General features: G+C 34.6%; 4 protein-coding genes across 6 annotated transcripts; 3 read left to right on the top strand and 1 right to left on the bottom strand.

The window, feature by feature from the left end:
• Nucleotides 1–5,260: 5,260 nt before the first annotated feature.
• LOC133782287 (putative glucose-6-phosphate 1-epimerase) lies at nt 5,261–14,194 on the bottom strand. 3 transcript variants are annotated; one of them, XM_062221537.1, is made up of 9 exons: nt 13,799–14,194; nt 11,299–11,373; nt 7,968–8,024; nt 7,726–7,886; nt 7,435–7,575; nt 6,642–6,744; nt 6,462–6,561; nt 5,844–6,084; nt 5,261–5,555 (listed from the first exon to the last, which is right to left on the bottom strand). In XM_062221537.1, exons 1-8 carry the CDS (start codon nt 13,919–13,921, stop codon nt 5,870–5,872), a joined length of 975 nt encoding a protein of 324 aa, XP_062077521.1. In that variant the 5' UTR covers nt 13,922–14,194; the 3' UTR covers nt 5,261–5,555; nt 5,844–5,869. The 3 variants fall into 3 exon arrangements, with proteins under 3 accessions (XP_062077521.1, XP_062077520.1, XP_062077522.1); XM_062221536.1 differs by having other exon boundaries at nt 5,261–5,538; nt 13,799–14,192; XM_062221538.1 differs by lacking the exons at nt 11,299–11,373; nt 13,799–14,194 and adding an exon at nt 9,348–9,458 and having other exon boundaries at nt 5,261–5,538.
• A 15,826-nt stretch (nt 14,195–30,020) lies between these two features.
• On the top strand, nt 30,021–31,329 carry LOC133784078 (uncharacterized). The gene is made up of 2 exons (XM_062223597.1): nt 30,021–30,998; nt 31,114–31,329. Exons 1-2 carry the CDS (start codon nt 30,205–30,207, stop codon nt 31,253–31,255), a joined length of 936 nt encoding a protein of 311 aa, XP_062079581.1. The 5' UTR covers nt 30,021–30,204; the 3' UTR covers nt 31,256–31,329.
• A 35-nt stretch (nt 31,330–31,364) lies between these two features.
• LOC133785222 (uncharacterized) lies at nt 31,365–32,734 on the top strand. Its single transcript, XM_062224473.1, has 5 exons — nt 31,365–31,382; nt 31,483–31,578; nt 31,701–31,844; nt 31,938–32,123; nt 32,206–32,734. Exons 1-5 carry the CDS (start codon nt 31,365–31,367, stop codon nt 32,461–32,463), a joined length of 702 nt encoding a protein of 233 aa, XP_062080457.1. The 3' UTR covers nt 32,464–32,734.
• A 26,726-nt stretch (nt 32,735–59,460) lies between these two features.
• Nucleotides 59,461–61,647, top strand: LOC133785221 (protein FAR1-RELATED SEQUENCE 5-like). The gene has a single exon (XM_062224472.1). It carries the CDS (start codon nt 59,461–59,463, stop codon nt 61,645–61,647), a length of 2,187 nt encoding a protein of 728 aa, XP_062080456.1.
• Nucleotides 61,648–72,089: the final 10,442 nt, after the last annotated feature.

Genomic DNA, 72,089 nt, shown 5'->3' with positions numbered 1-72,089 from the left:
TTTCTCTATTCTTATTTTATTTATACTATTAATTTCTTTTTAAATATTATTGTAATTTATATATATATGTCATGTAGTCATGTAAATATATATTTATGTCAATATTGTGGTTAGAAGTCATATATGTAGAGATTATTGATATAAATATTTATATATACTATAGAATTATAATTCATTCTATTATATATATATATATTTTTTTTTTTTTTAAAAACAATGAACCAAATTTTATTAAAGTTATAGAAAATGTTTACAACTTTAAAACTAAAAAACATGCATTGTACGTTGTTTCTAACTTAATATTTATATAAATTAGAGCATTAAGGAGATGATGTAACACTCTAAAATCTCTTCAAACTACTCTATCTATTTTCTCCTTTAATTTAATTAATTTATTTATTTTTATTAATTAAGAATTATAATAATAGTAATTAACTACTTAATTATTAAAAATTAATGATGATGTGACATTCTAAAATCTCTTCAAAACACTTTATCTTTTAATCTAATTTATAATCTATATCTATATATTTATATAAATGAGAGCATTAAGGAGATGATGTAACACTCTAAAATATCTTCAAACCACTCTATCTATTTTCTCATTTAATCTAATTTATTTATTTATTTTTATTAATTAATCATTATAATAATAGTAATTAACTACTTAATTATTAAAAATTAATGATGATGCGACACTCTAATATTTCTTCAAACCACTCTATCCTTTAATCTAATATATAATAATAATAAATGTAATTTTTTAAATTTAAATAAGATATTTATAAAATATTATTATTTAAATTAAGAATAAATATATATATATCTTTATCTATATATATTTTAAACATTCTCTATTAATCTCATATTTTTCTCTACTCTAATTTGTCTTGTTTTTTTTTTTCTCTCTTCTTCTCTTTAAACTCTTTCAACTTCAATGATTTCCAATTCATATCTCCAAATTTGATTGATTTACGTGTTAATGATAACACATTCATCTAAGGTATTTATTCAATTATTAATGTTTGTTAATCTCTAAAGTTTTTCTTTTAAATTATTAATCTTTAAATTCTAACATTTTCATCTTATTTCGATTTCAATGAATTCTAATTCATATCTCCAAATTTGATTGATTTACGTATTAATGATAACATAATCCTCTCAGGTATTTCTTCAATTATTAATGTTTGCTAATCTTTTAAGTTTTAATTTTAAATTATTGATCTTTATATTCTAACATTTTTATTTTATTTTTATCATGTTTTAGATGTTTTCATAGGTTTATGTGGTGTGGGTGATATTGAGACTGTTGGAGGTGGTCGAAAAAAAAAAAGAAATATAAAAGTTTTAACAAATCAGTAAGTATAAGTTAATCGATAAAAGTAATATTACAAATATATATGTTTATTATTGAATTTTATTTTTTCTTAAATATCATATTTTATTTTGTTTTTATGTTTATTGCATTATTAACTTTTGCTAAATTTTATGTGTATTTCGGTTACATAAAAAATTATTGCACTCTAAAATCTCTCCAAAACACTCAATTTATTTTTTTTTCATTCTTTCTTGTTTTTTTATTCCATTTTTTCTAATTTATAGTTATTTAATTAATTTTCTAATAATCATATACTCACAAAAATAGTTAAATTATTAATTAATAATAAAAATATTAACAATAAGTATCATATATATTTAATAGCTTTAAAATCTCTATAACCGTAAACCAATATAAATAATTATTATATGGGTTAATATATTTTTGGACCCTATATTTTGTAAAATAGTTAAAATAGAACCCTAAACTCAATTTTGATGAAGAAAAAATTAAATATAACAACACAATTTTTAAGCAGAATAATTTTATTTTTGTTCTGAATTGTTAGTTTGATAAATTATTTGTGATTTTAGTTAAGAAATCATTTACCAAAATCGGATTTAAGGTTCTATTTTAACCATTTTACAAAACATATGGTCCAAAAAGTAATTTGTTAAAACACAGGGTCCAACAGGTAATGGAACAAAATACATGGTCCAAAAAAGTATAAACCCTTATTATATATATATATATATATATTTAATAGCTTTAAAATCTATTATAACCGGAAACATAAATCTACATTATAAATTTCTATCTGTTATTTTAAATAACGTAAAGCACAGATTTAAATTATAGAAGAAAAAAAACTAATTTATTTATAATAATTAATTAAATAGTCATTATAGATTATCTAAAAATTAAATAAAAAATAACTAAAATATTATATATTATTTTATTTAATGTAACTTAAATTCAAATAAGTGTTTAATTGAATTTAAATGTTTATTATATTGCAAGAAGATATTTATGATATCTTATCTCATAAATTATCTAAAAATTAAATTAAAAATAACTAAAATATTATATATTATTTTATTTAATGTAACTCAAATCAAAGGAGATGATGTGACGCTCTAAAATCTCTTCAAATTATATTAGTTTAAAATTAAATAAGATATTTAGAAGATATTATTTAAATCAAAGTAATAACATAATGGCTATTATTTAGTATTATGAGGATTTCTTAATTTTTTATTGATATTTATGCTTCCTTTCCTATTGTTAAAGAAATAAATTATTTGTATTTTTTGTGTCAGTAATTTTGTTTCGCATTAGAATGTGAAAAGAGTAACGAGTACATTTATTATTAATAAGCATATTCTGTAAAAAGAAAAAAAGAAAAAAGGTAAGCATATTTGCACCAATGGTCATAGTAGCATTTGAATCATCAAATTTTTGAGAATCTAAAAAAAACTAATCAATGTATTATCATTATTTAGCATTTCTCGAAATCCTGCAGGAAGTTTGCTATATAATGAACATTATTATGAAAAAAACTTTGACAAAACATAAAGTCTAAAAGTTAATTTTTTTTAAAATAAAATGTCCAAACAGATAATTGGCTAAAATACAATGTTCAAAATGGTGTGAACCATTACACAAAACATAAATTATATATATGATTTACTTTTTATTAAGAATTTTTAACTTTTTGAATACATACATGGTCCAAAGGTTATTTTTAAAAATAAAGTGTCAAAACGGGTAATCAATCAAAATATAATGTTCAAATAATCGATCTATCTATTCTTATTTTTAATATTTTGACAAAATATGAGGTTTAAAATTTAATTTTGAAAAATAAATGGTCCAAATTGGTAATCGACCAAGATAACCCTTACACAAAACATAAATTTATTTATACACAATTTAAAATATCTTGTAAATTGTCAAATAATAATAATATAAATGAATAAATAAAAGAACGCATAGTTTAACTTTGTTTTCCGCACTTTAATTATTTTTTATATAATGAATGTTATTTTAGAAAAAACACTTCGGTCAAGACGCGTTCACAGTACATATAAAGAGCATGTTGTACGTGTAGGATGAAAATGACAACTTATAACACAATATTCTAAAAAAAAAATTATTACAAAAGACTACGCAAAGCGTAGTTTTGTTTTCTAGTATAGTTATAAATGTTAACTTTGTTAGAAAATAATTATAAATTTTGTTATAGAAATGTTAACTTTATTATTAGAAGTTAATATATTTTAATTTTTTTATATACTAAATATATTATTATTGTTACATTCTGGTTTTTTTTTTTTTTTTGCTTTAGAATAGACTGATTGGGTAAAAAAAAAATTGAATTGAATTGAATTGAATTGGGTACACATCCTTTCTAAGGGCATCTCCATTAGAACTCTATCTTTATCTTCAAAAACATTTTTCCTTCTTTTTTTAACTAAAATTCTATCTCCAATTAAGCTTCAATTTCATCTTTATAACGAAGGAAAACAATATTTACCTTCAATAATGAAGACACTACTGTTCATTTAAAGTCAAAATTAAATGTCTAAATTAGTCTTGACAATTTTCTTTAAATACAAATATATCCTCATATAATATTATAAGTTTTAATTATTTATTTTAATTATATTTCATTTATAAAATTTAAATTTATGTTATACTAATAATTAAAATAAAAAAATATACAACACAAAAATTAATAATAAAAAAACCAATAACATCATCAAATTTAAAATTACAAAATTTAAATTACTAAATTAAATCAACAACAATTAAAAAAACCAACATCAACAATAAAAAAACAACAATTGTTACTAAAATTTATTGATGATTAAAAGAATAAAAGTTGAAAATTGATCATCAATATTTATTTATTAATTAATTAAATTATTTATTAATGATTAAAAAGAATAAAAATATAACACTTTTTTAATTTTAAAGTAATATTTGAAGTAGTGATTGGAAATAAATTAGTAATTTGAAGTGAAAAAATATTTTAAAATGAAGATAAATTTGATTTAAAATAACGTTGCATAATAGTATTACATTGACTTCTAAAATAAACCACAAAAACATTAATACGCTACCGATAGTTTTGTACTTACTAACATTAGTGGACAATTGACACCTTTGTGTTTATTGGCATCAACGAGCTAATGACGCAAATAAGCATGCTTAATGGTTTCAGTAGCTCATTGTCTATATTTGTTGGACACCAAAAGTGTCTCTGCTTTAGTATCAATAGAGTTAATGACGTCATATAAATTGTTTTCTTTAGGTGTAACTTTTAAAGAAATAAAAATACAATATATATAGGGGAATTCTCCTTTAGGGGCTTCACTTTAAGCCCTACCTGTAGGACTCTTAGTGTTCTTGACTCGTGAATAATTTTCATTGCGATTTTTTTTTATGACCGTATATATTTTAGTTATTTCGAGCATCCTGCAAATTTTTAGAAAATTCCGAATAGTTTACAGTATCGAAAACTAAGTTCAAACATGTTATTGCACGCATGACTAAGTTTTTTTATACGCGTGGAAAACAACATATTTGAGCTTAATTTTCGATACTGTAAACTATTATGAATTTTTTAAAAATTTGCAAAATGCTCTAAATAGTTACAATATACAGTCAAAAAAAAAATCGCTCCGAAAAATATTCACGGTTCAAGAAATACTGAGAGCCCCACCAGTAAGACTTAAAGTGAAACCCCTATAAAAATATTGTCCTATAATGTAAGTTCGTATTCATACAAACATAATTAAATTTATCTTAAAAGTTATTAATACTATATTATTATATATTTCTTTTAATAAAGTATATTTTATCCATTAATATTTTTAATCTTAAGAAAATTTACTATAAAATGTTTAGCACGTATATAAATTTTCATATAATATATAATTTTTCATTCCAAATGCACGAGAGATTCCATTGAACAAAAAAGAACATGTTATCTCCTTCCACCGTAGTGGCAGTGTTGGCTATCCCGCCTTATGTTTGCAAATCTGAGTCAATTTAAGACACTAAATCATTATTTAAACATGTCATCTATTCATGAACTCATCTCTACAACCAAGATGAGTAATTTTTTAAGATGAAAAGGAAAATAATAATAACAATAATCATGTGGCCAGTACTTCAACTCATGTCCCAATCCATTTCAAGTTGCAAGAGAGTACCTGTGAGGAAAAGATCACTGATATGCTTATCAATAACAATAAACATATAAATTTTGAAGTGGTGCGGATGATCATTAACATTCTAACAGAAGCAACGAAAAGAAGCATAATAATAAGACAAGACCTTTCTGGTCCGAGACACTCTTCAACTCAAAAAGCTGAGAGCAAGCCAGATGAAAAGATCAAATTTTTGAAAGAAAGTTAGGGGGAAACTCGCAAGCATGAACACTTTTCAAGGCTACTATTAATATAGCAACTGGATGATATCAAGGCTACTTGTTGCAAACCTCCGGAATAAGTAGTACCTGTACAATATAATATGGATTGAACTCTAGCTGCTCTGGAGAACTTTTTGAGGATCGAGTTGCCCACTGCAGTAACTGGAAGGAACAGCTGAAAGCTCTAGTCTTCCTTTCCACTCCTCACCAGGTTTCAGGGTGATATGTTTCTCAATAGCAGCAGCCTCAACACACAGCATGTGCTTGTATTCATCATCGCCAAAATCAGCCATAGCTTTTGCCTTCTTATCCCAAGGATTCCAAACAACTGCACAAAAAATAACAACAATACATGCCCTGGGTTTACTAGATGTAAGAGATTTTACGGGTGTATTTTGTTGTCAGATATCTCATAAGAGATTGAAGTGCTTGGTTGTAATTATTTCATTTCCTTTTCCTACTTCTATTAATTTTCAAGTATCTCACATAGCTATATCCATCGCTTCTTCCCTAACTACTCCCAAACCCAGCAACTATATAACTACTTTATGGCATGTAGAACACCAGATAGAGTATCTAAAACGAACAGGTACAGGCTTGCATAACCCAAAACACGCCCACCATTTTTTTTATATATATCAGAAAGTAAAGTTGCTTTATTGAATAGATTGAGCATATTACAGAAGTTGCTATTTTAATATTTACCAGCATCTGGGAGTCCATCTTTACGTATAACAAAAGTCCTCTTTTTCTCATGATCAAGAATTGCAATCTTTGTAGGAGTGCTTAGATAAATCTTGTCCACCTAATCAATGTTAAAATAAGTATCAGGCATTACGAAAGTATTAAGAGCGGCATCCGAAACTCAGTGGTGGGAAACCTTACTTCTGATTCAAATGTTATTGCATCCCCCTGTTCAGTAAAGCGTTCCCTACTCTTCAAGTTGTCAAAATAATCTAGGGTCTCTAATCCTTCAACTCGTACTTCACTGCACATTCACAAATGATATTAATAAAATACTTGTGAAGTTACAGACTACATCTTAACCATATGCTACAGAAGTTGAAGTAATTTACAGTATCAAGTCAATCATAATTTTCTAAAGGAAAAGATTTTAGCAAAAAAGAAATGGAGCCATTGGCAAAAAAAATTTCACATAAATTTTTTTTAAAAGGTTAAAAGTGTTCTGCTGATGTATGCATTTTGTAAAGTAATTGCAAACAGTTTTAGACATAATCATGCACAGCACAAAGAATTTCCAATGGTAAGCCTGATTTATCAGCAACCCATTGTCCTAATAACGTGCCCCTCTAACAAGAAGAAGGGTACACTTTCATCAGTGAACATGTGAACCGTCACCAATACATCAGGATACTACTTCAAGACAAGTAACAACAAATGACACAAGGATTCATTTTAAAAATACAGTCTAAGCCTGGTTTTTTCCAGCAAGGAACAAAGTCTAGATAGCGTCAAAAATATAACATTGAAGCAAAGCATCAAAATTAAGTAATAAGTCTAAAAAAATTCTTGATGACACAACTACCAATTGACAAGAAACCATTATTGAAATAAGAAATTTAATCCAACTAATGTAAAACAAGCAACCAAAGAGCACACACATAATAAAAAAAAGACAGTTACATTGAAAAATTAAAAAAAAACACATATGAACTACCTAATATCTGAAACGGAGAAATAGGTATGATACGCAAAAGAGAATGAGAATGGCTTCCCATCAGGGTTGGTGTTCCTAACACGAGATGTCAGCATGAGATCTCCTCCTGGTCCCAAAGCCACCCGCAGCCGGAACTCATAACTTCAAGTGAACACAATATAAATATGTATATACAAATGTACTGATATCAGTTATATATAATGTAATTGTATATGGCTGAAGAGGGGATGAAATGAATATAGACAATGAATTTATACAGTATATATAGGGAGGGGAGAAAAGTTCTCTTACCTGTGTGGCCAGACCTTTATATCATCTTCAGAAGGCCTGAGGATCAAATCAACATAAGCTTTGCTGTAGGTTGGCGTTGGAAAAGGAGGTGGATCAGTATCCACATCCCAAAACCTGTTTCTAGCAAATCCGTGCGACTCAAGAGGGCCGTGATTTGCAAACTGCAATCATAGGAGAATTTCCTTGAACAAGATGAATGGAACAAAGTAAAGCAATATAAGGGAAGAAAAAGCAGTGCATACTTGAGGAAAACAAATTGGTATTCCACCACGAATTGCTTTAGGAGGCTTAAAAATAGCCTGCACAAGAAAATAATAAACATTACTAATTGCTGCAAGCTGTATCACACGTGAAAGTTAAAATGACTAATATGAAACAGAAAGGATAGAACTCAAAAAGCAAAATAACCACACCTCCTATAATCCATTAATTATAGGGAACTGTGTCAAGCTTGCAAGGTAAAGAATATATCCAAGAAAGAAAATCCTACAGATTTTGATATGATGAATAAAGAGTAAATCACACTAAGCCTAAAGATAACTGAACATAAAGAAGAGGGCTAAGATTCATCCATTATCTTTTTATGCATAACCTCCAACACACAGAAGTGGTAGCAAATAACTTCTACATTATTTCTGGGTGAACCAAACCAATTTTAAATTTTCCACATTGATGAAGAATTTTTAGAAGAGCAACATTTCAACAAAACCACAACAGACATGAGTGATGAGACAGCAAGTCAATGTTCTAGCCATACCCAATCAACTCACATTTGTTGTAGGAATTCTGCACAAATAACCCTAGTAGGCGGCCAATAGAAAGATATGAAAGATAGAGCATTCTGAAGCTTTCTCACACAAATCAACTTTCGAAAAGTTAGCCAAAGGGGATATTTCACTTAACTAAGTCTTGCCAGTGCATTGGGAAATCTTTGATCAGGTTTTTAGATGGCTGGTGGCTGACTGAATACTTGTGAGAACTTACAGAGACAAAAACCCTTCTTAAAGGTCTCCAATTAGTGCATATTGTGTAAAAGAAACTTGGAGACCAATGACCAGATATTTCCACATTGCTCATTTACAAGAACAGTTTGGATTAGATTCCTATCGCAGATGGGAGTTGATTGGCTCTGGCCAATATATTATCAAGATATAGTACAACATGCAGAGGGGGAAGGTGAGGGGGGGCAAAGGGTGCCATGGGAGCTCGAGTTGAAGAAAAAAGAGACTATGGAATGTGGTTGTCCTCACCATTCTTTAACAATGCCTAACAAACAATAGAATCTTCAACGAGGTAAAAGAGGATGTGGGATTTATTTGGGGAAAGAAGCATTGGGTGGCTCTGTGGACCCTTGATAACAAAGACTAACTAACGCATAATCTTTTTCTATGCTTCTTTGTGAATGGTATTTGAGGTAGTAGTGATGCGACAGTTTGAACAATATATTAGTGTTTATGTACTACATGAGCCTCTTAATGGGGTTTCAGACTCTAACACAGATGGTAACCTATCATCTCTTATTAATATAATCTTTTTTTCATATCAAAAGAATAATGTAAATATAGATAGTCGCTATATTCAAAGCTCTTTTTACTTGAGGAGAAATTTGTAAAATGACTTACATTGCTGTAAATTCTCATGTGTGTTCAATTTATTTAATGTCGTCATATGTCAACTACCCAAACACCTTCATTTTTGGAGCCAAAGATCTCCATACGAATGAGCATGGTTAGATCCCAACGCGTTTAGCTTCTTAGGCACAGATCTACAAGAAAACACCTTCGTCCCATTTAGCTTACAAATCCTCCTATCAAACACTGAAGTGCAACATCTAAGGGAATCCCATAATCAATTATGAAGCTTATATTAGCTCTCTGGCATATAAATTTCTAATTAATTTTAGATTCTGATAGGCCTCCAATACGTTTCACATATAATAGGCGACAATAATTAGTTGTGGAGGTATTTTGGTATTTTGTATTGAACAGTGATCGTTTGTCCTTGGTTGGTTACATATCTGGCAAGGTGTAGTGGTAGTTTAGCTTTGGGATGGTTGAGTAGGAATGTATATTCTGCTCTTAGCTGGTGAGGTAGGCATTTAAGTTATTTTGGGTGAGCTTTGGCTCAAGTGAAGAGTCTCCAAGTTCTTTCAAACAACTTGGAAAGCTATGTACTGGTGCTCAAGTAAAAAATACAGCCTGCTGCCATATTACCCAGATTTGTGTTACTGTTTGATTGATTGTTGTTATATAGTTTCTGATCTCGTATTTAACCACCTGATCTACTCATGTCCCCATTCTCTTAAAGCTACTATAGAATCATTCTGTTACATAATTAAATAAAATTATTGATGTGTATAAGTCATGTTCAAACAATAAAATCCTATAATGTGGGTTGTATAACTTAAGAAAATAAGAAAGGAACGCGAACAAAAACAAGTGCTGATAATTCAGATTTCAGTGGCATTTATGATATATGAATAATACAGGTTAACTCACTCCATTTTCAGGGCTAACTGCAACAACTGTTCAGTAATATGCAGCACTCACTTCAGTTTCAAATACCCTGTGCCTTAAAAATCCAAAGGAAATGATAGCTCTACATTGTGAAGCATAATACAGGCAATAAACAAATACACAAATCACGCTTTCCTTTTAAACAGATGAGTGTTTAATGATGTGAAAACTAAAATCTTCTAAACATGATTTGCGAAACAATATTTTTTAGAATTAAATAAAACAACATTTGATCTAATCAGCGAGATATAAAAGGGGGAAATTAAATTATAAAATTTACTCAAATTCTAGCACAAACTTTTTTACTTGTCTCTTAAACAGATTTATACAAAAACAATGGACTGCCTATTATAAACTAAAAAAAAAAAGATGTGAAATCTTCTCTAAAAGCAGAGCGTTTAGACCTTAAATCCAAGCCAAAATAAGCATTAAAACTATATCATTGCAAAATGGATTCATTATCAATAGAGTAATGGAAACAATGACATTTGATGGTACAAACATCCTACAATGAAGTCATATAAGCAACTAATAGCTCAATCATTATCTATCTAGGAGATGTAAAAACAACCACACTACAGGGTACAGAGATCCATTGCATGGTCTATAGAAACTTGCTAATCTATTAAGAAAAATAAACAATTAATAACTCCATCAGTACCAAGCAAGGCATGGGGAAGGACTAATAATCTTAGTTAAGGGTATGGAAGTTTAAAAGTTAGCTAATAAACCTTATCACTCAAAAAAGACAAAAGCAGCTAAAAACCTAATTATGACATTAAAACTTTTTGTTGTTAAGCACATGCAGTCGCATTCCTGCGGGTTCATCAACAAATTAGCAAGCTTAGCACTGAAACATCACTTCATCTTATGAAATACTGAGTTTCTATTTCTTTTATAGAAATTCTAACAGATTTATACCTTCGACATAAACAAAGAAAGGCAATTAAACAACAGTCTTAAATAAAGGAACAAGTCAAAATTTGGAGTGAAATGAAATCCTCTCAATGAAATAAATCAGAAAACAAAAAGAAAACAGAATCAATTACTGCATTACCTTATTACTAACAAAAAGCAATTCCTCCCCATGGTCATTCTTCCATGATGTCACTTGAGCTCCATACAAATATACCTGGTATCCAAAAAGTAACAAACTATAAATTAAAGAGACCATTAAGATCGGTATTAAGCAATGTTCTAGGATTCCTGGAAAGTGTCTAACACAAGCATCAAGAGGGCATCATGATCAAAGTGGTAATTCCATATATACATGAAGAATTAAAAAAATTAAAAAAAGAGGAAAATAAGGTAAAAGAAAAAATAAACAAACAAGACAACGCCAGCCAAAAGAAGCACAGTAACTACTTGTAAGCAGATCAGTTGTTGACAATAAATTAATAAATGATTTTTTTCAAATAAACAATAAGTAACTTAAAGGGGATTCATAGCAGCTTCAGAAGCTTAAGCATCTGAATGGCTACTGCCTTAGTTTTTCGCCTATCTTATTACAGAAAAGTTGCCCAATCCCTACTAAGATCGAGAAAAGATAGACACTCAAAGTCTTCAGCATTGTAAACCCAGGTTGCGACCCATAATTTAACATTCTCCCAGAGGCCTTCTGCTGAAACCGTTTTATCATCGAAAATTATGTTGTTCCTCTCCGGCCAAACCGCCAAAAATAGCAAGAGTGGCAGCTGTCCACAATGTAAAATTCCTCCTACCCCCTTTTCAATTTACACTCATCATCTGAACATAGTTTGATGCATGTAAAAACATCCATAAGATCATTAAAGGCTTGTACTTCAATCTTCTCCCTCTTTTACTTTTCTTTCCATCACACACACACAAGAATAAATAAATAAACATAAACAAAAAAAAAAAAATAGTTCAGCACTAGAACTTAGTAATAAAATTCCTTGATTAATTTTCACGAGAATATGTCTTCCTTGTCCCTTCACATATCCAGAGAACTATGTTGCTACAGAGAGATCCATAATTTAATGATGCAATTGAATTAGCAGGGGCAATTTGTCAATAGCATTTTAAAAAAAAAACATAATTAGCTACATGTGTTCCAATTTCAAGTGGTATGAAGTACCTAAGGCATGTTTTCCACTGTTTTACTTTTTTGCTGTAATTTCAGATATGAGAACAAAAAAATCAAATACATTTTGAATTCAAAGAGATTGAGAAAGTGAGGAGAGAAAAAAAACACATGACAGAAAAGTTACGACGAATGTGACATGAGAAAGACTGAGAAGAGAGAAAGGGATATAAGAGGGGTCAAGAAGAGAGAGTGATACTAAAGAGAGGGGAGATAACGTGATGAGAGGGGAATAAATGTTGAAAAAAAGTGATGAAAAATATTAAAAAGAGAGAATCGATAGCAAAAATGCTTAAGAGTTCTGCTAAAAACAATTGTTAAAGAGCTCAAAAAGAGATGATGAGGAGAGAAAAACATGAATGGGAAGTTGAAAAGAGAGAGAGAAGCATGAGATAGTAAAAATAATGTGAGGGTAAGTGTATTGTCTTAAATTTAAGTCATCTATAATATTAAAGAAAATAAAAACTATACTCTGAGAATAGTGCCATACACAGGTACCAGTTCTCGTAAAACAATTCTACTTTCAAAAACCGAAATTTTACTTTTTTAGTCGGAATGCAACCCCTCTTAAATCCTCATCAGAAGATATGTGCAATTTTGTTTAACATTTGACAACATGAATCTTATACATATTAATTAAAAAATAAAAACATTTTCTTGGAGGTTTTAAGTTAATTGATGAGTAAGAACGAAATAAATCCTCAATATTTATACCCTTATCTCAATTATTGTTCTTCAACAAATCAATCATCCATACAAAATAATGAGGAAATACGTAAGACGCTTCCTAAATCAAATCATCAACCAGAACGCACTAGAGAATCCAAATACAATTCAATTACCAAATCAAATTCTACAAAACATTATGCAAAGATTTTAAATGCTGATCATCAATGAACCGCCCGTTAGGAAGAAAAAAATTGAAGTATCAATCAGATCTCGCATTGAATTCATGACTATTAATCTCTAGTGATTGGCTGCTAGTCTAACAGATCTGAAATTACCTACAAAATGCATGATAAATCGAATCTTAGAGTACAATAACAAACAGTAGAAGAAAATTCGATTCCGAAAAATGTAAAAGTTCAAACCAATAGATTTATTTAACTCAACTAATTCAAAGCTCGGTTTAGTTTAATCATAAACATACGTGGCTTTGATACAAAAATAGTAGGCAGTATTGAACATGCTTGAAGCGTTATAACAATAATTTATATAAATTAAAGAAAACACAAAGTTATCATTATATGTTCCACACTCCAATAACCACAGAATTCCACACACAAAAAGAAAAATTAAATTAAATGCGAGCGATGAGACCGATCAGATCTGATCCCAAAGGATTCTAAACCTCAATCAACGAAAACACGATCAGACTCCGACTAAAAAATGGCGAAAAAATCGAACAAAGCAGTCAGATCTCGAGAAGGAAAGAGAATAAGTAGAAGTTTACCTCGGCGGAACTGCCACGGGACTCGCGGAGGACGATCTTATCGAGGCCATTGATGCCCTTGGCGAGGTCCACATGCGGTGTAGTAGAAGTCATAGCCGATGAAGGAACCTTCTCGCTACTCATAGCTAACTCGGTAAACCGTACTCTCTCTCAACCTTTACTATATCAACTGTTTTTCTCCTTCAGACGGCTACCATATATATATATAGAGAGAGAGAGACTATATACAATATTATTTGGCAGTGTCCCGTCTAGACCTGTGAGTGTGAGTGGGTAACTTTTATAGTATTGGAGTCAATAGCAAGAGACCAAAACTCTCGTTAAATTTCTGAGGTATGGAAGTTTCTCTCTTTTTCTCTTCCTCGCTGTCCTGAAATTTCGTTTGGCTTTTCCGATTTTGTTGGCACTTCCGTTATCCGGACCCGAAATGTTCGGCTTGGCTGGTGTGTCCCCACCGCACCAATTTCGACCTTGGGTACACTTTTGACCCGACCCGTAATTATTCTTTTTAATGGGGAATTTCTTCAAATTGCCTTTCAAATTTGAGATATCATTAACTTTAAAATGAATTTTTTTAGTAACGAATATTTCATTAAAAATAAAAATAAGAGTGAAATACATCATGAGAACTGAAGAAATGAAAAGTAATTTACTTATAGAAGTTTTCCATCATCTCTAAGAGCATATACAGCCTAAAACAAGTCGGACATTCTAGAAAAATTAGATAATAAACTCGTAGCATTCTTTATAGAAATCTTAACTTAGCAAAATACAAAAAACTCTTAGAGGATGCACGCATTAAATCAACCTGTCATATTCTACATGACAAATAAGCTAATTCATAGCCAAATTTAAAAGCATTTATGCTTGAATGACTGAGAAACAACATAAAAAACAACAAAAATAAAAAATTTGGGAGTATTAAACTTTTAAGAATGAAATAAAAATAATATAAACATATTTTTTATATATAAAAAAAATACTAATTGGCAAAAATGAAGATCACATGCAAAATAACAATAAAAATTAAAAATTTATAAGAGAAATTCAACAATCATCCAATAAATCTTGAGTCATTTCCAAATTTCTAATATCTTACATAAACAGTAACATAATGCAACACAACAATAACAATGAAAAACACAAAAAATAAATTCAATTCCAATAAAATATCTAGCATAAAAACTTATTGAAAAAAGGAAAATCGGCTAAAAAAAATAAATAAAAATAATTAATTTCTCATTAAACTCTATTTTAATATAATAGAGTGCCGAACATAGCACATAGCACAGAACTTAAACTATGATCAATTGATCATTTGTATAGAACAAAACTTTGCAGACGAAATATATAAAACATGGTTATATACAAAATCAAACACCATATATATATATATGGGGACCGATTCTATTCCGTCCACGGAACCATTAAGTGAAAATCATTTAGCCGTTGGATCAAATCCAAGGGCTGAGGTTTAATTGGTGATTAAAAGTTCAGCTAACAATCGCAGCCTTTTGTCAGTAGGGGTAAACAGTGTTTTCACTGTTCACTCAATCTTCAATCAACCGGCTTTGTCTCTCTCATCTCAGCCTTACCCGACCTCCTTCTTGAAGAAAAACCCACTGTTTCTTTAAAAAAAAAAACACAGTCTCTTTGGTAATTAATTTTTTGGGTATGGTTTAATGGATTCTGCTGGTGTAGATCATGGTTTGAGCAGGTATAGTTGTTTATCATGATCAGTTATTGTGTTATGTTTTGCTTCTTCAAAACTCAATTTTTTGTTAACTCGATCACTCATTCTCTCCTCATTGAAGCTCAAAACAAGAAGCGAACTCTAGGAGAGCCATTGCTATTTTTGAAGGTAAGATGGATCAAAAAATTTAATTTGTCTCGGAGAGTGCAGAGGAGAGCATGGAGCAGTTGAGTTAATTTATTGATAGAGTTAGTTTTCAAAGCCTCCTTTAATTTGATTTGTTTTTTTTTTTTAAATTAGTGGGAAATGCATGCTGGCTGTTGCTGAATATTGGTTGATTGTAAAGATTTAGTGTTTCATATTTTTGTTTGTGATAGTGATGATCAATTGTTTTTTTGAGAGAGACACATTTTTAGGATTAATCTAGGACATTGCCGAGGGAAGCATTTTAGAATTTGTGATACATTGTTGTTGAATATAGAATTAGGAGATTAAAATGTTAGTCGAAGAAGCTAAATTATGAGCATAAAAACATTCATTTAAAACTCATTTATCAAATCCCCATTACAACCAAGGGACTGAAAACCAATATTAATATGTGTAGTTGCTAGTTACAATCAAACCAAGAAAAAATGATCTCAAATGAAGAATGATGAAAAAGCCATGTCCACACTTGAAATCCCTGCAAACAAAAAACTATTTACCCTGAGAAGAAAGAATGAATGTCTCTGTTTCCTTGTAGATGCAATGAAACGAGATATATGTACATAAAGAAATTGAGTAAGATGATGCCTTAGAACAAGAAATCATGAATATATATGTAAAAGCACCAAAATCCAAATCATATACTAACTACCAATCGAACCAAAAGTAAACATAGATAAAGAACAATAAGACTTTCAAAACAAATATAAACATTTTCACTTTAATTTTCTCTCTTAAGTTGCAAATATAGTTGTCTTCTTTCATCGACCATAAAAATTCAAATAGTATTAAAACTTGAACTTAGTGCTATTAGTAACAAGTAAAGCCACTCTTGACAACCTTTTGTTGGTTGCTAATTTACTGCATTAAAACACTTCACCTAAACCTGGTTAAGCCCTTGTAACCCATGATCATTAGCTATCAATGTCTTTCCAAGTTGGTATCCTAGTGCAATATGAACCTTAATTTCTTGCCATGAAACAATGAAACAACTATTGAATAAACTAATAGCTATACATGGAAAATGAATAGCTAAGACTTGAAACTCATATGATGGACACTTATAGGAAGCCAAAGTTAACCAATATTTAATTAAGCAGATGTTGTTATTTTCCGGAGATCAATATTGTAAGATCAGTGAATGTCACTTTTATTTTTCCATGCTACTTTAGAGTGTACATGTTGAGTGGTAGAGAAATCCACGAGTTAATTTCCATTAACTGTCCCAAACATGGAAATAAACCACTTTCAGACTCTTAAGGGAACATTTTATCTTTTGAACTAGTAAGAGTAGAATTATTGTTACTTTTGGATTTTGTCTGAAAACTTGGAGGTTAAAAATGTATTTTTCATGAGACTAATCATAGTAAGAGATGAGACTTGCTAATTTTTTTAATTGGTGCAGTTGGAATATAGATTTCGATATTGGATCGTATTCTTAGATGGAGAATTATTTGTGAGGGAAAAGTTTTATGTACCGTTTTTTATATACATTTTTTATCTAGGGCAGCTATTAGTCGGCACGATTTATTTAATTTTTTGTAATGTGCTATCTAGATCGTAGTCGATTATTCTAGATGGTCATCTAGATTTGTGGTTTAAATCGGGTTGTGAAGCAATTTTTTAATTTAAAGACCAATTTTTTTCATTAATATTTGAACTTGTAATTTAATTTTGAATTTGATAAGTGTTCAAGTTTGTTAAAACTGATTATGTACGTTGTTTATAGGTTGTTGTGAAGAATATTAACATCATAAATTGATTTGTATTTTGACAGCTACTATTTTGGGACCGCATCCAAGCAGACTCTACACCATTAAATAAGATTGAACAAGTTTCTACAGAGACATGTTCCACCTATTGTATCCAACTGAGAAAGATGCCCCGTTACCCCCCCAAAAAACAACCACCTCGAAGACTGATCGGGTCGAAAAAGTAATAGAAAAAAGTCATGATGCAGCATCAGGGGATGAGGGAATATCAAAGGCTGCGGACATCATCACCCGGTGCTCGTTCGAGAGAATTGGCCGAATCTTATCAGTCATGTCGCCAGACCAAAAGAAGGTGACTGCAATCACAGGATTCGATTCTCTAATGTGGATTGATGGTCCGAGCACTAATAGTAGCTTAATTCAATGGTTGGTTAAGAACGTTGACACGACCGATAACAAGTTATGCATATATGGAAAGGAGTTCTACATCAACGCTGCTGCCTTTGAAAGGGTGATGAATATAAAAGATGGGGGAACAAAGATTAAAATGACTGGCTCACTTCCTAAAACAGATTTGGTGAATGTTGTTGTGGGAAAAGAATGCAGCGTTTGCCTGAGGAAGCTGGAGAAAGACCTGAGGGAGTCACAAGACGCCGACGACCTCTTCATTGCAAGATTTTCCCTGGCATGCATCGGTAGTATCCTGTGTCCAATGGCCGGAAATAAAGTCAGTGCTTCCTACATGAAGGTTGTTGACCCAGATTTTGGTCAACTGACACGGAGTCGGAATATGCTTGATGTGAATGAATATGTTAAGAAGAATCAAATGACGAAAAGTAATAAGAACACGATATTTTATAGTGGTTCGGCCCCAGGATTTGGTAATGACCTACGTCCACTTAGACTGTTATTGATATAAGAATTAAAGGAGTGATCAAAGAACAAGGGTTCAATGAGTTTCACTAATCTCTGAATAACAATACAATATTCCAAGGAGAATTACTCTAATCTTCAATAATTCCAAAGCCCAAAAGTCCTTTCCTTGAGCTCTCTTTTTCTATTTATAGGCTCAAGGGGGATTACATAAGATCGTTACAGATATTCTCTCCTGAATAATCGGATACTCAGGAGATTGTGTGAGTTAAATTCGGGATTTACAAAGATCTTCACAGTAGTGTTACATTACATGCGGAACCATCGACCAGACTGGTCGCAGGTAAGACTGGGCTGCTTACTGCTTCTAATACGTCTTCTGGTCGATGCACTAGCAGAGTTCCTCCAGATGTCAGCCACGTGTCCAAGGATCAGTTGCCACGTCATCAATGCCAATTTTTTTGATAACATTTGCCCCCCAAGTTTATTTATTACGAGCAATAAATAAACTTTTGAGCGAACGACCCTTCGGTAACCCCGCCTTACGTGTCAGAACTCTTCGTGTGTTCTTGGAAAAAGCAACCTACTCCTGTCTAATCATGACTTTTCGGTTCCCCAGTAATAATTCGGCGGCCATTCCTCTTCCCCATATTTCGAAAAAGGGAAACTGATGATTACACCTTTTTAATGCCACAGACAAACTTATATAATATCTTCGAAATCTTCCTTTTCTTTTTACGCACGCCAATTGACCCAGAAACCCTAAAACCAGAGCTCTCGTCTTCTCCCAGAAACCGTCCTTCTGCACCTTCCAAGTTCATCTTGAAAACACCTCGACTTCCAAAGACTCTCTACCCTTCTCAACGATCTTTTTTCTGGTAAGTCTTCGAATTTTTATGTTTCGTATCTTCGCAATGCATGCTTCTGTATGTCGACTGTTTGAGTTCATCTGTTTCTGGTTTGAGATGCTTGTGGGTAAAAATATTTATGAGTTAGTTTGATAGTTAGGATCGTACTTTTAGGACGTAAAATCGAAGTAAAAATTCGATCTTTAGGCTAGTTGGAAAATAGGTTTTTCCCGCCCTACGGGAGTTGAAAAAGCTTTTTTGAAAAACTTTTTACTTTCACCCTTTGATCCGTTTTCAAACTGTTCGTGTGGAAAATTTTAGCTTTTTGTTAGAATGCTGTTGTATAAAAGTTTGGCTTTTATACTCGACCAGCGTTATTCTAAAAAGCCTTTAAAAATTCTCCATCCTCACCTCCCCATTCTTCTGTTTACAGACATTGATGCCAGATTTGTGGGGAGGTGAACGGCCCATCGACGACGATCTTCTCGCCCAGCTGCTCGAAGGCGAAGAACAACCGGCCGCTCGATTCCACGAGATTCCTTTTTCTCGATCCTCATCCTGACCTCGTCCTTCTCCTCCTCAAATGGCTCGTTCCAAATCTGTAGGCAAGAAAAGACCTGACTCCGACGATAATCAAAACCTTCCTGCTCAGCCTGATTCGCAGGCTAGGGTTCCCTCGACCAGCGGTCGAAACAATCCTGTTCCTGATCCTAATATCCAAATTAGAGCCCACCCTCGCCATCAGAATCTGCCTGATGTCGAGTGGTATATTTCCCCGACCAGCGTAGTGACCCTTCGGATGGTTGCTAACTATTTCAGGAAGTATCCCCTCACAGGGGTTTCCATCAAAATTCCTGCTGCAGACCAAAGGGTTAACCTCCCCGGAGGTATATACAGCGCCTGGTCTCGGTATTACATAGAGGCGGGGGCTTTCCTCCCTCTACATCCTTTTTACCAGGGGGTGCCCAATTATTTCGATGTCGCCCCCTTCCAAATTACTCCAAACGGATATAGAATGCTGGCCGCACTCTATATCCTGTACAAACTTAAAAAATGGCCAGAACCTACTCCCCACGAGGTCAATTATCTTTTCGACCTTAAATCCAACCCGCAACAATATGGGACGGGTTTCTTCCACCTCTGTCACCAGGAGACAAACCGGACGTTCCTGAGTGACACTACGCACATTTCTAACGTGGGGCAGTACAGTAAGGAGTACTTCCTTACTCCGGACATAACCAGCAACAACCTGGCCTTCACCCGAGGAGGTAAGTACCGTCTTTGACTGGTCGATACTTTTAATCAAGGAGTTTCCTTTCATTTTTCTCAAACTGTACTTTTTCTTTCAGGCCCATGGTTACGTCCGACCCCAACACCAGACATGGTGTTGAGGTCCAATAGACTGGCCAGGATGACAGATGCAGAAAAAAGCGTCAAGTCCCTGGTTACTGATGAAAACCTGAGGCTGTCTGGCCTCCTGGCTCCTCGCCATGAAACAAGAGGGTCCGTGGTAGCTGATGCCACTGTCGAGGGGGTTCCCGAGCAGCAACCTCCTGTGTCCCCTCCTCGAAGGAGGTCGACGGGGGTTACAATTAGGGAGCCCACGGGCAATCCTTCCGCAGAAAGGCCTTCTGCTCCCCAAGGCAAGGGGAAACAAAAGGCCAAAGAGCCAGTTGTGGACCTGGGGGAATCCTCTGATGAAAATGGTAAAGTTATTTTTCTTTTAAATAGCTTGCCAATTCCTTGTCATTTGTTTGACGGGGAGGGCAACTTTACATATACTCCAAATCTAGGGCTAGACTTCTTCACGCCAGATAGTGAGTGTGTGACTAATAGAGTCAATAGTATAGCGACCAGTAGTTGTAGCTCGGGTACTAACTTTGTGACCTTCTTTTCTGTTGAATAAAGAGTTTTCCTCTGCCTTTACCTTACCCTTTGTATGTTTTTACTTGTATATAGATATGGCCACTCCCAACGTCTTCGACCTATACAATGCTGAGGAGAAGAGGAAGTTCCTCAGCTCCGGCGAAAGTCGTCAAGGAGACAGGCCGGCGAAACAAGCCAGAGACCGGCCAAGAAGAGTCGAACAGAAGATGCTCCTAGGGACGTGCCAGCTGGGCAAACTTCTACTCATCCTCCGGCTCCTGCTGAGAAGCAGACTCCTCCTTCCCCGTCGAACCCTCCGGCTGCGCCCACCAGGGAACAAGATAAGCGGGAAGAAGCTCTTGGGGCCAAACTCTCAAGCCATGCCTTACGAGCAGCTAAAGACCGCCTCGCGCACATCGCGAAGAACGACCGCGTAAAAAATGCACTGGTCGAGGCAGAGAGTATGGCAGTCGACCAAATCCTGAACAGGACTCTGAACGAAATAGCCAGCGTAAGTGCCTCTTTATCTCTTAGGCCTTAGTCTTTATTCTTTGTAATAAGTTCTAACTTTATCTTCTGTCCTCAGGCTTTGCTGTCTGCAACTGCTGCTCATACCCGCACCCAAGCCACCATTGAACAGGCTCGGGCAAAGGCCATCGAGAGGCACCAGGTGAAGGCAGCCGAGGAACTTTCGGCTGCAGAGGCCAGGCACGCAAAGGAGTTGGAGGCACTGGCTCAGCAGAGGGATGCCGCGGTGACAAAGCTATCAGAGGCTGAAGCTACGAAGGCAGCTATAATAAAGCAGAGGGAGGAGTATCAAGATGCTAGCCGCACCCAGTATCGCGAAGTCAAGAGATTGGAAGAGGAGCATAAGTCCAAAGACGAGGCCATTGCTACTCTTGAGGGCAAAGTAAAGCAGCTGGAGCTTGACAACTCCAAGAATCTAGAAAGATATAAGAGGACGACGCTCCGGTGTTTTTACAATTTCTGGAAACACAATCAGGGTGCCGACTTCAGCTATCTTTCAGAAGATGTTCGGACTGCTGAGCTGGCTCGCTGCACCGCTCAACTGGCTGAAGAGGAGGCAAGAGCCAGGGTCCCTGCTTCCCCAAGCATTGCTGGCGTAGAGGAAGAAGGAGTTGCTGAGGATGCTGCCAACCAGAATGCTGATAAAGACCCTCCTGCTCCCAATGCCTCTTGAGCTTTTTTAATATTTTTTCTTTCTTTTGATTATACGACCCAAGGGTCGTGATGTAAAGACAATTCTTTTTTTGAATTTGCTGCATGGGCAACAAACCTTTTCTTTTATTTGAACAGTTACATCCAAGTAGTGATGCTTGCGGTGTAAGAGATTACATCATGATGCTATAACATTTTCATTTATTATAACATTTGTTCGTATGACCAAACTTAGCATAGTACTTTGGCTTGATTTAACAAAATATAAATTTTGAAAAATACTCTAAGTACCTTAGCATGCTTTCACTCATTTTGTTCATGTGTTTACATACCTCATGGTATGCTTTGCTATCGATGTGCCTTATATGCCCCCCAAGTGATCGAGGAGCTTTAGGTCCTTGGTCACTTGCCTTGACCACGACCTGTTCGAACATTTCTGCTCAGGAGAAAAAGTAATACTTATAATACAGCAAAACAACACACGTAATGAACAAATACTTGTAAATATAAATTCACAAAGGTTAGCAAGAATGACTGGCTGCACACAGTCCCTTATACTCTCGTATTAATAATGGACTAAACATGTCTTTACGAGTGATTCTAAAATAGAATCTTACATATACGAGCGATTAGCCATACAACGTGGCTAACCCTCTTTGCTAAACTTGTAAAAAGTAAAATTTAATACAAGCCAGTCCTTTAAAAAGGACTGTTCACTGATAGTACTTGCGCAGGTGTTCTCCATTCCAATAACGTGGAACGAGATCTCCGTTCAAGCGTGCAAGTTTGTAGGTGCCCGGACGAAGGACTTCTTCAATCTGGTAAGGTCCTTCCCAATTAGGTCCGAGTACTCCAGCAATGGGGTCGCGGGTGTTTAAGAAAACTCGTCGTAGCACCAAATCTCCGACGTTGAATTTTCTTTCTTTAACTTTGGAGTTAAAGTACCGGGCGACTTTTTGCTGGTACGCAGCAACTCGGAGTTGGGCTTTCTCCCGTATCTTGTCAATCGAGTCTAGGGATTCCATCATCAGTTGGCTGTTCTGGTCTTGGTCGTATGTTAATCGTCGATGTGAGGGGGGATCTAATTCGACAGGCAACATCGCCTCATATCCGTAGGCTAAGGAAAATGGGGTATGTCCTGTCGCTGTTCGGTGAGACGTTCTATACGCCCAGAGGACTTCGGGCAGATGCTCTGGCCACGCTCCCTTAGCTTTTTCAAGTCTCTTCTTCAGGGTATCTTTAAGAGTTTTATTCACGGCTTCGACCTGCCCATTCGCTTGGGGGTGTGCAACTGAAGAAAAGCTTTTGATAACTCCATGTCTTTCGCAAAAATCGGTGAATAAGTTGCTGTCAAATTGGGTTCCGTTGTCTGAAACTATCTTTCTAGGCAAGCCATATCGACAGACAATGTTCTTGATAACAAAGTTAAGAACTTTCTTGGTCGTGATGGTAGCGAGTGGTTCAGCTTCGGCCCATTTGGTGAAGTAATCGACTGCTACGACTGCGTACTTTACTCCGCCTTTCCCTGTAGGCAGGGATCCAATCAAATCTATCCCCCACACTGCAAAAGGCCACGGACTTTGCATCTGCTTTAATTCATTTGGAGCTGCTCGTGGAATCTTGGAGAACCTTTGACATTTATCGCATCTTCGTACAAACTCCATCGAATCCTCGTTCATAGTTGGCCAGAAGTAGCCTTGCCTTAGAATTTTCTTCGCCAAACTCTGCCCCCCAGCGTGATCCCCACAGAAGCCTTCATGCACATCTTTCATGAGTTCCTTAGCTTTTTCTGGTGTAACGCATCTGAGTAGTGACAAGGAATATCCTCTTCGGTACATAACACCATCGACCAGTATGTACCTAGCAGCTCGCCTTTGTAGAGTTCTGGCTTTGTTTCTATCCGTTGGTAGCGTACCGTTTGTCAGATACTCCAAATAAGGTGCCATCCATGTATCCTCCATTCGAATCTCCATACTGGATTCGACCGCTTGTATGCTTGGCTTACTTAGTCTTTCCATTGGCACAATGTTCAAAGTGTCAGCATCCTTCGCGCTCGCAAGTTTGGCTAAGGCATCTGCGTTTGAATTCTAATCCCGCGAAATTTGCTGAAGGGTGTACTCCGTGAATTGGGCTAGCAAGTCTTTTTTTTTATTCAAGTAGGCCACCATTTTTAAGCCTCGCGCTTGATATTCTCCTAGAACTTGATTCACCACCAGTTGTGAATCACTGTAAATATCAAGCGTCTTTATGCTCATGTCTTTCGCCATCCTCAATCCAGCGTGGAGTGCTTCGTATTCGGATTCATTATTTGACGCGATGAAGTCGAACCTAATAGCGCAGTGAAATCGATGCCCTTCTGGTGTTATCAATATCACTCCTGCTCCTGCATGGGATTCGTTAGACGATCCGTCCGTGAATAATTTCCACGAAGGGGCTTTCTCTTGAGGCTCAGGCGCACTAGGCTGTTTGCACTGCTCGCTGTCTGGGAGTTCAGTGAACTCTGCAATAAGGTCGGCCAAAACTTGTCCCTTGACTGCTGCTCATGGTGAATAAGTTATATCGAATTGCCCCAGTTCGACTGCCCATTTTAATAATCGTCCAGCCGCTTCTGGTTTTTGGAGGACTTGTCGAAGGGGCTGGTCGGTCAGAACTATAATAGGATGGGCTTGAAAGTAGGGGCGCAACTTTCTAGAGGCCAGGATTAGGCAATATGCTAACCTCTCGATTGGTGGATATCTCAATTCTGCCCCGATCAGTCTCTTGCTGACATAATAGACTGCCTTTTGTACGCCTTTTTCCTCTCACACTAGTACCGCACTAGCAGCAACTTCAGTAATCGCCAGGTAAATAAACAAAGTTTCTCCTTCGATCGGCTTTGATAAGATGGGAGGTTGTGCCATATGGGCTTTCAAGGCTTGGAATGCTTGCTCGCAGTCTCCTGTCCATTCAAACTTCTTATTTCCCCTAAGTAGATTGAAAAAAGGGACGCACTTGTCTGTTGATTTCGAAATAAATCTACTTAGGGCTGCGATTCTCCCGGTTAAACTTTGTACATCTTTGATCCTTTCTAGCGACTTCATATCGATCAGGGCTTTTATCTTGTCGGGGTTGGCCTCGATTCCTCTTGAATTTACAATAAACCCCAAAAACTTCCCTGATCCAACTCCGAAGGAACATTTAAGGGGATTTAACTTCATTTGGTATTTGTTCAATACATCAAAGCACTTTTGTAAATCCCTTACATGTCCTTCTCCTTTTTTAGACTTTACCAGCATGTCGTCCACATATACCTCCATGTTTACTCCGATTAGCTCCTTAAACATGTGGTTGACTAGCCGTTGGTAAGTCGCACCTGGGTTTTTCAGTCCGAAGGGCATTACTTTGTAACAGTATAAACCCGTATCGGTCCGAAAGCTAGTGTGATCCTCGTCGGGGGGATGCATGCTAATCTGGTTGTAGCCCGAATACGCATCCATGAACGAGAGGATTTCATGCCCTGCAGTTGCATCGACCAGCTGGTCAATTCTTGGGAGTGGGAAGCAGTCCTTTGGGCAGGCTTTATTGAGGTCTGTCAAATCCACGCAGATTCGCCATTTTCCGTTTGGCTTGGGAACCAGCACTGGATTGGAGACCCATGATGGATAAAACGCCACCCTGATGAACCCATTCTCCTTTAACCTTTCAACTTCCTCTTTTAAGGCTCTCGATCTATCCTTATCGAGCAGCCTTCTCTTTTGTTGCACGGGTGAAAAGGTCTTGTCTATATTCAGGACATGGCTAATGACTGCAGGATCTATCCCAGCCATGTCTTTGTGCGACCAGGCGAAAACCTCCTGGTTCTTTCACAAAAATTCCACCAGTGCGTGCTTCGTGGTAGGTTCTAAGTTTTTCCCAACCTTCACGACTCTGGTCGGGTCTTTTTCGTCGAGTTGGACCTCCTCAAGGTCCTCGACAGGTCCAACGTTTTCCTCAAAATCCCCAAAGCGAGGATCTAAGTCTCTATCCTCACTTTGGGCAACACCCTATTTGGTGACTTCATCACCGGATTGGGCTTATGTTTCAAATGTCATCTGCAACCTATCGGAGGTAGTGCTCTTCGGCGTTCCATTCTTCGCCTTTGTGATTTAGGCGTTGTAGCACTCCCTGGCTTCTCTCTGGTTCCCCAACACACGTCCTACTCCCGCGTCTGTTGGGAACTTCATGGCCAAGTGCCACATAGAGATGACGGCCCGTAGATCAACCAGTATAGGAATCCCAATGACGGCATTGTACGCTGAAGGACAATCGACCACTACAAAAGTGGCGAGTAATGTCCTTGTTGCAGGCGCTGTACCCGTCGTCACTGGTAGTTTGATCAATCCGGCGGGGGCGAGTCCTTCTCCAGAGAAGCCGTATATCGTTTGGTTGCAGGGCTCCAAGTCCTTAACGGACAATTTCATGCGTTCTAGTGTTGACTTATACAGGATATTGACTGAACTTCCTGTATCGACCAGCACTCTCTTTACCATCATGTTGGCCATCTGGATGTCCACGAACAGCGGATCGGAATGTGGGAAACGGACATGTTGGGCATCGCTGTCAGAGAAGGTTATTTCACCTTCCTCTGACCGAGCCTTTTTTGGTGCGCGGTCTTCCACAGTCATCATCTCGATGTCCTGGTCGTGGCGCAGAGTCCGAGCATATCGTTCCTTGGCCTTTCCGCTATTTCCCGCGAGGTGCGGGCCTCCACAGATGGTTAAGAGTGTGCCAGTCACGGGGGCAAGCTGTAAGGGTGGCGAGCGTTGGCGCGTAGGCGCCTGCTCGTTGCTACCCGGAGCTTCTCGTTGGGAATTTCCGGAGGCCCGTACGTATCTTCTCAAGTGTCCTTGTCTAATAAGGAACTCGATTTCGTCCTTCAACTGGTTGCATTCATTGGTGTCATGTCCGTAGTCGTTATGATAACGATAGAACTTGGTAGTGTCTCTCTTCGAAATATCCTTTCGAATGGGGCCAGGTTTTTTGTAAGGCACACTAGAACTTGTGGCCTGATAAACCTCTCCCCGAGACTCAACGAGGGCAGTATAGTTAGTGAACTGAGGTTCATGACGATTACCCTTGGCTCGTTTATTGTCGGAGGTGGAAGGCTCATTATACGGCCGTTTTCCACCATTCTTGCCATTGCCGTTGCCGTTCCCGTTGCCTTTGCCGTTGCCATTAGGTTTGGAACCATTGGCGGCTTTGGCGGGTTCAGAAGCCTTCTTATCCTTGCTTGAGGGTTTTCCATCATCGGCAATGGCTTCTTCGAGCTTGATGTAGCGATCAACCCGGTCCAAAAATTCCTAGGTAGTTCTTACTCCTTCCTTTCGGAGACTTTTCCAGAGGGGAGAACGACGTTTAACCCCTGTGGTTATGGCCATCATTTTTCCTTCGTTCCCCACCATTTTCGCTCCAGCCACCGTTCGCATAAAGCGCTGGATGTAGTCCTTCACTGATTCTCCATCCTGCTGGCGAATTTCAACCAGCTGGTTTGCTTCGGTCGGATGCACACGACCTGCATAGAACTTTCCGTAAAACTCTCTTACGAACATTTCCCAAGAAACTATGCTTGCGGGAGGGAACTTAAAAAACCATTCCTGCGCGGCTTCAGAAAGTGTTGCAGGGAAGATCCTGCACCGAGCGTTTTCGGACACTTTCTGAATGTCCATTTGTATCTCAAATTTATTGACATGAGATACTGGGTCTCCGTACCCGTCAAAATTTGGAAGTGTAGGCATTTTGAACTTGCTTGGAGTTTCTTCATTAGCTATCCTTTGTACAAAAGGAGTGCCTTTCCTCCTATCGTGGTCGATATACGACGTCCTTCCCCCGACCAGCTACTGCACTGCTTGGTTAAGGGCATCTATTTGGGCCTGTACAGCGGCAGGAATCGTTGTGGCATCTGTTGCTGTGGGGAGGTTATCGCCATGCCGCTCGCGGTGATCGTTGAGTACATCACGCAAGTCTTCGTCTCTTCTTCGCTGCTCGCTACCCCCGAGCCGGTTGAAGACATTATTTTGCTTGGGGTGCCCCCCTGCGTCCCGTCTATTGGGCTGGTCATCTTGAGGTACCTGGCTCCTGCCTTTACCTCTTTCTTCATTCCTTCGGCCAGCGTTTCCCTTGCCTGAGTCGGCCTCATTATATCCATGACCATCTCTAAACCTTGATTGGCTATGGTGGGATTGACTGCTCCCTCGATTTCCGTCCCTGGCTGAAACGTCCCGAACGTTAGAGGGCGGCCTGCGCTGGTCGTGGTGTCCCCGTCCATTATCATGCCGTGGGGGACCTCGGACCGCAGAGCCTAACTCTGAGTCCCTCCTGTTACCAGGGGGATAATGACCTCTGTTCGGTAGGTTTGGCTCATCGCCCCTACAGCGTCTAGGACTACGAGGCTGATGCTCGGCCCTATTCTACCTTTGTGGCGGGGGATTGCCGCGACCGGCTTGGGATGGTGGCTGCGCCTCAGGGTCCAGTGGGACATCGTCCTGGGGCACCTGAGGTTGCTCGGGCCTTTGCGGACTCGAAGGCTGGATTGGTGGGCTGAGATTAGGACCCCTCTGGGGTGGCCCATTGACAGGTTGGTCAGGCTGCGAAACAGGTGCGGCCTGATTCCTTGCCAGTTGCAAGGCCGCCTCAAGGGCTGCCATGGCTTCACTCTGGCGGCGGTCCATCTCTGCCTGCCTTGCGCTTAATTCCGCGCGCTGCCGTTCAATCTCCTGCTGTTGCCGCCCCACAACTTCGGCAGCAGTCTCTTGACTGGCTTTCAGACTAGCCAGCTCCTCCTGCAACGCCCCCAGGGTACTCTTCAGCGTTGCATCATCCATCTCTTCCTCCTCAAAGTCCAGATGTGGCTCATCCTCCGCCACACTCACAGGGGGAGGAAGAGGTGGGTTTGATGGCGCAGCAGCGGCCGCCTGTCCAGCTTTCCTTCTAGTTTTTGCCATTGATTTTCTCAACAATGATAAATCAAGCTCTCAATGAAAGCACCAGAATGTTGACCCAGATTTTAGTCAACTGACACGGAGTCGGAATATGCTTGATGTAAATGAATATGTTAAGAAGAATCAAATGACGAAAAGTAATAAGAACACGATATTTTATAGTGGTTCGGCCCCAGGATTTGGTAATGACCTACGTCCACTTAGACTGTTATTGATATAAGAATCAAAGGAGTGATCAAAGAACAAGGGTTCAATGAGTTTCACTAACCTCTGAATAACAATACAATATTCCAAGGAGAATTACTCTAATCTTCAATAATTCCAAAGCCCAAAAGTCCCTTCCTTGAGCTCTCTTTTTCTATTTATAGGCTCAAGGGGGATTACATAAGATCGTTACAGATATTCTCTCCTGAATAATCGGATACTCAGGAGATTGTGTGAGTTAAATTCAGGATTTACAAAGATCTTCACAGTAGTGTTACATTACATGCGGAACCATCGACCAGACTGGTCGCAGGTAAGACTGGGCTGCTTACTGCTTCTAATACGTCTTATGGTCGATGCACTAGCAGAGTTCCTCCAGATGTCAGCCACGTGTCCAGGGATCAGTTGCCACGTCATCAATGCCAATTTTTTGGATAACAAAGGTGTTGCATGATGTTAATTCCATAGCATTGAAAGACTGGGCCACATTCGGTGTGCGGTTCCTTATGGAGTCCATCAAGAAGTTCCAAGTGGGCGGGTACAAATACTTGTCCGGATGCTTAATCTTTCTCCATGTATCTTATTTGTCTTTTAATTGTTCAAGTTATGACTAAATGTAATCAAAGCCAGTGTATAGAAATTTACATTTTTTTGTTTACTATTTTATGGTGTAGCTCTTCTATTTGGATCACGTTGACTCCGGTTACGTTGATCGAACCATTCCTTGCATAGATTTCTGGATGGACATCCAAGTGAAGCGAGTGAAGAAGTGGCTTCAACAATCTGGAGGATTCCAATCGAACAATGTAATTGTTTTTTTTTTCCTTTCTTTATTTTAGTGAAATGTTTGTTTGATGTGCTATTCTTGATAATGCCAAAAAATTATGTAGTTATTGCTCAAGATCCTTTTCTTTATGTTTTATTTTTGCAAATTCCGCTTGCTAAGGGGGTCAGGTCCGTAGCTGTTGGTACCTCTAAGTCCCCCCTTGTTGCTATAGCTGATGACGGGACAAAGCAGTATGTTGACAGTCTAAGGCAGGTTGTAGATGGTGTAAGGCAGGATGTGGGCGCTCTGAAGCAAGACTTTGGCACATTCATGAGTGAGTTGACAGAAGTGAGAAAAATCATACTCACTTTACCACAAGAAACATCTGCGAAAGTCCAAGTGGGTTTGGATGCAATGCAGAAGCATTTAGACCAAAAGTTGAGTGAAATAGCTTTATCCATTACAACCAGCCTGGTTGAAGAACGTACTAAAAAAGAGACCATTGAGGATATCATTAGGGCTGCTGCGGTTAAAGATTCAGAGTCGACAATGGAGTGCGAGGTGGAGAGTGTTGGAAAAAGACGAAAGAATTTTGAGTTTATAAAAAAAGAGAAGGGATTTAGTGAGAAAAAAAGTTATACAGAGAACACCGAACCTGCGGCTGAGAGGGTAGTGCATGATCTTACGCACATGGAGTTTGACGGGGATAGTAGCCCCACAAAATCAATGTCCCCAAAACAAAAATTACTAGCGCAAACAGGTCCTTATGGTGAGAAAGCCATTGAAGTTTTCTCTAGTTCAGGGGGAAAGGTGGTGGGCTCTTTTCACCTAGATGTGCCAGTCCTACTTGAGGTGATGAAGCTTGCGAAATGGATGTTCAGCCCATACTTGGAGTGGAGGTATGGAATCGTGCAATTAAGTGTTATACCATTTCAGTTGATTAAATAAAATTTAAATACCTTCCAGCGGTGTATTAATAATGTGCCTTTATTTTTTCTGTCTCCTTCATTTCAGCTACACTCTGGTGAAGTTTGGGAAGATGGAACTGTTCAGGAGCTCCATGTGGACCTTGACTCCCGAAAGAGACATTTCTGGTGATGTAAGTCGTTACTGCATGTGGATTTTATATTTCCGACGTGATTACTTTGATCATTAACATTTACATTGTGGTTTCTTGATTTTAGATCATTACTTGCTTTTCCTGGGTGTTGACACACGAGGAAAGGTAGCGACAAGAGGTTCCTGAAACGACTTCCATTTGGTATATGCCCACTCAAATATCGGTAATTCACCTAAAGTCCATAACCGGAAATTCAACCCACTTTTCATGTTTACTATTTTGTGCTGTATGACGCAATTTGACAAACGTCGTGAATATAATAGGAGGCATACTTGGGGAAAGGGAGGCCAGTGGAAGATTACGCCGTAAGCCAACAATGGGCTGATTTCCACTTTGGGCAGTTTTCCTTATGTGAACTGGTTTGTATTAAACCTACTCCTTTCATAAAATGTATTTGTTAAAGTTAATAATATCCCTCTCTGCTGAAATGGTGATAATCTAATGAACGCCTGACTATCATCTAATTTTGATGTATTCTTAGATGCTTGTACCCGTGTTCGTCACTGAGATTTTCAATCATTGGTTCCTAGTCGCGGTGAATATAATCAATAGGTGTGCTAATATTTGGGACCCCCTTGTTGCTGCCAGAAGCAAAACCGTAAGCACGAAAGCCACAAAAGAGATGGTGAGAATATGGCCAAACACCCTTGTCATTGTTATTCCTTTTAAAAGTTTTGTTTTTTAATTTTTCATGACTACTAAACACTTTGCACGTTAGCTAAGTACTCTTGATCGCCTTTTCAAGTCCGAGATAAAGCAACATAAACAAAATGACTTCCAGTTCTCCAACTTCAAGGTTTCAATAAAGAGCGGTACACCCCAGCAGGACAACGGGCACGATTATGGAGTATATGTCATGAAGTTTATGGAGTCCTTCTTCAAACGGGAGGAATCCATGTCTCCGGTATGTAGTTGTTAAAATTAATTATTCGTCTACCTGTGTGTTAACACTGAAATTAGCCATTTTAATCAATGTGTCCTTGCAGTTTGCTCCAGTGGATGAGCGGCTGAAAATAGCATGTCGGCTTGTAACACATGATCGAAACGAGGTGAGGGCGGTTGTTTTCGCTGACAAGGAAAAATACTACATGCAACAGACTCCTCTACCCGTAGGTAGCCCTGTGAAGACCCATTCGGACCCCAGATTTTCAACGAAGAAGCTGAAGTCGAAGAACTCCATTCCCACACGTCCAGTACCAACAAGGACTAGTGGTAGACTGAAGAGAATTAAGTATGAGGAATAGTTAATCAAACCATCTATGTTTTTTGGTATTAGCCATGCCCACTTTTCCTTCTCCTGGATGTATTAAATCAAGTTAGAAAGGGTTGAGGAATTGTAAAGGAGAACTAGTTTCAGTTTTTTAATAGGCATTTTGATTTATTAGGTCCAGATACATTTGTCTACAATCGACATTGTAGATCGTAACCTCTAAATTTGGCTAGTACGAAGTAGATATGTTTGTATACTGAGTTAATGTGTAATAATTAAGCACTAAGTTAACTTGTCTAAAAAAAGTATAATTCCATTTTAATATTCAAACTTACTATATATCCAATAATTTTTTTCTATTCAAACTATTGTGTATAGATTTAAATTTAGTAGGAAAAGCCACCACAATTGTGGCCCTAAACTACACCATTCAATTTGTATTTGGTGAAAATATAATAAATAAATTATGCGGTAATCATTTGATTAGAACAATTAATGAAAAAAAAAATTATCTTCAAAATTGGAAGTTATTTGACATTTATTTTTTACTTTTGGGTAATCTAGATGGATCTAGATGACAGTCGAATTTATTAGCAGTTTGTATTTCTCTGTTGAATTGATATTTAAATTTAGAAATCTAATTTTGTTTCATCCAAACCACACGGAAATTGTGAGGGGGTGATTGTTTTAGAAATTTGAAAGTTTATTTTCCAATAAGATATGAATTTAAGGAGAGAACTCAAACGTTAATATGGAAAATTATTAGTTCGAACATGATTTCAGTATTTCACTAGATGGAACATGTGTGTCTTAATTGTTCCTTTGTCGCTGTGATGGCCTTCTAAAATTAACATTAGGGACATCATCATCATCATCGTGTTCAGCATGGCTTTTGGCACGAGTCTCACTATTTGTCGCCGCATCATCACCTTGATATGGTCCAAGAATACTGTCAGGCAAGCTATCTTCCCTATCCGATCGTGCCCCAACAGACTGTCGCACCAATAAAAGTACATTGTCGAGCTTATCCATTGTCTCTTTTTGGCGATTCTGCATATCCCTCTGTCCACTTAATATGTTGGCAACTTGAGCCTTTAAGTCCAATTGCATTGCCTTAACCTCGGCCAAGTCTTTCACCATTTTCGATAAGCCATGAAAGTATGTTCGAGATTCCTGGTTTTGTTGTGTGAAATCATCCTCCATCATTTCATCATCCCCAGCAATGCGATCAAGCCAAGCATCCTCCATTATCTGGTGTTCCGTGAGTGTTCGACCCACACAGTGATCTATTCCCCCGAGCTTACGTAGGTGGGAGGTGTCCATGTGTTGGTCTCCTGTTACCTTCGCCAACTGTGGTCTCTCCTCCGGTGTAGGCTTCAAACTAGAACAACAGTGGTACTAAATGTGGAACAAGCATAAAAAGACTATAATTACTGGAATTTCAATTAAAAAAATAATTAGTCTTAGAAAGTGGAAAGACCGCAACAGAACCCTTACCTTATCTTTGTTCAGCATGTTGGCCACATCTACGGCAGTGAAAATCTTCACGCTTTTCCATCGCACCATTCTTGGAATATCCTTGCTAGTAAATGTTGCACATTCCAATCCTACCTCGCGTATTGCCTCATAAGCCCAATGCTGAATTGCTGGAGCAAATCTGTATAATGTGTACTGAGCATGAATTTGCTAGCCTTTACATTGCTTCGAATTCATTGAACTTTCCATAACCTTCTCCAAATACTTAGCTCTTTGTTTTCTCATGTCCTTTCAATATGAACCTAAAGTCTTTTCAAACGATTTATGGCCCCAAGGGTAGTTATAGAAAAAATCAAGATCTTCAACAACTAGCAACAAGTCCTTTTCGATTGCGGCGACAAACTCATTTCCATATAGGACGCTGTCAACTAGAAAACATAGTCCGAGTTTCCAGGTGTCTTCTACATCTTTGCAAGCCTTAAAGACCTCCTCCAACATGCTTGACAAAATTCTGTTAGCACCTTCAAAGTACAGCTCCATTAATCTTCCACTTTTCAAAGTAAGCTTCTCATATTTCTTAGTGTCTGGTGCTTCGAAAGACAACCCAGTGATCATTGCAAACTCCATTGTCCCAAACCGGAGCCGCTCACAACCAATACGGAATTGTACCTCATGCACCTTGTTTGAGGGTATCTTTCTCATAAGCAGCCCATGTATGAGTGTCCCTGAAAATTTGAATTGTGGCGCTGTGAAGAACTGCTTAAATACTGACTTGTTAGCCCTCTCAAGAAGATTATGTTCATTAAACTTATCTTTCAACTTCTGCAGCACCGGCGTTCCTCGGTAGGTGATTCGGCCCGAAAATTGGTCCTCCACTGGAATTATGAGGTCTGACATCTGCGAAATAACCAACAACCATATCAATAAGAAAATGTATCTATCCAATAATGTGACAAGGAAAGTTCTAGGGTTGAACACTGCAAAACATATATGGAAGAAACTTGAAGAAATTTATGCCTAGCCTACATTAACTAACAAACTTAATCTGTTAGAGATATTGTATGGTTTTAAGATGGTTCCATATTTATCTTTACATGAAAATTTAGATTCTTTTAACAAACCGAAGCAGTGATTCTACTTCGATCAGTACCAGCTACATGTGAAGATGTGAAATCAGTCTTGAAGATGTGCTTGGCGCAATTAAATGAAAACAATTAGAGCTAAATAAAGAGCACAAGTGCTTATTTTATACAGCAATAAGATCAGAATATATGAGAGAAAGAGATAGAGATAGAGAGTATCTTTGGTTTAAAATTTTCTTACTAGTTGCTTACTATTATTAATCTAATATAGTATGCAGCTGTGTCATGTGATCAATCTTTGACTATCTCAGCTTCCAAATTCCAAAGCCTAAAATCCAAGAAAGAGAAAAAAAAATGCTTTTAGGATTGGGTTTACTGAGGGGATCATGTGCTTCACGCGATTATACTTTACAAATAATTGGTTGTCAACTTTGGATTCTTGTCTATCAAGTAAACAACTATTATCAGAATGACACACCAATTGTTAATGGTGTACTTTGGCCTTAAAAATTTAGGCACTGAACATAAGAAAACAAAGGATGGTATTACCAATGAAAAATTACAACATGTAGTTTAAATAAGAACACTGTTAAAGCTAATATAATAATGATTTGAAACTTGATCACCTTTTGTGTTTCTTACTTTCAACAACAACGACAATCTGTTTGATTCGAATCATTAAAAAATTAAAAACAAAATTTCAAACTTTGTCAGACAGACTCTCTTTCAACATAGGCTGATATATTTGATGTGAATATGTGACTAGTTTATGACCATTAGTAAAAAGGAAAACAAAAGCTGATATTCATTTGAACAGCAATAGGGATTTGATTTTGGAATAGGTAAAAGGTGCAGATTTTCTAATGTAAAATGATATTCAATAAGTTGATAAAACTGTAAGCATTCATCTTAGAGCGAGTTATATGGTAAGAACACTAATTAGTTAAAGAAGTTTGGAAACCAACACAGATATGGTAAAACAATTCAAAACGCTTAACTGAAACAGATGAAATAAATTTGCTAACTGTATTTAGTCCAGTTATGACATTTTTCTTCTTTGACAAGTGAATCGTAGTGTATTTAGTCCAGCTGCCAAACAATTCATAACATTGTTTCATATAAAAAATAAGGAAAAAAGAGAGCTTGAATATGCAATCGAAACATAGATCAAAACCAGAATCCCATATATAACACAACAATACTCAATCTTTTGAAACCACAGATCAAAACTCTACCTTAAATTCCTAATCCTGATTCATAAATAAATAAAAGAAGATAGAGATAGTTGGGCATACTTGTTCTGTGATCCAACGACAAGAGCCAAACCCTTTAGAACAAGTCCCTTGGTTTCTGATCAGAGAAGAAACAAGCAGGCAAAGAAAATGGAAATCATCGATTGGTTTGTGATCAGAGAAGAAATCCAAATGTACCCATCACATAAACAAAAAAAAATCGAAAAAATTATGGCAAAAATCCAATAACGTGAGAAAGTGAGAGAAATAGTAATGGAGAAGAGAATGAAAACTCACATGTGGAAGAGAGGAGGTCATGGAGGGCAAGAAGAGCTATGGAGGAAGCTGAAGAGGCTGAACCTAATCGTGAGAAAGAACCATCTAAAATTTTTTTAATTTTTTTTTTAAAAGTGATAAAATGTTGCTTTCAAAATTTTAGAAATTTTAATTAAAATTTTTAAAAAATTAAAGTAAAAATATTTTACCGAACGTGTTTCTTACTTTTGTTATCATATTTTTAATGATTTAAATAGAAAATTGTTTAAAAAAAGTTTACCGAACAGGCCCTCAGCTCTTGTTCACAATATGCAGAAAATAGATCAAACAAAATAAAAGTTCCAAACTCTGTAGAGATATAAATTCTGTCCAATTTTTCATTTCATAAAACATGTCAACTTGATTCAATAGTTAGTCAATTTCATCTCTTTTTAACAAACAAGAGAGCAAAACAACAAACTAAATTTTGGCAAAATTTATTAAAAAAATTCAGCTTCAAGTACTGATATTAGCACCATAAATTAATCCAAAAAGACTACACTATATGAATTTCCTCAAATGAGATTTGACCATATTCACCCAAGTCGAGTTAAATCCCGAAAACCAAAATCAATAAAATAAAATAACAAAGCATCGGTTAATAATATTCAAATGGAAGACCAAGTTCCAACTAAACATCCAAACAAAATCTAAACCAGTGAGAGATAGACAACTAAAGGGAATAAAATGAGAGACGGAGAGAGAACCTTAGCAGGAGAGAACCCACTGGTGAATCAACTTGATCTGAAGCATGAACCGTATGTGATGCTCGTGGCGACGAAGATGACAAGCATGAACTGTACATGATGGTTGGACCGCTGGAGATCTGGGTCTGCCATGACCACCGACGAGAATAGATAAAACGAGGGATGAAGAAAAGCAGAGAGGCAAAAAGCATGGAGGATGAGAGGCGGAAGGGTGAATTTTCATTGAGACCACCAGTTTTTTGTTTCTTCTTTTTGTTACCACCAGTTTTTCACACTTTAGTCATATAGGAGCCAAATGAAAATTAGTTTCGCCCCCAACAATTTGGTATTTCCCGCTTGCAAAAAACATAACTGTATGGGATTGAAACTAAAAAGCCCCAATTCGAATATTCAATTAAAAACACAGCCCCAATTCGAAAACAATTGTGTCTCTTACCCTTTTTTTAATTAACTGATTTTATGGCTAGCATAAATTTAAATTTTGATATAAAAATTATTATAAATACAAAAGTTAATAATATAAAAAATTCAAAAACACAAAAAATCTAGTTTTAAGGTTTTTTAATAATTATATAATTTTTATAAATATATATATTTACATAATTGGCCCTCAGCCATAATTTAGTTTATTTTTAAACTTATACTATTCATTATTTTTTTTTACAATTTTTCAGCCGAGGTATTTTAAGGACTCGCTAAGAGTATTAATGACTCCCAAAGTAAGTCCTTAAAATGGTTAAATAAAACACTAATTTTTTAGCCCAGATTTTGTTAGGACGCGCTTATTTTTTTAAGACACTCATTGCGAGTCCTAAAATGTGTTTTTTTTGGACTTTCAATGACTGTTGTAAAAACTCGATAAATATTTTTAAGGACTTGCATTTATGTGTGTCCTAAAAAAATCTCCCGTAAAGGGTATTTTGTAGTAGTGACTATAATTTATTACCACTGCCAGGTATATAATATTACAATCTTTTCTTTACTGGTAAAATGAACGTAACAGAGAATGTCGTCTGAATATTTAATTCCACTTTTCAAAAACTATGAAATTGTTGCAAATTGTGCAATTTACAATTTCGCCCAATCTCCAATGATCTAGACTCGTCGAAATTTGTGGCAGATTGCATAAGATTTGTTTCATATTTCGACCAATCTCGATGGGTCTAGTTTTCCATCGAAATATTTGGCAGATAGCATAATATCATACTTGAAAATTCGACCAATATCAATGTGACAAGACAGCACACGATTTTTTAAGCAGAGTGGTTTTCTATATTACTATGTAGCCCTTAGTAGCTGATTTTAGTATATAACAAGCACACTGAGTTTGCATTAAATTTAAACAAACTTAAATTTTACCAAACCAACTTTTCTGTCTTATTTATGGGAAAATTAAATTTTAATTATTGTAGGTTAAAAAAAATGAAACCATGTAATAATATCATTAGAAGGTGAACAAATGAATAAAACTCAAGGATTTAAAATTAATTTTCATTTAGGCAACCCCTATGGAATAATGTATGAAATTATGCCTTTGTAGAGAGTCAATTAAAATTTTCATATACATTTGGATGCTACACTTTACCCCAAAATATGCCTATAATTTACATGTGACTCATTGAAAACCAACAAAATTTTGACACATCAAAGTACTATCACCGGAAATTTATCATAGAGTTCCATGTAAATTATAGATATTAAAACATTCATTATACTAAATTTGGAACATATCAAGTAACCATAATTCTATTTCTTTGTGGAGAAGTCATTAGTTACAACAAACACAAACATTATGAAGATAGAACTCAAGCCCAAGATTAAGAATAGTAGAAATATCTTATCAATCTTTACCATGTTGTTGTTTGTGTTAAGTTTGTCAGTTTCCAACCTTTCAATTTTCTCCAGCATAGCAGGTATAATTTCTTTTGACCTTGGGCACATCGGTGGATCTTTCCATCTAAGAAACCCGCAACATGGATATGGTGAAGTGTTGAGCTATGAATCAGTAGAACAACTCATTATAATACGTACAAGCAGAAATGTGATCATTCTTATATGAGAAATCAAGAAAAGAAGCTGACCTTATTACATACATAGTTCGTGCATCCAAAGAATCTTCTTCCGGGATTTACTGGACTCCAGCAAACTTTCAAAGTTGCTGGTTTCCCGCATTTGCACACTGGATTATTGAACTCATCAATGGCCGTGTTGGAGTCAACAACGACAGTGTCAGTGTAATTTTGATCAGCACTATTAACAGTTCCAATATGAATACCGTTTGCCTTGGCGGCTTGTTGAACTCTCTTCATTTTCATGTTCATTGATTGAATCCTTTTCACTTGAGCTTTTTGTACATAACAAAATTTGATGGAGAGTTTTTTGCACTTGTTTGTGGAGGGTTAGCAAAACTAGTTAAAATCGTCTAATCCACAACTATGCAGGCCGTGCTTGTGACGTGGGACCTAGGCTGTGAAATGAGTTGATGGATCCATAGATTTAGGCCATGCTTGTGACGTGGGTGGTAACTTTGTTTTAAGAAACACGTGTAAAAGAGAAGTGCTATTATCAGGGTTTTTTTTTCTAATATTTTTTTCCAATGATATATACTATTAGTTACGAAGTGAGTTACTTATTTTTTTTTTAAAAGGACTTGCCCATAATTGATATAAATATATGCATGCACATATGAATGAGATTAAAAAAATTAAATACAAACATAATAATTGAAGCAAAAAAATTTCGTGTTCATACTTCTACAATTATTTCAATTATAGGTAATTCCTTTTTAAAAAAAAAAAAACAGATGACTGGGTATATATAAATAAAGTAAATGACACTATTTTTTAAAATTAAGTATTATAATACTTACTTATATATTAGTTGAGTAACAAACAAAACCACTTGTCAAATTGTAAGCATGTGTCTGTAAAATTATTTAAAAAATATTTAGTAGCACTTCTATATGTAAAAAGTATTGTGGCCATGCGTGTGAGATCACTCCACCTGTGAAATGGATTGATGTGACATTTGACAAGACAAGTCACAAGTGAAGTTTAATGCACAACTTCAACAGTGCAAAGACATTTGACAAGAGCATCTACAATGCTAGCACTCTCCCATGTTGCCAAAAAATTAAAATATTAATACTTTTGTATTCTTTTTCATCCACATAATAAAAAATATTTTTATTAAAATAAAAAACAAGTTGGGCAACGTTGCCAACTTTTGGCACTCTCTCTTGCCAATAATCTGATTTTGGGACCCACAATTGGGACCCACAAATGACTATGGCAACCCTTCTAGCTACAACATTGGAGTTATTATAAAGAAAAACAAATGTTTTAGAGTTGTAAAAGAAAGAAAAAAAAGGGCTCCACGTGCTCTGATTCATTATGTGCATCCCAACAAAAACCTATTAATAAATACGAACACATTCCAACCAATTCCCAAAATTTTTTTTTTTGCATATTTATTCATAAAAAACTTATGATTTTATTCATATATAATATACAAGTTATAATATAATTATACTTTAATTAAGATTACTTCCAAAAAACAAATAGTAGCTAATCGAATATTTAAAACATAAACTGAGAAAATTAAAAAGAAAAGAAATTTAGAAAGGTAATAGGAAAATAGTGTTAGAATAACATTTTAAAATATGATAATTTTACCCTTTTTATGTAACACCACATATGAAAATATGATGTTATGGGTTGGATATTTGTACAAAGTGGTTGATTTAGTGAATAGTTATCATACAGCATGGGGACCGTGCACTTTACATTCTTCTACACTGCAAGCTTAAGTACGATTCATTTAATTCATCTTATAGTAATTTCACATGTTCATGGACTTTTAGTGAGTTGTCTTGTCACTTATATACAAACAAAATATAATAATTGGACTAAATCTAAAAATTATAATTGTGTAGCATTTCCTTTTGCTTGTGGGGACAAGTAAAAGCAGTTTTACTCTTGTTTTTTTTTTTTATAAGAATTTAGCTTAACGAGTGTGTAAGTGTGAGCTTGGTATATTGATTATTTATTATCCTTATTGTAGGATGTTGTTATGCTCCACAAGTTGTCCATATAGAATATAAATTAAGAATGGGTTGATCGTATGTTATGGACATTGTATCAGATATTTGACAGACCAATAAATCCTACGCATTTAGCTGATATTGAACCCAAAATTCCTACACATTTATTTTTTATATTATTAATTTTTTTCATATGTTTACTTTAAAAAAAAAAAACATTACGACATACCACTTTAATAAACATCAAAAAACACAATTAGTCATTTATTATTCAAACTCATATTTAGTATACTAAAAAAAATTAAAGAACAAGAAGAGATAAGTATTATCTATGATTTCTTATACTAATTGTTTTCACACTTATTGACACTTTTATATCTTTACAACTTTAACTTGATCTTAATAATTATTCTTGTAATTAATTAGTTATTAGTAATTATTTTTATAATTAGTTAAATATTTTTTAATCATCAAACTTATTTTTTGTTTTACATATCAAATATATGAGTGATGTTATTTTTAAAAAGTTTAATTTATCCATTTTTTAATTCATAATAGTTAATTTTAAATTTATTAATAATTGTAATAATATTATTTTCTTTTTGTTAAATTTAGTAGCTTTAAAATTGTAATTTTTTTTAATCAAACTAATTAGTAATATATTTATTTTTTTAGTTTTTATTTTTTTCACACATGTCGATTCGCCATTGGCCTATCAGGGCGGTTTCCTACCCTAAAATGTAGGTGGTCCCAAAATCCTAGCGGAAAAGGTGCCTAAGACCACTTCTTAGAAATGTGGTCCATCGAATCTCTGAGAATCTCGTGAGGTCGTTATGGGGACTTCTAGGGCTCTTTGAAGAGTCACCGTAAACGTTTATTCTCTGACCCAAACTCAGAGCCCCCTAGGAGCTATGCTTCAGAAATTCACGGAGGGTTCCGAGGCCTTTCCTCAGAGGTTTGGAAGATTGTCAGTTGATAACTTGTCAACTAGGTAGTTCCCCTCGAGAACTTCTCGGGAAGTATATCGAATGCTGACATGGGTAGTGTTGACGCAGTTCTTCAGCAACAGATAATTATATGAATAAAGAGACGGATTAGTGCTAAATGATGAACCGTAATATGGGAATAATCTCAAAGGGAGGTTGTAACTCGTTTACTCTTTTTTTAGGTGGTTCGAAGGTTAAAATCCCTCTAGTCCACCAGTCAATATTATTGATATATCTCTGATATTCCCTATAGGGTATTTCTTTACAAATTAGAAGCCAACCCTTTGCAATGCCCATGGTCTCCATATTTATAGGGAGAGGACACCTGAGTGTTGGCAAAGGGGGCCATCCCGTGACCTTCTTACCCATCATGTCACTTCTGTGACATTCATGATTAATTCCTAAAACCTGACAATGAAGTGTGGTCTAATCAATAGGTAATGGGGATAATGGGCCGCATGCCCCAAACCAGTTGTGGGGTGCCTGAACACGCACGTTTATGCTGCGTGTCCGAGAATTCAGGAATGGAGTAGACATGTGATGTCTGATATGCGCACGTTTACATTGCGTGGTTGACTTTATAAAGGGTCGGAGGTGTCAGCTCCAGCTTGTACCTCGAGCTTGATGTAGTCCCAGCTCGTGGTGTCCACACTGCTGACCCGATGCCTTTGAGTATTCTTACTAAAATTTTGGCTAGCTCGAGCTAAAGAGGTAGAGACTCGTAACAGCAGCTCCGGGTAGGTGGCTTCCACGTGGCTGATAGGGTTATGCCCTTTTCCAGCTCGCTAATAACCCGTGGATATTTAGGGCGTACAGGTAATAGGGAAAAAAATGCATGGAACAAGCACTATTAGTGGCACTAGCCATAGTCAAATGTTCCAAATATTATACCTATTCACCTAATTAATTAATGGTTACAAACAGATTAGGTTGGAGGTTGCAATTTTTGGGTACAATTGATGTGTTTTCCTCATTATTAGGGCTCCTGAGTAACGAAGTAGGTGTTTACTCAAAAATGGCTTATGATGACGTGGCAAGAATTTCTCACACGTGGTTGGCACGGGGCAGCGTCAAAGTGAAAAGGTGTTGTTGGACTATACACCAGCTCCTTCTTGCTTCATCAGATCTCGCGATTAGATGCGACCAGCTTGGTCGCATACTTTGGTTTATTTCCTTTAAAGACATTTAAGTGTGAACTTTTTTCTATTATGTGCTATGGTGAGCGCCTCTACCATTTTAAGTACATTGTTTTTCGATTTTAAGTAATCATTCCAGTGCCAAATATATATTTAGAACTTTACATGCAAAACTAATCATCCCAAAATCTTGAAAAATTCAATTCATATTAATGTTGAAGTATCTCCTCCCTATATGGTCTGAACACATCCTTACACTACATTTAATTGCCGTGTGTGCATGAGGTTTAATCTTATTATTATATATGTCATGACTTGACAAGACCATGGGGAGTTGTTGGGAGCATGGTAAGGACTTTGCCTATAAATACAAAGGGCCTACATTTACTTTTCAACCACAATCATCCATCTAAACATTCAACCATTCTTATTACTTCTTTTGATAGTTATTTCCTAACGTTCATCTATGGACACCAACAACCAATGCAACCAAAACTGCCCCAATGTTCCCCATTGCCATGGGTATGCTGATGTTGAAAGATGTGTTTGCGGGGCCGCGCAAGAAGTGGAGTTTGCTTATGATCAACTGCAATTGAAGCACGAAGAAATTGAAGTTGCGGTCAATCAACTTAATTGCCAGCTCAACGAGATGCAACGTGTTTTTGACTTGTTAAAAGATCGTGTATATTCTCTAGAGAGGTTGGTGGATGATATGGGGGGAGATATTATCACCCTAAACCAACTAATCAGCCAACTTTAGTGGCTCATCTAGTAATATTTATTAATATTTTTTTTTCGTTGTTTGAGAAATGAACTACATATTTCAGAATATGTTTTTCAATTCCTTCTCTTTCTTTAGAATATTATTGTCATTTGTTAAGCAATGGTTTATCTCTAATGGAATCTTTGTTCTCTATTAAATGTTTGTTATGTCGTATTTATATTAAAATATTACCCTAGATTAGCAATGAATGTGTCTTGTTGAAAAAAAATTAAACAAGTCATGAAAAAACAATCACGAAGACAAGATGATTTCATGGGTTTTGCAAAATAAATATATTAATATTATGTTTTATTGTTTTTGAAATCAAGTTAGAAAATCTATTTACTGTTAAAATGATTTACTAAAATTTGTGATTTTTTTACAATATTATAAACGTGGACCATAAATTATGTGTAATTTTTCACTCGTTTCCAACTTCTTCCCAACAACATTGTAAAAAAATAAATTATTTTAATTCTTGTTTGAACTTCACGGAAATGACTCATAGGTAATTATTTTTTAACTTGTTATTATGATTTTGACAATTCACAACTCACATGGGTAAGTACTACAACGTGTAAGTACTTTTTATGGTTGGAATGCAACCATTGCACAAGTTAAATAGTATATAATTAAATTGATCTTCATGAGATAGAAGAGAACAAATAATATTACGTGCATGCAAGGATGACACCATTGTACAACTTAAATAGTATAGAATGTTACTTATATTTATCATAGATGAGGACAAACACAAATATCAAGACAAACATATAATATCATAATAATAGTACAAAATCTTGGGAATGATAGTCTTTGTTAATAGATAAGAAATAAATTTTCATATAAATAGTAGAATTGAATGACCATAGACTATTGCAATATTGCACGTGGGGGGAGTTCAAGAATTATCTTTCATTTTGCATGATCACTAGTTGGTGGATCGATTTTTATTTAAAATGATGGGAATGCTGTGAATAATATTATAGGAAAAATAATTAAAGAAGGTGTGAGATTATTGAAAAAAAATGCATTGATATTAATTTATCTATTTTTGTAATATTATGCTATTCCTTGTTTGACAGCATAAAATAAGTTAATTATTTATCAAATATACTAATTTTGATCATTGGGGAGGAGTGAACTTTATAGAACATGACATGGACAATAGTAGATAATAGTACCTTTGACTCAGAGAAAAAGACAAGGAAGACAATTCAATTAAACAGTAGAGATGATTGACCATTTACTGTTTAAATAGTGCTAGCGATTGACCACTTACTATTAAAATAGTGCACTTGAATGACAACTGTACTTTTGTAATAGTGGACATGAATGACCTATCAATCACGTGTGAAAAGAGGAGAGAAATAAGCATGGGCAACAATTAAATAAATATCCAATATTTTTTTATAGATTACGAGAATATTTTATATTATCAATGATAACACTTTTTAGATATAACAAAAAATGTTACAATAAATGAAACAATAGCATTGGAACTCACTTAGTCGGTAAAAGTCCAAAATTGGAAGTTGGCTTTTTCTACACAGGATGTTAAGTGTTTAACTCTAACTAATTTTATTTTCTGGTGTTATATTAATAATAGCCTATATTTTAGTGTAATATCCAAGTAGCTCAGTTACTTAATTGTTTGCTATTTAGTTATGACATGTTCATTAATAGTGTTAATTTAAAATAATACTTTTAGTTGTGGTATTATTTAAATTAATTTTAGAAAAAAGTGAGATGATTGCATAGATTACCATAGAACTAGGTTATCAAAAAAATTGGTATTTGTCTGAAGTTTAGAAAATACTCTATTTAATTATTTAAGTTCCTTGAGTTTAAAGATAGTTGTTAATATCTATTATAGATAAATTAAGGATAATTAAATTAAAATCTAGTTAATGGACTATATACATATATGTCGACTAAAATGGGAATGCGTTGATTGTTTTTCTTATGTTCAAAGAAGTTGGTGGTATTTAGTATTTAAGTTAATTAATAGTGGAATATATATATATGTATATTTTCTTTGATATTCAGAATTCAATTTGAATTGAGTTATTCGGAGCTAGTCTAAATAGTTAGATGGTTGAGAGATTCTAGGTAGATTTGTTAAGATATTTAGAATTTTGAAATATGAATCAATGGTTTATATTATTTTGGTGAGAATGTGTTATGGGGAATCACGTGCATGTAGTAATAATAATAATAAGATAATTGTAAAAGAAGTTGTTGGCATTGATAATTATTGGTATTGAAAAAAATATATATTATTTTACTATTATGAAGAGGAGATTTCGGCTGGCTTTATTGAAGTAAAACAAAATAGTTAATAGATATTTTTATGGTTTCAAAATTGAATAAAAGTGGTTAGTGTTTAGATATATATATAGGCTTTATTAGAAGTGAGTCAAATATTAAGAAAGAGAAGATGGAATATTAAATAAGGAGAAGAGAAAAGGGGGATAGTTAGTCGTAGACCTTTCCAATTTTCTTTGGAATCTCAAATTTAAGGTAAGGTTGTGTTACATTTTGATTAGTGGTTTAAATAATTTTCTTAGGAAGGTACTGATGAGATTTATTTATTTTAGGGCCCTAGCTTTGCGATCTCTCACGTACATTCGTAATCTTTGAGGTAAGGAAAATTAGATAGTTTAGTATTATGATATTGTTTATGTTTGTATGACCTAACATTTCAGGTACAATAAAGGGGTAAGTGTGTCTGGACCTAAGGTGTCCAATGATGTATGACGGACTATGTCCGGTAGGCTCGGTTGCCAAAACTTTATGACGGACCTATGTCCGGTGTATGACGGACTTTTGTTCGGGGCTTAATTGCCACCCCTGTATAAGCACTTATCTTTGTATTATATCTAATTTGTTATTTTTTTTTAGTTATGATTATGATATATGACCTATAGTTATGATTATGAGTTATGACCTATGATGTATGATCTATGACCTATGACTTATGACTTAGAGTATGACCTATGATTTATAGATTATGATTTAGAATTATGTCTTAAGATATGATATGATCTAGATGTTTGTGTTTGAATGACTATGGTGAATATATGTTATGTTTGATTATGTGACTAACCCTTATTTGTATTTTCCTTATTGGGCTTAGAAGCTCACTCCTTATGATGTTGTTATTTAAGGAAATTAAAGATAGAAAGGTCGGTGGCGAGTGGGACCTAAGAGCTTCGTGATGTATTCGTTGGGGACCATATAGTCGAGCAAGATCGAGCGGGCCAAATTATTTACTTATTAAAAATTTTATTTTAAAGTTTGTTTTATTCAAATGCTGCTCATTTTTATGTTAAAGACAAGTATTTTATTTTTTTATAAAACCATGGATCCATGTATTTATTTTTAAGCTTTTATTAAATAAAAGAGCAATATTTACGATTATGACCCAACGCTGTGTTCTCGGTAATCTATGAGAAATTAGGGCGTTACATTTATCAAAGCTATACGTGAAATAGGATGAATTTATTATTAATTTTATTTTATTTTTATATGTGTAACGTGATTGATCGCAGATTTGGTTTCTGCAATTTGTGGTTATAGTTGACCACTTCATATCAGATCTTTTGTTTTTTTCTTGTTTTTCCACCTTTTTTTTTTGTATATTAAATTAACAATTGCTAATTTTGTTTCTAACCATTATATATGCATGTACTAAATCCCATGACTTTGTTTTTCCAACTTACGATTAATACCACACGTATATTTTAAAAACCTATTAGAAGTTTATATTAAATTTGAGTAATTGAATGGATCACATTTAATAGATTTAAGCCTAACCGATCAAATTCAATTATTCATTGAATGTTAGATTTTTACAATTTGTGGTTATAGAAGACATTTTAATTGTTCAAACACATGTATTGATTACTAAAACTTGACTTTTTTTTAATATTTCGATTTTTGGGTATTTTTTATGTTACAATATATGAAACAATGGCATTGGAACTCATTTAATAATTTGAGTTAGTTTTAAAATTATTTGAATGACTATAATGTAAAACATAACTTCATTCAAACAAAAATAAAATAAACAATAATAGTCAGGTAATATTTTAATTGAGTTATTCTATAATCTTTTAATTTTTATATTTGTTTATTGTGTAATTGATTTCATTATTTATATTATTTTTCTAATATAAAAATAAGTAATAATTTTAAATTTTTACTTTTGTGGAGAAAATAGATTTCTAATAGTTGGATTATTTTGAAAAAAAAAACTAGTTTGAATTATGTTTTATAAAAAAAGCAGGTCAATTAGGTTGGATTTTGTTTTATTAAACCAACAATCGGATTATATATAAAAAAAACCTACATTTTTTATAAAAAATAAATTATTCGGATTTTTTGGTAATAGTTAGCAATATATGATATGACAAGGTAAATGTAACACAATCTTAGTAATAAATGGTAATAAAAGACAAGTAAGACTATTTTTGTAAATAATACACACGAATGACCGTTTACTATTGACATAGTGCACATGAATGACCACTGTACTATTGGAATAGTGGACATGAATGACCGTTCAATTGGGATATAATATTTTATTTAACACGAATGACCATTTACTATTGAAATAGTGTACTTGAATGACCACTTTACTATTGGAATAGTGGACATGAATGACCCTTTCAATTATGGAGATAATATATTATTTAGGTTTTGGCACTAACGTGAAAAGTGCACAGGAAAAACCATGGCCAACCATTAAATAAATATCGAATTTTTTTTTTATAGATTACGAGTATATATATATATATCAACGACAACACTTTTTAGTTATAACAAAAAATGAGACAATATATGAAACAATGCCATTGGAACTCATTTAATAATTTGAGTTAGTTTTGATATTATTTGAATGACTATAATGTAAAACATAACTTCATTAAAACAAAAATAAAATAAACGATAATAGTCAGGTAATATTTTAATTGAGTTATTCAATCATCTTTTACTCTTTATATTTGTTTATTATGTAATTGACTTCATTATTTATATTACTTTTCTAATATAAAAATAAGTAATAATTTTAAATTTTTACTTTTGTGGAGAAAATTGATTTGTAATAGTTGGGTTATTTTGAAAAAAAACTAGTTTGAATTATGTTTTATAAAAAAAACCAGGTCAATTAGGTTGGATTTTGTTTTATTAAACCAACCTTCGGATTATATATAAAAAAAACCTACATTTTTTATAAAAAATAAATTAATCAGATTGTTTTAGTAATAGTTAGCAAGATATGATATGAAAAGACAAGTAAGACTACTTTTGTAAATTGTGCATACGAATGACCGTTTACTATTGAACTAGTGCTCGTGAATGACCACTGTACTATTGGAATAGTGGACATGAATGACCGTTCAATTGGGGACATAATATATTATTTAACACGAATGATCATTTACTATTGAAATAGTGCACGTGAATGACCACTTTACTATTGAAATAGTGGACATGAATGACCCTTCAATTGTGGAGATAATATATTATTTAGGTTTTGGCACTCAAGTGCACAGGAATAACCATGCCCAACCATTAAATAAATATCAAAACTTTTTTTTTGATAGATTACGAGTATATATATATATCAATGATAACACTTTTTTGTTATAACAAAAAATGTTACAATATATGAAACAATAGTAATCCTTTAATATTTTCAATTAGTTATAATTTCATGTACATATGTTCATAAAGTAAAACAGACTTAATTCAAACAAAAATAAAATAAACAATAATATTTAGGTAATATTTTTATTGAGTTATTTAATAATCTTCCACTCTTTATATGTGCTTACTATCTAATTGGTTTGATTATTAAATTACTTATGTAATGAATCATAAGTAATAATTTAAAATTTATAATTAGAATGGAACCAAATTTATTTATAATTACTTTTAAAGTGTTCGAGCTATAGAATACAATAGTAACAATACAATGAAATGTATATTAAAAATTGGAAGGTTGAACACGATTTGGAAAATTTTCCACAATGTGATGTCATGTCAACTTATGGTCAGAAACTATTCAATGTTTTGACATGTTGACACTCACAAACAAACAAAATACTCGTGCATTGTATTATATTATTGTTGTCTGTTTGGGTATAAGTTTTATTCATATTTCTTAAAGCACACCTATTTAAAAGGCATTTCGTTTAATTCTACTTGAAAGAATACAGTCCAAAAAATATAAACTTATTGGAAACATTCATAGACCCAACACACTAAAAAACAAAGTGTAACACAATGTCTTCCGGAGAATTCGGTACACCAAAAAGTGCTTCTCTCATGGTTTTCGGGACTCCTGGTTTGTCAAGGAAAAAGGGTTCATCAATTTCAAGTCGACACAAGTTAGCTCATAAAGTTGTCAAGTGTAGGAGATGCCCCATTTTGGAAGATGAGTTGGAGGAGGAGATGCGACTAAGGAGAAAGGCTAACCGACAATGTGTTGAAGCTAGGGACCTTTTGTTTGAATTGAGTGAAATAATATTCAAACTATTGAAGACTTCCAGCTTGGCAAGAGAGCAGATGAGGAGTATTGATGAAGTTGTTGAGAAGATTGTAGACCTACTAAATAACCCATCATCCTTGGTGGAGAGTATTACTCCTGTAGACTGAATTCCTGCCACAAACCCGACAAGCCCTTTTGAGAGTACGACAAATTTATTAGTAACCTCCTCTCCGTAACAATTCACCTGCAATATTTTGTATTGGTTCTCCTACCATGTGTTGTTATTAAGTTAGAACAATGTGTCAAGTTACATGTAAACTTGTCTTACTATAAGTTGGACCAGTTATTCTAACAAATTGGTTAAGTTTTAATTAATTAGCAGCTTGCTTCATCATGAACGTCACATGACTTGTATGGGTTTCGCAGTTAAAATTATAAGTTATTGAAAGTGAAGATATTTGGTGTATATTTTTAATTGTGCCTTTCATTGCTTGAGTTCTTAATTTGGGTCAAAAAAAAATTTCAACAACGAAAATATAATTTATATTAAAATACTAGTAAAAATAGACACAATTAATATTATTTTTTGTCCATACTATCAACATACCATAAATGTCCCAACTTAGGACAATTCTAGCTAAATAAGGGCTACAAATTAGTTTTTACGCAACAAAAAGTAATGTAAAACCTACTTTTTGGCTAAATGTAGAACACTTACTTTTTGGTTTTATAAATGAAGTTGGTTATGAATAGTTATATATGTACTAATTCGACTAGTCTATATTAGAGGAAAGCTTTGAATTGAATGGTAGGAAAAATGTTCAAAATTAAATATGCCAGTGACATAACTAGTTGGGAGATGTGACCACACACGAACATGTTGCACATTTGTTAAATGTTACAAGACCTATAGTATTTTACAAATGGTCAATTTAGAATATATAAGTAAAATGTTATGTACTAAATTAAAAATAGAATTGTGGGTTTTTTTTTATATGTTTTAAGACCATGAAATAATTATTTATTAACTGATTTTTTTAGTGAAAATATAATGTTTTAGAGGAAATTAATTTGTATTATAAATTATAATATTATTAACAGTATACCTGAAGTTCAAATAGTAATGATATAGTTGAATGATAGAGTAGAAGACCCATTACCTTAATAATTGTGACATTGGGTCAAATTGTGAAAAGATTGACTTGTCCCATCAAATCAATCCAGAAGGGTTCGCATTACTATTTTATAAATACAATATTATAATATGATAAAAATGTGTTCTATTATCTTTTTATTTTTTTAAATAAAACAATATTTCATCATCTGTCATCTACGCGCACCACGAAATCCCACTGTCCAAAAAAAATTATTTATTATTTATAACATCAACGGTCACATTTTCCCAAGAAGAAAACGTCCTTTACCTTGTGGAGGGAATATTTGAGAGGTTTAGAATTTTTTTTTGGAAATTTCAAAGACTATATAAAAAACAATACCGTCCTCATATTGTCTCAATTTGTTTGAAATTGTTAGCCAAGAAAATTGAAAAATGAGGAGCCCAAATAACCCCTCTACTAATGATGAAATATCTATCTTCATAGGTGGAAGGGGTTTAGAGAGGTATTCTGGGTCCGACAATGGCGAGGATGAGTTTGATGATCCAATACTCTCGAATCCTTGTGAAAAATGCGGCTCGTCAATTGAGGGGATCAACGAATCCAACAACATTCGGCACAAAATCATCAAATTGGGAAAACAAGTGGTAGAAAAATATAATGCTGCAGCAAACGAGATGACCACCTTATCAGCTGCCATTCAAGAGATGGAGAGGAAGCTCGACGCACTCGCTCGTATTGTAGAGGCTATCAATAATACACTGGAAGGGTGATACCTGTACTCAGGTAGTTCCACTTATGTTCCTTCAATTAGATGTCTTTCTACTTTAGTTTTTAATGTTCAAGCACCTTCGATGTTATGTTTGTAATTTTATTTTTAATTGTTGTATTGTAAACTGCTGTTATGTTTTTTTTTAATTTAACGTGTGACATTCAAAATGCATAATGGTTTTTATTGATGTCTGATATTTATGTTATTTTGTTGAACATTGAATTGAAGGGAAATTAATCGATAAATGGGGCAAAATAAGTTTTTCTGTTCTAAACGTAGAAAGGAAATTAATACCCATTTTCTGAGGGTAGTGTGTTAATCATTGTCTAGATAGTTGTTTCAAACCTAAAACAAATATTAAACATAACCATAACCGCTTGAAGAATTTGACTATTAAACATAACCAAGACGAAAGTGGGTAGCAAAATGTTACATTTGAAGTGACCTTTCAGAAAAAAATAAAATCATTGAATTTTTTAATAGATTTCTTATACTCGAAGTGACAATTCAAGGAGGGTAGTTATATAATTAATTTTCCTTTATAGGGTGGGGTTCGGCGTGGCGTCTTATAGTGTGCATTTTGACATTTTTTTAATATATTTTTTTGTTGTGGGAGGGTACACGTGAATGAGTTGGGAAGGGAACCTGATAACTTTTATAACTTGATATTATATGTGTTTACTTAGAAATAAACTTGTTTGTAAATATGGACGAATTAAGATATTTTTAAATTCACACACTTTAAATTCACCTCTCTAAGAGCACTCATTGGAGTGCTTTACTCTATCCTTTAAAATAACTCCTCAAAACACATTTTTTTTTCTTTCTATTTTACCTCTAAGTTTTACATTACACCATACATCAGATTCTCTATTTTTTTTTTCTCTATATCATTTATATATTATTAATTTTAAGATTTTATTAATTTTAATTATTTTCTACCACTTTCAATAATATCTCTATTTCTTACAATAATATTTATATATCTTTTAATACTTGCAATATTTATTTATGCATAATGTCAAATATAATAATATTTTATTTTCAATTAATCCAAATTTATAAAATAAACTAAAATATATTTTTCTTACAACATTTAAATATTTTATTTTTTATTGATTTCAAATATATATCTAATTATTAATAATATTATTATATATCTTCATATTTACATTAATATTTATTTCAAATATTTATATAACTAAAGATATTGAAAGATTTGTTATACAAAAATATATGGTAGAGAGAAAATATATATATTAGAGTATATATATAAAAAAAGAAAAAAAATAATTACAATTTAAATAAATTAATCATAACTAATTTTTGGCTGTGTTGCTAGTTCAATTAATATAAAATAACTAAAGAACGACATTTAAATAAAAAAAAATGGAAGTAGAGCTTGAAGGAGACAAGGAGAGAGAGAAAGTATGAGAAATTAATAAAAAAATAATTTAGAGTATGAACAGTATGTTATAAATGTAGTGTAGTACTGTAGCAAGGTTAAAACATTTATGTGATGGAGCTCTTTTTTTGACCGGTTCTCTATTGGGACTGCTCTAAATCGGTGTTGTATTATAAAGATGATTTGGAGGGGTAGACTACTTGTCAAAATATAAAATGTGATTATTTACAAGTATGAGTGGTCAAGTTTCAATGTATGCATGCCGTGTAATCAAAATGAGTTCACATGTGCTGGTAAGAATTACAATGAGTTGACATGTGTTTTGATTTATTTTAATTTTCTGGAAAATCATACCTACTCCAAAACTTTTGTAATCTGCAATGTCACATTTCCTTCCCAAATGAGGTAAGGCCTATAAATGGAGCATTCATTAGCCATTTTCAACTCATATTTTTCAAGAGTCTAGAGAAATATCTCAAACAAACGAAGAAGATAATTGTTTTAATATTCAACCAATGGACCATAATTGCACTGAAAATTGTCCAAACCAGCCACAATACCATGCCCTACCCGCCCCTTCCCATAACTGCCCTCTATGTGGAGTATCCCAGCAAGTGGCCAAGCAATATGAGGAAGTTGTCATGGTCAATGATACAGTATCCGTCTTAGCAAGCACAGTCTCGGGCTACGATTTAGATATGGAGGCCCAATACAAAGATGTTAAGTTAATTGTGAAGAAGCTAGAGAAAAGGCTCCGTGACATGGAGACAAATATCCACACTTTGGTGGAATTATTGTCACAACTATTTAGGGGATGAACTAGACAATCATTCCTTCATTATGTTTAGTTGTTTTTATAATATGTTTTAGACTTTTAAATTGTAGATGTTTCAAGCTTTATTTATATTTTCTGAACTTTGTTTTTTTTTTTGGGTTATTTTTATGTTTTGTTTAGTGGAATTTGAAGATTGTGGGAAAAATAAAAGTTGTTCTACATGAACTTATTTCTTATATAGTTAAAAAGTTACAGTGTTACAAAAATATTGGAATATATTAAATAACTACCACAATTAATGTTCACTTAACAAATAAGAAAATCGTTCTTTCTAGGAGGGTAGAAAGGTAATAATTTTGTTTATCATATTTTTATAATCCAGTGATGTAGATTGTTGGAACAATGCAAGGGTAATTCACAACTATTTTAAAATATAATTGTGAGTTGGAACTTCAAAATTACTTCATGCCTTTTTGGTGATCTCACTAATTATACATGTGTAGAAAAATAGTCCCATTAAAAAAGTGCACATACAGACAATATAGCACGTATATCTGGTCAAATTTTGCATGAAAGACATGATATTTTAATATTTTTCCTACCTATTTATAGAAATTATTCCAGCCGAAATGGTTTAGACCATCATTGCCAAAATAATACTTCATAAGTGCTAGTGGGAAGTGTGTTAGAAGTAGTACCTCTCAAAACTCATAAACTTATTACCTTCATTCAACATGGCCTATAAAACAAAATTGAATGAATTTTGTCAAAAAAATCACTTACCATCTCCCTTGTACGTATGCACAAATCATGGGTCTACTGACAAAGCCATGTTTGCTGCCTCCGTCACAGTCAATGATGAAGCATTTCGTGTTCCCGCAACATTTAACACGAAGAAGGAAGCTATGAATGATGTAGCAAGGATTGCATATGGATTCCTCTCTGTTGAGAAAGCCAACTTTCAGACTTCAGGATTTAATGGAGGTACTCACTTTTAAATATATAAAGGGTCAAATATATTTTTTCTTTAAACAATTATTACATTTTTCATATTATTTACTTCTCAACCCTAATGTTTAAATCCCACTTTATTAAACTAAGGGTCATCATCAAGTTCCCATGGTAGTAGGTCTCTTTACACATCTTTTGAAAAAGACGTGTCGTGGAAAAATATCTTGCAAGAGCGTCTCCAAAAAATGAATTGGAGCTTGCCAAGATATTATACAAAAAAATCTGGCCCGGATCATTGTCCTACATTTATCTCATGTGTGGAGGTAGAAGGTAGAATATTTGAAGGAGTGGAAGAGTGCTCCAAAAAACTAGCTGAGAGGAGTGCCGCCAAGGCAGTGTGCAATGCCTTGACTTGATTTTTTTACTATTCCATATATAATTAGTTTTTAAGTACACAAAACTTTATTAATGTTATTCGAACAAGTACAATTTTAAGTTGATGCTACACCACTTTTAATAGTATGGTTATTATTAACTATATTTCAATATGTTTATAATGTTTGTACTATCCAGGTGGGTGACAATCTCTATTGTAACTATTATATAATTTTTAAAATATTAAATGCTATTTCTAACGGTACTGTAGTAGTTACTATTTACATATTTTGTTTCTTAATGATATTTACTTCTTAACCTCATTTGTGGGTTATCCGTGTGATCCTACTATTTCACATTTTTAGAATGTATGATAGTTCCATGAAGCAATCATATTAATGGACCTCAAAAAATTAAAATAATATTAAGAGTTTTGTATTGAATTTTTTTTTTTTTTGTGAAAAATTTCCACGTGTACATTGGACACTTCTTAAAATACCTAAACGATGATTAAGCAAAAATTTTTTTGGGTTGTATCAGACACGATATGTGTACTTTTAAGGTGTACCAGTTGTGGGAAAGACACATAAATTTTAACATTCCATAAAAGTATGACTTCTCCCATTTACATTGGTAGTGACCCATTTATGTCTATTGCCTACCCTAAAGTTGGGTGACGAGGTGGGGCCAACGACCCAAGACCACTGCGTATGCGTATGGTGGGATCCACTGCCCCAGCACCTTCTCTTCTTCCTCTTCTGACTGCTTCTTGCTCTGCCTCCGGTCTCACTCACAATCACAATCCCAATCCCACTATAGAAAAATAAAATCATGGCCCCACCAAATCGGCTTAGCTCATTCAAGGGGCAACACCTCCTTCCTTCTCATTGGGCCTTCTAACAGGTTACAAAAAAGATTGCATAAACTTCTAAATTATAGTTAAACATTTATATAATTGTTAATTTCAACCATAATACCATCATAGGAAAAAAATAATTAGTGATTGAATATATAATTAAGCATAAATATTTAATAACTCTTTGGCAATAAATATATCGTTTAATTTATTGAAAATGTGACTAAAAATTATTTTTTATAAATTAGAATATATCAAAATTTTAGCCGTTATAAAATAATTTTTAATTATTAGTAGTGAATAATAAGGACCACAATAGAAAATAATTATTTTTATTAAAACTTGTTATGAATGTATCTAAAAATAAAATGTTAATTCAGATTGTCATGTCAATGAATGAGGACAAAATCTTTTAGTTTGGTGGTTCTTATATTTGGTGGGTCCACAGAATTCAATGTACAATGGACTGTCATGCCACCTAATTTACTATTGAAACTATTGGCAGAATAGTATGTGAACAGTACTTCCCATGCCGTGGCCTTACATTTTTAGGGTCCACTTAATTTAATGTGGCATGGCATAGACACATTTTACTATTGAAAGTATGGGTCAAATAGTATGTGAATAATACTTGGTGACTAATAAAAATCAGACTACACGAAATGAACACCTATATAATGGATGGTTGGTATAGTGCATTTATTGGTTAGAGATTTATGCATAAACCACCAAGAAGACAACTTTTCCCCCTGAAATTAATTATGTCATCCGGAGAATGTGGTACTCCAAACAGTGCATGCCCGATGCATTGCGGGAGCCCGGGATCGTCAAGGATGAATGCTTCATCAATCTCGACTAAATCCAAACATGCTTTTGTTAAGTGTGTTAATTGTTCTAATTGCACTACTCTTAAGGATAAGTTGTATGAAGAGAGGAGGCTGAGGAATAAGGCCTATAGACTTTCTAAGGAAGCAAGAGACCTCCTGCTTGATTTGTCAGATTTGATCTACAAATTAACAAAGACAACCAATCTTGCAAATGAGCACATGAAAGGTATTGAAACAGTGGTCGATAATATGAACAATCAATTGAGTATGGCCGCATGTTTGAACTTGGACAATGTTGATTGATCCGACAACTATTACCAGACAATGAAGCCCACATCAACCCATTTTCACTATGTTAAGTATTTTTAATTTGTATTTGCTGGAGTCTTAACTCAGATAACCTTACTTGGTCTCTTAGGTTATTTAGTGTTTCAATATGTTGTGGTTGAATTAAAAATACCATGTAGTATGGATATTAAATGATTGTGTGTACTTGTACGAAAATGTCATTATGACAAACTTTGTGGTGATGTGGTTAGTTTCTAGATTTTAGTAAATGTTGACTATTTTACATTATAAAATACGTTGAATGGATTTATTGTTTTAACTATTGTAAGTCACAAGAAACCACTAGTCGACAACACAAAGTTTACAAATTAAATCAAGTAACAACCAAAATTAGAGGATAAACATACATGGAAAAATAAGGGTCAATTGTTTAATAAAATATTTTCATTAAAAACATATATTTCAGGTGGCCCAAAACATCAACTGGGCCTCGTTAAAAAAGGTGTACACTTTATTCAACATTAAATGTCCCAATAAATATGTCTACCTAATAACTTGCTTGGATAAAAACCTGTATCCCCCAACTTTAAAATTTAACCAACAACACATTTTGTGTTCACAATTGAATAGAATATAACAAAATCTGGAGGATATGCCAAGTTCACCTTCAAAAGTTTCAGTGCACGAATCTCCTTGAACAAGGTGAGCATAATCTTTATTTTATTCTCCTTAATCAAACTAAATTTATGTTGACACTATTTTAATTTGAGTATGTCTCCTATTTTATGTGGGAACCAAATAGGGGCTATAATTAAAGTAATAGAAACTGACCATATTTTTAAACAGCAATTTCATGACTCAAAGTTTGTACACATGCACATATGTAACTTTCAAGGTTGTCATAAAAAATCACTTAGTTTAGGTGTCAAATTTTAATTTAGTTAAAAAAATCGTTTTATTATTAATTTAAATTCTTTTTTATTTTCAAAGGAAACTTGTCTTAAGTCTATTAATGCCCACATTCCCTCATCATTAGAAATTCTTCCAATATATTGACTAGCTCATTTTACTGGGCCTATTGTTTAATCTCCTCAATATCAATGGAAGGCCCAAATAAATCTTACACTTGAAAATGCATTGGCCTTTATTATTTACGTTCACATTTCCTTTAATTTGGGTATGTCTCCCATTTTCTATGGGAACCAAATAAGGAAAAATTATAATAATAGGAATTTTCTTCTATTTTGAAAATCCAGTTTCACATTTGTGCCATGTATTTACACACCTTTGAAATATCAAGCTTTTCACCAATATCGACTGAGTTTATAGGTCAAATTATATGTATAATGGGCTATGTAAAACATACAATAACTCTATTCATAATATATTGCCTAAAACTTGGCTTTTCTTTCCCAGATTTAACTTAAATATGGACGAGGTAGGAAGTTTGCAAGAAACATCAAATTGGGAAAATATACTACAATCTTTGGGGATTGAGAAACTCGCAAATGATATTGAAACAGAGGATGTCCAGGGAAAGGTCTTGGAGTCCCTTGAAGAGTGGGAGGATTTTTATTACACATACTCTTTGTGGGTAGGTTTCAGTGTCCGCAAAGCAGATGTACGGAAAAAAAATGGGAACATCACCATGAGAAAATGGGTATGTTCAAAAGAAGGTTTCCGCAAACACATGGAAATTGACAAGGCCGGTGGGAGCAAACGAAAAACATCTATTACTAGGACTGGTTGCCAAGCTAGTTTTCGAGTCGTAATGATGGGCGATGAGGGTCCGTGGATTTGCAAGGAATTCCAACCTCTGCACAACCATGACAAGGCATCATTAGATGAGTTGCGATTTCTGAGATCAAACCGTTCTGTGTCAGAAACCCTAGTTGCTCAAGTGAGGTCAATGAACCAAGTTGGGATAAGAACTTCACACATCATCTCCTACTTGGCAATGCAGTCTGGTGGGTACGAAAGGATGCCTTGCCAGCTACGAGACGTTTACAACAAGGTCGCCCATGTCAAAAGAAAAGAGAAAAGATGTACAGATTCAGATGGTGCTTTGGGATATTTGGATTGTCTGTCAAAGAGGGATCCAAATTTCTTCATTCAATATCAATGTGACGTGGACAACAGATTGGGGAACCTATTCTGGGAAGACGGATATTCTCGACGGGATTTCGTCGCATTCAGTGAGGTTATTGGATTTGACACAACATATATGACAAACAAATATAATAAACCCCTGACAATTATTTTGGGCGTCAATCATCATTTCAAGACCTGCATATTTGGAATGGCACTGCTTAACTCCGAGGATGAGCAAACTTACTTTTGGTTGCTTGACAAATTTATTGAATGCCACAATCATGTAACACCAAAGGTTGTGGTGACAGATGGAGATGGAGCTATCAAAAATGCTGTCTTGAAGTACTTCCCATATGCAACTCATCGGTTGTGTGCGTGGCACCTGTGTACCAACGCTTTAAAAATTTCAAAAGACCCCCGATTCTTACAAGGATTTCAAGATGTCATGTACAACTATTACACAATAGAGGAATTCATGCAAAAATGGGGGGAATTAATACACAATTTTGACCTCCATTCTAGCCAATGGTGCACCAACACTTATCACAGTCGTCGTTCATGGGCAGAGACATACCTAAGAGGGAAATTTGTTGCTAGAATGCGGACCAACCAAAGATGTGAGTCCATGAATTCAAGTATTAAAAAATTCCTACATGCAAGTTATAGTCTCCGTGAATTCGTTACCTCGATTGACGTTGCTATGACAAAGTTGAGGCACGTCGAGAGAGAAGATGATTACAATAGTCGACACAGTAGTCCTCCAATACCAGATCCCAAAAATGCTCTTAAGACGTACCATGAGCAGTGTGCCAAATTATACACTAGAAATATGTACTATAAAGTGGCTGATCAAATCAAAGCGGAACATGCGTACTTTGTCAACAATTGTGAAGACAACGTTGAATCATTCTTCTACAGTTTGTCAAAGTTTCAACACGAGAATAGAGTGTACAACGTTCATTACCACCCACAAGAGGAGACATTCACCTGTCACTGCTTGCTTTTTGAGATAGACGGCTATCCGTGTAGACATATTTGGGCCGTAATGAAATACCGTCATATGAAGATAATACCACAACCTCTCCTGCTGAAACGGTGGAGTAAGAATGCAAAAGCAGACCTCCCCCTCAAACTAAAGCAAAACTCCACAGAAAAGCAACAGTTATTTGAAATGGCTAGGCAGGCATCCCTCGCTTTGGATATAAACTTGTTGAGCTATTACGCTTCCAAGTCTGAGCAATCTTACACCAAAGCGAAACAAGAAGTGGCAACACTAACTGCAATGTTCAAGGATGCAGTTCCATTGGAATCAAACACCGGTGACAACGACTCGGGACGATATCAAACCTATCAAGAAAATGAAAACATTACCAGGGACCCAACACCTTGTAGAACTAAAGGATCCGCCTATGCAAGAAACAATAGGGACAATGTTACGATAGATATGTCGGATGGAGCCGTTAAAACTAAAAGGAAGTGTTCGAACTGTTATTCTGCAGACCACAATCGAAGAACATGCCCTTAGCTGGTCGGTCTACCGCTTCCTCACAGTCAACAAACCTCACCAAGTAAGAGAGCTTAGCATTCGGCTAAATTCGACGAATCTAGATGACCATTGAACTTTATGACAAAATGATAGTGCAAATTGACTAAGTGTCTATTTTCGTAGGCTTTCTATCATACTTAACAATTAAAGTGTTTTGTAATGGTTTAGGTGGCTGAATTAGTATAAAAATTGCATTAATGTAAGTGAATTCAAATTGTAGCTAAATAGTAGATTTGTTTCAATGGTAAAAAATTATTGATAATGGCAGTTCAATCATATTTGTAATGTTTTAGAAAGGTAGATTAATGATAATCAAATGACCAATCCTAAATATACGTTCCTTTTTTAGTGACGCTTCACTCTAATTGATAAAATTAGATAACAAATTGACTGTAATCGTTTCTTTTCTTTCTCTTCATTATATACCATGCGTATCACTATTATTGAAATTTCATTAATTGTACATTAAAGAGTAAATTAGTAAAAATATTCATCTTCACAATTAAAATGAAGGATTACAAAATATGACATAATTACACTTACTTAATCATATCGTGTAGATTCGAGCCTACTATCTATACTTACGAGATTTTAATAGTAAGTAACTTTGTTAGCTTTTTTAATTGATTGCTTAAAGTATATATGCTTCTCACCAAATAGGCATAAAATCATTAAAACCATGTTTAAAGCATAATATTAATATGAATTAGGTAATTAATTAGGAAAAAAAAAACAAAAAAAATTTCATTGTTAATGCAACTCACCAAACTTGTTTATTACTATTACAAATTTACCAATATTATTCTATTAAGTAAACTAATAATATTGTTATCTTTATCGTTAATTAGGATAAAAAAAAGTGTTAATTAGTTTTGATTTTAGCAGTCCTCATTGTTTTACTAACTTTTCACTACAATATTCAATACTACGTCTTCTGATATATTAATTGATCACTACTTTGTCTGCTGGTAACATAACAAAAGGAGAAGATATATTAAATAAAACATCTTCATTACAAAAATTTATCTTACGTGCCCCATTCATAACTTTGGGCCTAATAAAAAAAAATCTCAATTTTAAAGTTTATTTCACTGTAATAGACCCTTTTCGTTTGGGCCGTGCTCATGGACTCGGACTGGGCCATCTACCTGTGTTAAACAGTATGTGTTGCGAAATCATAAACAATGTGCAAAATAGTAAGAACAATGTACTAAATGTACAGTCAATGTAAAAAAACAACAAATATGTTATGAAGCTACAAATTACCAAAAGACCAAAAGTTCAAGAAGTACAATTACCAGAAAACCACCCCCAACGTGTAACTATTCCCATAAAATATTATAAAATCGGTTATCTCCGGTGGCTTGCACAGTTGCATTAACTGTGCGATGGGACAAACTACACTATTTAGCCTCACTTTTTATCAGAAATAGTGTTACAATGTCAGTCCAATAGTAGTACAAATTGGGGCCCCCTTTAACTATTTTCTGACTGAACCGTTCTATGAACGGAATATAATCTAAGGCCATATATATATATATATGTTTACACATGAGAGAAATATTAAAGATTATACTTTCGGCAAAGGGTACAAGAGAAAGAAAAAATCAATTCATAAACCCCACAAATTGATAAAAACATTTATATATATATATGCACATGAAAACATAACAAAGATGGAGTTTTTGATATTCTGCTTTCAAAGAAATGTGCAGAGAGAGTAAGTGAATGGAGGTCGGCCAATATGAGAATAGTCAACTTTTAAAGCTTCGAACTACCATTAGTTACTTAAACATTATACACCAAAGAATAAAAGTCTTCTATTGTAATAGCTAGGAAGTTTGAAAGGGTATAAATGACTCATATCCCACCAAGCACATGCATAAGTTAATAAAAATTATCATTGTGAGATACTATTCACACTATTTTTTTGTTTATATAAAACTAACCAGAACCAATTATTCATTATGAAATTAAACAACTGAGACCATCTGTTGTAAAATTCAAATTTCTGAAAAATAAATCAAGAGACTTGAGACCATATTTAGATAAGGAAGCAAACAGTTATATAAGTAAAAATATATAATATTTATTTTATTCTAATTACTCTAACTGCATTTTATAGAATCAAATTGAAGATGTAAAACATGTGGTAGAGAATAGTATAAAATTATATAAAGAAACTGTAAAAGAGTTAGGAAAAACTTAATGAACATAAAAGTAGAAGAAAATAAACACATATCTAACAAGTATAGAGAAACAAAGATTGATATTAAAGATAAATATATATTAACAAACCAGAGAGATCAATCCACTGTATGTGAAGGAAAGTGAGATACGCCAACGTTATGATCTCCTAAAATCAGAGTCATTTAGGGGTGTTTGGTATGAGGTTTGAGTTTGGGGAAGTAGAGTTAGAGGGGGTTTAGATTAAGAGAATGTGAAACTCAAGTATTTAAAGGGGTTAAGATTACCCTCAAAACAAACTAAAAAATGGGACCCACTTGGAAACACAAACTCCAAGCCATTAAAAATAAATTTACCAAACATTGGTTAGATTTGACATTCCCATTCCCACCAAACCAAACCCCCATACCAAAAGTCTCCCTCCAAAAGTGTCAAGTGAATTGAAAAGCAATGTCGCCACTATAACTTTCTCTATACGGAAACTCTCTCTCTCCTAAGATTTTCTTTTAGAGCATGACACTAAATTCTCAATTTTTTGTTCTCATGTTCCACTTCGTCGGAAGAGTTGGTGTTATAATTCAAAGGATAAGGCAATTTGAAAATGAAGTTTTTGGATGTCAATTTTAAGGAAAGGATGCATTGTAATGAAAAATGAGAACAAGGGTTGGTGGAGAACATGAGGAGAAGGTGGCCGGAGATACGGAGAACCAAAAATAAATGTAAACTTTAAAATGGATTTTAAAAAGGAGTTATATTTACATCCACAAATATATAAATACATTTCAAATTAATTATACATCAATCTATAAATAAAAAAAATATTTACTTATAATTATACTCTATTTCATAATGTAATATAGGCTATTTTGTCATTAAAGTTCTAAAAAATTACATATATAATTCAATTTCTAAAAAAATAATTGAACGCATGAAAAAAAGGCAACCACCATTGATCATCTTAATGATCTATAGCTCCGATATCAATTATCTATTCTCATTCAATCTCGTCATCCTCTTCTTTAATGGTAGCTCAAATAAAAATAAATAAATAAATAAGAAAAATGCAAGATCTTGATTCATCCGCAATTTCAAACAAGTTTATGTTGTCGAATATGCATGAAATTAATCAATCTAAATTTCTAGTAAAAGAATTTATTTATGAATTGAATTTGAATTTGAAAGTGTCTTGTAGTATATTTTATTTCTCCTACTCTTAACCTTATCTTATTTCTTTATTGACTAAAACAGCTCAGCAACACAACCAACACGTCACACTTACACCTAACAGGTTGGTCTTATATATATATATATATATATATAAAAAGAGAGAGACATAACGGGTTTGGACGACACATCAAAAATTTTGAGAAAGTGATTAGACCGAGAGAAAGAGAGAGAACTTGTAGAACTTGTATCAAGTGAGAGAGTGACTCAAGACTGTTAGAAATTGAGTGTTTGGATGTAATGGGGTACAGGGTGTGAGATAGAGAGTTTGTATCGTGTGAAGTTTGTGTTCTCCTCAACTGTGTATGGTGTAATCTCTGTTATTGTTGATCAATAAAGACTTTTGGTGGTGTTCTTAAACTAGATGTAGGATCAGGATACTGATCTGAACCAGTATAAATTCTTGCCTCTTCTTCTTTATTTTTCATGTTCTGCCATTGCTATTTGTTTCTTGTTACTCTATTTTGTTCTTGTGTATTCTGTTGGTGTTTGAGAAATTGTGCAGGTGAGTCTTTGTGTTGATTTGAGTCAACAAATCAGAGTCAGGTTGGTGATCCGCAAAGAAGAAGGGACATAAAGATTCACCCAAGATCTAGTCAAGAAGCAATGTCGACATCAACCAAATATGAGCTGGAGAAATTTGACGGGACCGGAGATTTCAGCCTGTGGAAAGCAAAACTCAAAGGGATTCTTGTGCATCAAAAGTTATCCAAGATCATTGGTGACCAAAAGAAATTGAAGGAAAAATATAAAGACAATGATGAAGAACTTGAATAATTACAAGAGCAAGCATACTATACAATTATAATGCACCTCTCTGACAACGTGATTCGAAAAGATCAAACCGAGAAGACGACACTTGGAATTTGGCAGAAACTAGAGCAACTGAGAGAGTGACTCAAGACTGTTAGATGAGGAAAGCCAAGCTATCAGTCTTGTAATCGCTTCTATGGTCATTTCTTGGAGTGACCACAGTAATAACATTTTCTTGAGTTCCCTCCTCTTGATTTTGATCGAGAGTGGTGACGGTAATCAGTCTTGTAATCGCTTCTATGGTCATTTCTTGGTGTGAAACGCTTCTGACTTCTTCCTCTAGCTAGACAAACTTCATCACGTTGCTTTTCTTTCTCAAGCTTCAGTTCAAATTCTTTGGACTTGATGGCTCCAAGAACACCATTTAAAGATATGGTGTCACGACCATACTTGATTGCAGATTTAACCTCTCTGTAGGCTTCAGGCAGTGATTGCAAAATGATGATAGCTTGGCTTTAGTTTCAAAGAGAGCTAAGAAGATACTTGGAATTGAAATTTCAAGAGACAAACTGAATGGAAAAATGTACTTGAAGCAAAGAAATTACATCAACAAAGTTTTAAAGAGATTCAACATGCAAGAGGCTAAGAAGACAATAGTACTGTTAGCTGCTCATTTTAGACTTTCTGTTGAACAATGTCCGAAAAATGATGTAGAACATGCAGAAATGAACAAGGTTCCTTATGCAATGGCTTTGGGGTGTTTAATGTACATATGGTAAGTACTAGACCAGATATTGCTCATGCTCTAAGCATTCTAAGTCAATACATGTCTAAACCAAGTCTAGAACATTGGCAAGCACTCAAATGGCTTCTAACATACAGCAAAGGTACTGCTAGTTATGGTTTGATCTATGAGAGAAAATATGACAAAGTTTTGCTTGAAGGGTTCATTGATTTGGATTATGCTGCAAATAGGGACTCACGAAGGTCAACTACCTCATACATTTTCATGACAAATCACAATTGTGTTTGTTGGAAATCTCAGTTGCAGCAAGTTGTTGCTTTGTCAACCACAGAGGCTGAATTTATGGCAACCACAGAGGCATTCAAGGAAGCTATTTGGATACAAGGATTGCTGCAAGAGTTGAGAATGATCAAGGGTAAAGGAATTATCTACTTAGATAGCCTTTCTTCAATCCATCTATGCAAAAATCCTGTGTACCATGATAGAAGCAAACACATTGACATAAGGTTGTTTTGGATTCGTGAGAAAATTGAAGATAAGATTTTGAAGCTTGAGAAAGTCCCTACAGAAGAGAATCCAACAGACCTTGGGACTAAGGTCCTTACACTTAGTAAGCTGAAACACTGCCTAAGCTTACTGAGTATTGGTGATCTGTGATTGAAAATGGAGTATACCACCAAAAGTATATGCTATTGTTCGGGTTAAGACTAGAAGAAATAAGGTGGAAATTGTAGTATATTTTATTTCTCCTACTCTTAACCTTATCTTATTTCTTTATTGACTAAAACAACTCAGCAACAAAACCAACACGTCACACTTACACCTAACAAGTTGGTCATATATATATATAAAGAGAGACATAACAGGTTTGGACGACACATAAATTTTTTGAGAAAGTGATTAGATCGAGAGAAAGAGAGAGAACTTGTAGAACTTGTATCAAGTGAGAGAGTGACTCAAGACTGTTAGAAATTGAGTGTTTGGATGTAATGGGGTACAGGGTGTGAGATGGAGAGTTTGTACCGTGTGAAGGTTGTATTCTCCTCAACTGTGTATGGTGTAATCTCTGTTATTGTTGATCAATAAAGACTTTTGGTGGTGTTCTTAAACTAGATGTAGGATCAGGAAACTGATCTGAACCAGTATAAATTCTTGCCTCTTCTTCTTTATTTTTCCTGTTCTGCCATTGCTATTTGTTTTTTGTTACTCTGTTTTGTTCTTGTGTATTCTGTTGGTGTTTGAGAAATTGTGCAGGTGAGTCTTTGTGTTGATTTGAGTCAACATGTCTTTTGAAAAACAAAATAGAAATTCTATCATAGTAACAAATTACCACTTTTCTTATTTTCTTAATTTCAGACTGATAATAAAATATTATTTTTCTCAGTTTCATAGTGGTTATTGGAATCTTTTGGTTGCAAACTAGTTATTGGTTACCATTCTAAAACTGAGAAAAATAGTAATTGGTTTGTAACGACCCAAATTAGCTAATAGGGCTTAGGGCCTTGATTAGCGTGCTTGGAGGGTAATAAATGATTTAATATGTTAATATGTGAATTTATGAGAATATATGATAAAGATGCATGTTTAGATGAATTAAATATGCATGTGGGCCCCGTTTGGATATTAGGAGTATGTTTGTAAGTTTAGCCCGTTGAGGGCGTAAATGTGATAAATATGATATGCATGTGATATATTTCTGTGTAGCACAATCCGAGACAGTCCTGGGGAGCGGTTAGCCAGAAAGTCACAACGGGGTTGAGAATCCGACTCGGGGCGAGTCGAGGGGTATTTTGGGTATTAGATGTATTATGGGGTTATCGGGTTATGGAAATAAATATTCGGAGATATATTTGAGGTTAGAATGTCTAGGAGGGAATATTGGGGAAATTTACCATTTTTCCCTTGGGGACGTTTCCGGTACCCCGAGCCTTGAGGTAACCCTATAGATTTAAGTTAAATAAAACAAAATGAAGGAACTGTTGGGAAACTTGGAGAAACCGACCTTAGACTCTACCATACTCTCTCTTTACTCTCAAAGCTGCACTAAGGGGGAAATCTTGAGGAAGGGAGCTAGGAAATTCAGAGTTTGAAGTTGGGGCTTTGGAGAATTGTAGCTTGGAATCTAGAGGATTGGCTAAAAAGTATAATCTAGCAAAGGTAAGTTCCTAATATGTTGAATTGTGTCAATTTATCAGCTGGGTTTAAGGTTGAATATCTGAGTTTGCATGTTAGCTAAGTTTGAAATTTGTTCTTGAATGCTTGGCTGAGTTTGGGGCTAGACTTTGTTGGGTTTTGATGATAATACCGTGTTAGAACCTTTGTGGCGATAATCTGGAATTGCTAGTTTGGTTTTCGGTGAATTGGTTTGAGGAACATGCAGGAAAAGATGGAGATTTCTGGGTTTGGAGGCGATGGCCGCAGCCCTAGGAGGGGCTTGCCGCGGCCCGTGTGCGCATGCGGCCATGGTGTTTGATGTGCACCGCGGTGCTTGGCCAAGTGCGCCGCTGCCCGTGCATGCTTCAAGGAGGTGCTAGCCTCTGTTTCGAGGCTAGCTGTGACGCTTGTGGGTAGGGCCGCGACTCTTAGTGCCAGTTTGTGTTTTAAAGTGTGTTTAGGCTTGGGAACTCAAAGGTTAAGGCTCAGGATGGATTTTATCATCCGGATTGATGGAATTCAATGTCCTGGAGATTATAATTATGGCTCAAAGTTATTTAATGGATTAGAACTTGATGGATGGATATTGTTAATATGTTGTGACTAGGGTTTCGGCGAGGCTCAAGTTAGAGGACTGTGCTCGGGATATCGGTGCTCGGAGAGCTCGGGACGCAGGTAAGAAAACCCTTGTTCCCATAGAGCTTGTATGCAGGGCTGAGCCCCAATATGTTTGAATTGCAGGGCGTAGCCCTTTGATTGAATTTGTTAGTGTTCAGTATATGTTTATTATGCTATGAATGCGGTTATGTGAATGTTCGGCAAGAGCCGGGAACTGCGCAGGCCGACGTCGGCAGGGGCCGGGAACGGCAAAGGGCCAGGAACGGTACTGGGCACATTGAGTGTAAGGCTGAGTACGGCAAGGGGCCGGGAGCAGCGTCGTGCACGTGGGGTGCGAGCTGCCAGGGCGAGACCCTAAAGGATACCTTGGATATCCTCACGGTGTGGACCGCGAACCCAGGGCCTGGTAAAGCGCCTGGGACGGCTTGGCCGTATGTGTTTAGCCTATTGATGGCCTGTTTATCCGCTATGTGTATTTTTTTGCATATGTTAACTGCTTGTGGGTTTTCTTTCTGGACTTCGGCTCATGGGTGCTCTGTGGTGCAGGTAAGGGCAAGGAGAAAGCCAACCAGCCATGAGTATAGCAGGCATGAAGCGGTGTGTACATGTTTGGCCTACCTGGCTGCCTCAGCCAGTGGATTTTGGGAAATGATTGTATTAAAACCTAGATTTTGTCGTTTAGCCGACTTGGCTGTACTTATATGTTGCAAATATTTCTAAATAGTATTTTGGGATCCCAAGTGTTAAACTTTTATGATTTTCAATGAAATAGAGTTATTTATAAAGTTTCTACTCTGTTTATGATTTAATTACACTTTTGCTTTAAAAGCCTCGATTAGCGAGTGATTGCATGTTTTTAAACTCACTTAGTAACGACTCTAAGGTAGCAGGGCGTTACATGGTTACTATAACGGGATTTCCAGATTTTGAAAAAAATGATTCAAATACAAGATTCAACCTAGGAATTTATTGTAAGCCTTGATTCTTTTGTTGGAATGCAGATCGACTAATTTTTTTATTGACCCTTTGAAAGTAATAGTTGAGATTGGAGAATAGTCAAAAGAAGAAGAAGAGTGAAAAATGGAGAACATGAAGGAGAAAACAATCGGGAATGAAAAAAAGATAGAAGAATAAGATGAATCTAAAAAAATTATATTTATAACATTTCCAATTCGAAATGCTCCAATTTGGTCAATTCCCTAAATCAAATAGGGTCATAGACTAGTCATGACTGTAAACTCGCCAAAGGATTTTGGGTAATCGATAAATTAGTGGCATTTATCGCATTGTTTGGCAAAGACATTTGAGTTCTTCTTTAAAGTGGGACAGTAATTGTAATGACCTAAAATTCTACTTGTTGACTCACCAAAAATACGACAATGTATTCTAGTAGTCAATGTCTTAAGAAAGCAAGTGTTTTTTAAAATTGATCGTTTATTGACTAAAAAATGCACCATCCATTGAAAAGATGGTTTAAAGCAGAAATAAACTTTAATGCATAAGTGTTGGGAACCCAAATAGTTAAAAACACAAACATAGTTGTTCAAAAGTGCATAAAATTGATGTACTTGTACCACAAGTCATTTTGGAACGAAAAGAGTACTTAGAGTAATAAACATAAACATAAAACTAACGCAGAAGACTTAGAACATTTCTAGCTATAACACACTGATTTCTGAGGCTAAGTAATTTACCCAATATATCACTATTTAGGTAAATTACCATTTAAAAAGAACAATTTTGAAAACGAAAGTATTTATTAACTTCTTTAAAATTCAACATAAATGATATTCCTTTATAAAACATGCAGAGTTTGGGATCCCAACGTTATAACCAAAAATAATTATGTTTGACTAATTTTTTTGCTAACAACTAATTAAACTAAAGCTTAAAGAAAAGAAGATTGGAACACAGATTTTTATGTGGTTTAGGTTATGGATTAACCCTAGTCCATGAGTCACTTGTATTAGGATGTTAAGAACTTGCAAAGCTCAACCTCTCTTGGTTTTCAAGCAGTGTAACACTTTGAAAGTAGAAATTATGATCATTTACGATGTGTGCCCTAGCCCTATTTATAGGCTGTTGGGGCAATTAAGCTCATTGATTGTAGCTGATTACAATAATTCTCTCTTAATGGAGGTGTTATTACATGATAAATGTACATTCTTTGCTTAAATGAGCTGGTGGGCTCTAACCTATCTTGGTGGGCCCAAAGAGGGGAATGTCAGTGTAACGTCCCAAAACTTCTAATAAGATTAAGTACTTGGATTAGCATGTCGAGAGGGCACGTGGGATAATTATGTGAATTATATTATCATATATAGTTGAGTATGCATGATTATGTGTAGTAAATGTGTATTGAGACCTATTTTTGCTAAATGGGGTATTTTCGTAATTTTGACTCGTTGATGGTATATTTGTATTTTATGTGCTATATGCTTGAGACCGCAGGGTTATGTGGATATATTTGTGATATTCGGCATGAGTGGATCTTTTCGAGTGATTTTAGCGATTTGTCACAACGGGGATAAATATGTGGCTCAGGCCGATCCTAGGGGTATTTTTGGAATTTCAAGAATTTAAGATAATTTGTAATATGAAATTTATTGGTGGAATAGTTATGTGTTGATGGATTAGTTGATTAATTTGGAAATTATAGAATTTTGTAGGATGCATATAAGGTTGATTATATGTCTGTTTATGCAGTTAGGATGTTTAAGGATCGATTGCATAAGAAAAA

Source organism: Humulus lupulus, chromosome 6 (assembly GCF_963169125.1).
Source record: "Humulus lupulus chromosome 6, drHumLupu1.1, whole genome shotgun sequence".
NCBI lineage: Eukaryota > Viridiplantae > Streptophyta > Magnoliopsida > Rosales > Cannabaceae > Humulus > Humulus lupulus.
The sequence above is the reverse complement of the archived record's forward strand: the minus strand, read 5'-3'. Positions and strand labels throughout refer to the sequence as shown.

Coding starts and splice junctions, on each gene's coding strand:
- LOC133782287 (XM_062221537.1), bottom strand. CDS start 13,921: ATGAGTAGCGAGAAGGTTCCTTCATCGGCTATGACTTCTACTACACCG. Junction 11,374..13,798: donor CCCGTGGCAGTTCCGCCGAG/GTAAACTTCTAC, acceptor TTTGGATACCAG/GTATATTTGTATGGAGCTCA. Junction 7,887..7,967: donor TACCAATTTGTTTTCCTCAA/GTATGCACTGCT, acceptor CTATGATTGCAG/TTTGCAAATCACGGCCCTCT.
- LOC133784078 (XM_062223597.1), top strand. CDS start 30,205: ATGCCAAAAAATTATGTAGTTATTGCTCAAGATCCTTTTCTTTATGTT. Junction 30,999..31,113: donor AGCCCATACTTGGAGTGGAG/GTATGGAATCGT, acceptor CCTTCATTTCAG/CTACACTCTGGTGAAGTTTG.
- LOC133785222 (XM_062224473.1), top strand. Junction 31,579..31,700: donor AGTTTTCCTTATGTGAACTG/GTTTGTATTAAA, acceptor ATGTATTCTTAG/ATGCTTGTACCCGTGTTCGT. Junction 32,124..32,205: donor GGGAGGAATCCATGTCTCCG/GTATGTAGTTGT, acceptor GTGTCCTTGCAG/TTTGCTCCAGTGGATGAGCG.
- LOC133785221 (XM_062224472.1), top strand. CDS start 59,461: ATGGACGAGGTAGGAAGTTTGCAAGAAACATCAAATTGGGAAAATATA.